The sequence below is a fragment of the Nesoenas mayeri genome, assembly GCF_963082525.1.
Source record: "Nesoenas mayeri genome assembly, chromosome: 4".
Taxonomy (NCBI): domain Eukaryota; kingdom Metazoa; phylum Chordata; class Aves; order Columbiformes; family Columbidae; genus Nesoenas; species Nesoenas mayeri.
This window is the reverse complement of record NC_137540.1, coordinates 44,364,712-44,436,800: the sequence shown is the minus strand read 5'-3', so window position 1 is coordinate 44,436,800 and position 72,089 is coordinate 44,364,712. Positions and strand designations below refer to the sequence as shown.

General features: G+C 40.2%; 3 protein-coding genes across 4 annotated transcripts; all 3 read right to left on the bottom strand.

Moving 5' to 3' along the window:
- Positions 1-2,790: 2,790 nt before the first annotated feature.
- Positions 2,791-18,319, bottom strand: CYP4V2 (cytochrome P450 family 4 subfamily V member 2; the record flags this gene model as incomplete). The annotated part of the gene is made up of 11 exons (XM_080343849.1): positions 2,791-2,966; positions 4,612-4,791; positions 4,963-5,097; positions 5,452-5,554; positions 7,935-8,126; positions 9,940-10,066; positions 10,949-11,018; positions 11,434-11,624; positions 14,211-14,296; positions 15,162-15,274; positions 18,109-18,319. The coding sequence occupies 11 exons, from the start codon at positions 18,317-18,319 to the stop codon at positions 2,791-2,793; spliced, it is 1,584 nt and encodes a 527-aa protein (XP_080199975.1).
- An 8,104-nt stretch (positions 18,320-26,423) lies between these two features.
- Positions 26,424-56,064, bottom strand: FAM149A (family with sequence similarity 149 member A; the record flags this gene model as incomplete). The annotated part of the gene is made up of 14 exons (XM_080344039.1): positions 26,424-26,497; positions 27,366-27,444; positions 27,832-27,972; positions 28,587-28,707; positions 29,019-29,246; positions 29,412-29,515; positions 30,685-30,839; positions 32,307-32,497; positions 34,299-34,475; positions 34,641-34,763; positions 37,048-37,190; positions 38,652-38,775; positions 39,777-39,887; positions 55,775-56,064. 14 exons carry the CDS (start codon positions 56,062-56,064, stop codon positions 26,424-26,426), a joined length of 2,061 nt encoding a protein of 686 aa, XP_080200165.1.
- A 4,149-nt stretch (positions 56,065-60,213) lies between these two features.
- TLR3 (toll like receptor 3) lies at positions 60,214-68,459 on the bottom strand (the record flags this gene model as incomplete). 2 transcript variants are annotated; one of them, XM_080343744.1, is made up of 5 exons in its annotated part: positions 68,409-68,459; positions 66,010-66,458; positions 64,417-64,608; positions 61,081-62,906; positions 60,214-60,442 (listed from the first exon to the last, which is right to left on the bottom strand). In XM_080343744.1, the coding sequence occupies exons 2-5, from the start codon at positions 66,448-66,450 to the stop codon at positions 60,214-60,216; spliced, it is 2,688 nt and encodes an 895-aa protein (XP_080199870.1). In that variant the 5' UTR covers positions 66,451-66,458; positions 68,409-68,459. The 2 variants fall into 2 exon arrangements, with proteins under 2 accessions (XP_080199870.1, XP_080199869.1); XM_080343743.1 differs by having other exon boundaries at positions 68,359-68,421.
- Positions 68,460-72,089: the final 3,630 nt, after the last annotated feature.

The following is a 72,089-nucleotide window of genomic DNA, read 5'->3' as shown; positions in this document are numbered from 1 at the left end:
ACAGTATTTTACTGTCCCATTACTTTATCACGAAACCATTCTTAAGTCCTACAGAGTTAAAAACAAAAAATAAACAAAACAAACAGACAAAAAACCCTAAAGGGTTGTTGCGGACCACAACTGACTGACTACACACACCACTTGACTCAGGTTAATAAAAGCACACACTCGACACAACACAAGGTATCTAACACCTACTCTACAGGCAGAAAGTTCCTGTTCTTTCAGTATTGATTTCCTAAATATTTCTTTCCTTAGTGGCCTCAGATTGCTTCAGAACCAATTTTCACAGCAAAAGACAAGGTGACCGCCTTTTCAGAACAGCTCTGAACACAAAGACTACGGGATTACATCAGAGCTTACTTGGCAAAGATACTGTGTGCATCATTAAACGGGGATTTTCCACTTTGGTAACCTTGTGTCAGTATTTGAGGTCATACGCTTTTAATAATGAGTTTCTTATTACAGTTTTATCCAGTTGTTGCCTCAACTTTTTTTCTCATTCCCATCAGAGATGACAAAGAAACCACAATTTGAGATCATATTAAATGATAAGACTATGGTACAAAAACAAAGCACAAGCAAAAATATTAGTCATTGTAGACAGATGTCACAAAAATTATCTCCTTATGGAGAGAATTTTTATAGTTTGGTCAGTTTTTAAAACCATTCCCACAACACAGATCCCACAGAAGAAAAATCATTATTATTAGTTTTCATTTGTTTTGAAAGTCCTCAATTTAAGGACATAGCTTAACAAAACACATGAGGTATGTCTCCAGGTTTCAACTACATATCGAATATCCTGAGAAAACATTCTGGGTGCAAAACTTGTATACCTGCAAAGTTCACATTACCAAGTACTCAAAAGTGTTAAACAATTCCTTAACTTAGAGTCTCTTTGGAAGACGTTCCACTTGTTTTATGTCTACTAATGTAGGAAGGTAGGCTCAAAAGTTCTCATTATAAAGAAAATAATTTTTATAATCACCCCTGTAAACTTAAATTATTGTTATTATCTAGCAATGAAACCTGTCTTTGAAAATGAAGGCTGAAGAATGTAGCCATATTATTGTTACATTACTTTTGTTTTCTTAACAGAAAAAAAAAATGTAGGTATTACAATTAACTGTCAAGGTCTATGATTTCATTTATGTAAACTAAGCAGGTAAATCCTATTTTTTTTTTTAAATAAGATCCTCAGAAAATGGTAAAAGCTAGATTTATCAGAATGCAAAGGATTTTGCAAGTTCAAGGAAGCCTCTAATTTACTTGGAAAACACAGAAATTCTTTTCTCTCTTTTCTGATGTTCTATGAAGCATAGCAGGATCTCGGGTATTAAGCCACTAAGTTGTTAATAGAGCAAAAGGAAAACAACAACATAAAATAATCTGTAAAGGTCAACAAAACCAATAAAGACAGATCACTCCTTTCTTACTGTGCAACACATTAATCATTACAGGTGGACCAGTCCGTATTAGCTGTACCAGCTCTGATTTTCAGCTTCTCATCCAGTTCCCCGCTGTAAGTACCCACAGCCCCAGAACAGCTTAAAGGTGATACACACCTAAAAGCCCCACCACCCACCATGGTGGCAAGAGCAACTGCTGCTCCAGCAGGTAAAGACAGGGGTGTGGTTATTGGTGTGCGCCCTTCTTTGTACAGTGCCAGGGGTCACCCTGGGGTAACACACACCAGGCAAAAGATGTGCCAAAGCACAGGACAGACCAGTTAGAGGACCTCAGCTTGGTCTAGCACCAGCTTTTCTTCTATGCTTCCAAAAGCCATGGAGCATTTGTTCTCCAGCTTTGTGGCTTGTTAAAGATTTTGACCTGTTCTGAAGATACAGTCAGAAACATTCACAGAAACTTTCACAATTCCATCACTTTAATTCCTCTTTAACATCAATTAGCAAGAAATTACTTACATTGCCTTCAGGACCCTGTAAGGAAAGAGCAGACTAGCTCATTGTTTCAGCTTTGACTAACACAGTAAAATCTGGTCAACTGATCATCCCAGAGGAATTGATGGTAAATAAGTATCCATCAGTAATCTACCTGCACCTAGGCATGTAATTTTTACAGATACAATTTCATTCCATATTGAAGCACAGTAGAAATTTATTCTCAAAACTTGTAATAATGAAATCCATTATGAAATCCTGTGTGTAATTTGCACACATTCTAGTTCATGGTAAGATTATATAGATTAATGCTTATGGTACACTTTGCTAATAATTCAGAGCACTCACTACTTAAGAACTAGTGTACATTCTTACAAAGGAAGTGAAATTATAGATTTTTGCTTTGTCTTCATAGATGTGGTCATCAGCAAAACAGAAAAAAATTAAAAAAATCAAACTGTGCCAAGTGGAAGAACTGATCACTTGTACCTTTCAGAACCAAAGAAACCTAAAAACCATACAAAGATGTGAGACAGTAATTTACCTCCCAAATGCTATGGTATATAACCAGATCACTCCATCACAGGCACTATTGTTGTTCCTCCCATAATTTTTTTTTGTTTGCACTGTTGCAATAGAAAAGTTTAATCCATGGCACTAAAATTTGATGTTTGAAAACTTGCACTTCAGAGATTAACATGAAGTTCATATGCACTAAAAAAGTAGAGCAATTTAGGATTGTTACAGCATCTTCTTTGATGAAACAATCAGTAATTACTTTAGTTGCAACAAATCACTGTGCTGTCATCAAAATATATGATTTAAAAACACATCACAGCCTAAATAGCTTGGAAGTTTTCTGAAAAATTAAATCTTGAATTTCTTTTCATACTGATCTAGTGTTTGGCCTTCGCTTCAGCTTAATCCAGATGCCATTATTTGGACGAAGTATCAGCTCTCCAGTTATACCAAGGTCTTCTGGTTTTTGACATGAGTCCACCCAAAAGCGCCGCAGGATAAGGGCTAGAAGAGCTTTCTCCTCCATTTGTGCAAAGCGCTGACCTAGGAGTTACAGGGCAGAAAAAAAAATGATACTGTCAGGCTGCATCATCAGTTGCTGCATTTGCATGCTCACAGTGATAGCCCTATCACACACAAGACAGCAAGGTCTGTCCATCTGCTTTGAGAACAGAACAGCCTTTAGGCCAAACTCAAGGTCAGAGGGACACCACTGGAACCAGCACTACTCTCAGCAGGACAACTCTGGCCTTCCTGGGACAATCCACAGCATGTCCTCCTTCCCATAGCACACAGAACTCAAACAGCAAAGAGGAAACAGTCAACACTTCACACGGAACCAATACAAAACACAGCCTTGTCATGTCTCTTGGGTGGACTAGGCAGGACGGAATGGTTGACAGACCAGAGCAGGAGAAGGTGCAGCACAGGGACTGTGAGGAGGTGAATCCCACTCTTCCCTATATGCAGAGAGAAGGCAAAGGAGATACAACTGCAAGAGAATAACAGGTAGACCTTCCTTCAATGAACACTAAGCATCACACATACTGATTATTTGCTACCACAGAGTGCAAAGTTCAATTTACATCTCAGAGGAAGGTGGAGGAAAGAGAAGAAGAACAGAGATTTATGAGGGAAACCAAACCAACTGTTACAATCCACACATTTCACTCAAACTAAACTGAAAATGGGAACAGAACACAAAATCCAGCGTTCAAAACTTCTTCTGTTCTCCCCTCTATATAATATGCACAGATGGATGTTTGCACACATGTGCACAGTGATGCATTCCTGCAATGATATTAATGAGCCAACTCTCCTGCACATATTCCTGTACACTCAGGAACTAGCTAGACATATAAGATTAAATCAGATTCTAATTTGGAACATGGAAAGACCCACTCCACTGTTTTTATGGGAAGTGCACCTATTCCCCATGAAACAAATTAAAACCAAACTAAAAAACAACCCCACGCCCCCAAAAGAAAACAAACAAAATGAAAAACTCAGAAGTTGTATTTTCTGTTCTTGTAAATGGCATAATTGCTGAATTTTCAACATCTGCACCTAAGATCAATGCAGGGAACAGTCTTTTTATGTGTTCTACAATATAAACAACAATGCCTCTACTTTGAGCAAAGATAAATGCCGAATGTCTCAGCAGCACCTGAAGAGTTAACAAGTTCTGGGACTACAGTGAAAACAGCAGAGCAAAAATTATGTCAGAAAGAGGGAAAGAATACATCAGTTGCAGACTGTATGTTTGGGACACCCAGCTGAGATCATGAGACAGACAGATGAGATGTTTCCAGAGTAAAACAAGTACAGGACATTTGCCTTTTCTCGCTCTGTCTTGTTGACAGTGAGGATCAGAAATTTGGAAGCAATCTTGTCCTAACACGGGAGCCCATTAACATGCTCCCAGGCTGCACAGGCAGTGAGAAGGAAACAGCAGCATGACAGACATTGGACCTTGGAAAGAAAGAAAACCTTTGGGAAGAAATAAAATATGGCAGCTGAAGCATCAGGCTTGCAAGGGAGACAGTGTCCAGAATTTGGGAACTTGGAGGACACGACACAACCGGCAGGCACATCAAGACTTAAATTTCTGTTATCCTCGCTGCTTCCACAATTACCACACCAGGAGCAACACTGTCACACTACAAGGGCTTCCTCTTCAGCTACATACCAATGCAGTTCCTGGGACCGGCAGAGAAGGGCACGTAAGCATACGGATGCCTTCCCTTGCAGTTGTCAGGGAAGAATCGCTCAGGCTTGAATTCCTCTGGGTCTGGGAAGATCTCAGGATTTCTATGCAGGGCATAAGTTACGACAACAACATTTGTGCCTTTTGGTACCTGATATCCTCCTAAAAAGAAAAGGGAAAGGGAGAAGACGGGTCAAAATAACAACAAATAAGTGACTTCCTATACACAACAGCACAGTGAAAAATAGAACAAGACTGTCCTTTACTTGGGAAATACCCCCACTGAGGAGATGTTAGCAGGATAGGAAGTGGCAAACACAGGACACTGCTTACTAATACAGCAATCCTCTCTCAAGGTCCGGGCAAACAGTGGAACCGAAGGGAAGATCCGAAGGGCTTCTTTCACAACACACTCAAGGTATCGAAGATTCTTCAAATCATCCATTGTAACAGGACGTTCAGTGTTGCCTCCTGTCCGAAACCAAACAGGGGGATTAGCAAGACCAAACCTCCCCATTTTTGGTTAAACAAACTCATCCCAGCTCCCTCCAGAAACTCTCATCATGCATTAAGACCACACAGGAGAAGGTGCTACATACACATTGAACAGGTATGCCTTGGGCCGAAGAAATAAGGTTGTCTATACTCTCCTACAGACCTTCCAGTACCTGTGCCAATCACCTCTAGCTCTTGAAAGCTCCAAAAGGGCCATAAGGCATGTTCCTACCTCCTCTTCTACATGTAGGCTTATAATGTACCACATCCCTACTCACAAATGCAGCCATCACCACAACCCCAATGATGGAGGGAATGGAAACGTACCAAATATCTCATCCAGTTCTCTGTGAACCTTCTTCTGGGCTTCAGGATTGTGTCCAAGTAAGTATAGGGCCCAGTTCATAGCAGCTGCTGTTGTATCATGGCCCTAGAGGTCCAGATTTACAAAGACATTAACTTCAACCCTACTCCTGTGCACAAGTAGGCTTTGTAAATACAGGGTGTTCCAAAAAGATGGACCTGATTTCAAAACAGTAGTGATTTCAAATTGGGTCCATCTTTTTGAAGCACTCAGTACTTAGGTGTGCAAATGGTATGGAAAGTGAGACTTATTAGTCCCATGACCAAAAGAAAAACAAAAATCAACAGTGAAGAACTCTACCCAACACACTGATTACCAGGATATAAGATGATCCATGATTCTGTCAGATGCCTGAAAAGTGACAAAAATGGAAATTGCTGAAATAACCCACATAATCATCCCTCCTCTCTGCCTCACAGAAGCTGCATGAAGTATCAGTATCTATATAATGTAACAGTTGAATATTGAATCTTTGGTTACTGTCAACAGCTTAACATCTGGGATGCCAAACAACTACCACAGGAGATACACAATGGACACAATCTGTAACCTTTACAAAACTAACCAAAAAAGGTCTGATGAGGCGTAGTACAGTGGCAAGAAGGAGAGAGGGAAAGGGAGAGGGAGAAGGAAGAAAGGAGAAAAAGAGGAAGAAGGGAAAAGGGAGAGGGAGAAGGAAGAAAGGTGGGAAAAGAAAACAGAAAATCTGACCAATAAAGGATTTTGGTACCAAAAAGGTGCACTTGTTGTGAAGTTTGGGATGCTGCACCTCTTCCAAATCCAGCTATGGAGCAGTACAGGCATGGTGTGATGGGAAGAGTTTCTCTAGGATACAACAGCAGTAACATGACTCTGAATTAAGCTCTTCTGAGATAGAATTCAGGTCCACATAATAGAATTGTGTGGAAAACTTGTGAAAGTCTTGTTTAGCTCCTTCATTGGAGAGAAAACCAGACATAAGACGACAGTACACCAATGCACAGTTGACAACAGAAACAGGAGGTTACAGCCAGTGTGGCAAGAGACAAACCACAAGGAGAGTTGGCAAAATGAAAGGCAGAACGCTGAAAAGGTTTAGAATCATAGAATCGTAGATCATTTCAGTTGGAAGAGACCCTCAGGATCATCGAGTCCAACCATAAACTCACCTAACTCTAGCACTAAACCATGTCCCTAAGAACCTCATCTAAACGCCTTTTAAACACATTCACCACTTCCCTGGGAAGACTGTTCCAATGCCTGGTAACCCTTGCCGTGAGGAATTTTTTCCTAATATCCAATCTAAACCTCCCCCGGTGCAACTTGAGGCCATTTCCTCTTGTCCTGTCACTTGCTACTTGAGAGAAGAGACCAATACCCTCCGTGCTACAACCTCCTTTCAAGTAGTCGTAAAGGTGTCCCCTCAGCCTCCTTTTCTCAAGGTTAAACAACCCCAGATCCCTAAGCCGCTCTTCATAAGACTTGTGCTCCAGGCCCCTCACCAGCTTTGCCATCCTCCTCTGCACTTTCTCCAGTACCTCAGTGTCTTTCTTATGATGAGGGGCCCAAAACTGAACACAGTATTCAAGGTGCAGACTCATCAGTGCCAAGTACAGTGGTACAATCACTTCCCTAGTCCTGCTGGCCACACTGTTTGATACAAACCAGGATGCTGTTGGCCTTTTCGGCCACCTGAGCACACTGTTGGCTCATATTCAGACGGCTGTCAATCAACACCATCCAGATCCCTCTCTGTCAGGCAGCTTTCCAGCCACTCTTCCCCGAGCCTGGGGTTGTTATGACCCAAGTGCAGGACCTGGCATTTGGCCTTGTTGAATCTCATACAACTGGCCTCAGCCCAATGATCCAGCCAGTCCAGATCCCTCTGTATGGCTTCCTACCCTCCAGCAGGTCAACACTCCCACCCAACTTGGTGTCATCTGCAAACTTACTAAGGGTGCACTCAATTCCCTCATCCAGATCATTGATAAACAGATTAAACAGAACTGGCCCAAATACTGAGCCCTGGGGAACACCACTCGTGACTGGCTGCCAACTGGATTTGGCTCTGTTCACCACACAACTTTGGGTCCGTCCCTCCAGCCAGTAGAGGGTTTAGAGCCCCCTTTAGCATTAATGAGATTTGCAACAGGAGCTGAGCACCCATGGCCCACATAAACCATAAAGCTCTTATTACTCACCTGCTTTCATGAGTAGAGCCTGTTCACATAGACAGGGCCTGCCACATGTGCTGCCCAACATTTTGACAGGGCACACAATTCTAGATCAAATGATTCTATCCTTCAGTAGTTTCTATCCTACAGATATTTCTTCTTAGGCTTCCAGAGCTAAAACAACTTCATACTAAAAGCAGACTCATGAACTAAGACAAGGAAGAGTCACCTGTAAATGATGAATCTCAGGTTCTGGGAAAACAAACAACACACCTAACGGGTTCCTTGGGTACCTCAAACATGAAAGTATCCACTTCTTCACGAATGTCCCTGTAGCTCAATTTGTTCCCTTCATCATCTGTTGCACTCAGCAGCATATCAAGGAAAGCTTTTCTCTTTTTGGATCCACTTTCTTCACAGTTGGTATCATTATCACATCTCATTTTCTTGGTGTTTTCAAGTTCTGCAGCTTTTTCTGCAATTACCTGAAATCAGAAGCATTACATTAGATGTGATGCACACAGCACACGTGCATGGTCTACATTAAACAGGTTTGTCCCATCTTATTGAAACAACATCCATCTGTAGCAGTCTACAAGCACTAGTTAGCATAGCTGTCAGCATTAGCTCATGAACTTTAATGATTTTTTTGTGTTAGTAGGTGAAATATGAACAACCCCTCTTGTCCCAAGCAATAAAATGAACCATGAATAGCCTTTGTGTGATCAAGAATATAGATAGCCAAACTATGCAAACTATTTGTTGATCCAGAAGTGTAAACACATCCAGATTATCTGGAACAAGCCAATTGTGCATGCCAACAACAGCAACAGCAAATCAAAAAACATCACCACAATTTGAAGAAACTGATCACCAAGAAGATATTCTCTACTCTATCCAATAACTAAGGAAACAATCACATCTCAAACCTCTGCGGAACCCAGGGGACTGAAGAGAAACTAGGGCACCCCACAGCCCTATATCAGGACTACATATAGCACAGCTGGAACCACTACACGAAAGCTTCACAGATTTTCTTCAGTATAAGAACAATGGTTGAACTTCCCTTTTTTAGGTCAAATCACAGCCCCAGTGACAGACAGAAATTTCTTGTGGTCACCACCATTGTTGTAACAGCAAAACAGAACCCCACAATACAGTAGTTTTGCTCTCAATAACAACAGAATAGTTAAAAGGGCTATAAAGTATAAAATTCTGTTCAGAGGAAGCATTGAATGGGGGAAAAAATACAGTTATATACACACATATAGTTCCCCTCACTGAACATATAAAGACAGCTATTGAACCACTTTTTGTCTCAGTGTTTTCTGTCACTAGATGATATTGTTATTTACTGTTCCTTTGTCATCTTCTAAGATTTGGCTTCTTATATTCAGTGCATCAGCCCAGCATGGGAAGAGAGCATTACCTTAGGTCCCTTTATGAGCCTTTCTCATACTTCACTGCTGAAATTCCCAATAAAAGGAAGCAAACCATGAACTACCTAAACAATACAGAGTCAGTTTGGCTCATTATATGTAGTGAAAGCTCAGAGGTTATTTCCTTTGTTGTGGGCATTGATACAATGACATCACAGTGTACACACATCTGTTTCAGTAATAGCAGCCTCTCTGGCAGCATCCTAAGAGTAGATTTGAAAGGGCAACCACTGGCAAGAATAGTGTTGGAACTATCTGGTGAGAGAAATGGGTGTTAATTGCACAGATTAACATGGTGAGACAACACTGCGTTTTATGCCAAGTCAGTGATATATGCTTAATGGTTTTTATGTCAAAGTGTCTTACTGCTGATGTGAGGACCTGCATGTGTTTGCTCATCTCCTCAGTTATGCTCTGAATAGGGGAAAACAAATAAAGTCTGCCATTTCTGAGGGCTGGTCCAAGTCGCATTGCTAGGCAGAGCCTTGTGCTTACTGCTACAAACTTGGTAGTGAGCTGTTGCAGGCGATTCAGATATGTAGCAACTCGGGCAGAACAAGAGTTCAATGATTTTCTGTTGTTTGTTTCGGTTGTCAAGGTCCTCTAAGTTCTGTTACTGCCTTGGAGTAGTATAGTCTCTTGCTGGAATACAACAGAGATCCTGACAGAAGAAGTCAGCTGTTGTCTTCTTTTCAGGGAATTTCTTGGCATGCCAACAGAGAGATAGTTCTCCTCTTAATATATGCATATCAAGGGGGCTGAACCTCACCCCCATTTGGAAGCTCTCTACTGAGTGCAAGACTTTGCACCAATAACTAACATGTGCCATTAAAAAAGAAATTTAAAAAATAATCTATACCATATCAGTAAAATTGTGAAGGATCTTGAGGTTCCTCTCATGTTCTCTCCCTTCTTTGAACAGCATGTATACAAGATCAGGCCAAAGCCAAGGGCTTTTCTGCCGTTCTTGGATTAGATCGCTCATCCTAGGGGCATAACAATTACATCATGTAACACTTCTTGACAAAAAAAAAAATTACAAATCACTCTCAAAGAACCAAATAAAAAGTTCTACCTCCCTCATATTGTATGGGTTTAAACCCATTCATCTGAAGGGAAGGCTGCTTATTTCCCAGTTTTAAACTCCCTCAAAATTTCTGTCACGTGTCCCAGCGTCACCATGATTTATATCTTTAAGCACTGATCTCTGAGAAGAGACCATATTCTCATTTAGATGGAATACTCCTGAAAGAGACATTATTACACTTAGGTCAACTTAGGGCCCACTTGCAGTACGGTTTGGGAAAGGCCAAGGAACCGATGACAATGAGACCCTTTATCTCCACTCCTTTTTTGTAACACACCTGTCTCAAAAAGCTCCATCAAAGGCTACGGCTGAGATCCCACAAGCTACATCTGATCTAGGCTGACACACCAGTGTGGTAGGAATATAGACCATGCTTTTCCTAATCCACTGGACAGTCACATATGATTTGAATGGTGTAAATACTGCTGTAAACTGCAGAGCAGCAGTGCCTCAGCTTTAACATGCTGTCTAAAGCAGCAACCTCCCAATTCTGCCAGTCATGCTGATATGAAATGTTGGGGTCCCTTTTTTTTTAACCTCCCATACCAATGAGTTAACTGAATGGCAACCAACACTTCTTCAAAGACTCAGGCTCCCATTGCATATACTTGAACCAGAAAATGCATCAAAATCTGCAGGAGTTTTTCCTGTCTTCTTGAATTTCTGCCTCCACCCGTGACCTCCCAGCCCTCCCTCCTGGCTCACAGCAGATGAACTCCTAACATCAATCACCATCAATTCCAGCCCAGCTACAAAGCAGTCAAGGAAAATGTCCATTTACCTGTAGATAGCGCGAACATACTCAGAATCCTTATTCTCCTGAGCACCCACATTCTTGCCCATTGCTGTTTCTAGTAGGAGGAAATCATCAGTTGTTCATGAGTGCAAAGTGAAATGCAGAGTCCATGTACACAATAAGTTTCTACTGTTGCAACTTCCAACTGTCACCATATCATCCCATCAACAGGTGAAACTTACATATCTCCTTCCAGGTGATGAGCTTGCTTTACATTTCCATGCCCAGGAACCCCACTCTTCAACACAACCTCATTTCAGACTGCTACCTCTGCCCTGTCTTCTGACAACCTCACCTCCTCAGACACACATAAGACACGCTAGAAGAATGGCTTTGGGAGGAAGGAAATGCATTCACACAACATACAGGGACATTCCTCTTCAACCGTCTCCTCATACAATGTGGCACAACTGTACTCATGAGCCTCAGTATCATTCACAGCCCAACCACAATAACTGAAGAGGACTCACCACAGATTATATCAAGGGCACAGAGAGTGATATCCAGAAAGACATTAAATGGCTCCTTGTCAACATGCTTTTCAAGTTTCTCCAATAAAATACATCCTTGTTCATTCATAACCTCTAGAAAGTCAGTTAAGATTGAGAAGTGGAATGTGGGAGTTATCATCTTCCTCCGTGACCGCCACTTATCTCCAGTGCTGCAAAATTAACAGGGAGAAGGAAGGGTTAAAAACTCCAAGTCAAAAATAAAACTTTCACCATCACAGGAAGTACACAGTAAAAACTGCAGCCTGGAATACCTTCACAGATGGACATTCTGTAGATGACTCTTCAAGCTCTCCATAGCACCCCGCAGAAGGAGTAAAATGGAAATATTTATTGCTCCAGTTGTCTCTGAAGCACAAGCCATGATTTCTATAGCTGCTCTCAACAAAAGTAGATGCCAACAAACCTTCAGGCAATACAGCCTCATGGTTGCTCAGTGCATGGACTCAGAGGGACTGAGTAAAAGCCACCTATAGCACAAACCAGCTATTCAGCATCAAGGCCTCACCTCATCACATTATTTCTGTGAATCATCACTCATGCAGAGAACTAGGGTCCATGGACATTACGCAAATGACTGCCTCAAGATCTGGCTACGAAGTACTTCCTTGGAGATGGCCAACCACCTCCCACATGTCAGTGAAAGAGCATGGAGCCACAGTGGGCAAACTTTTTCTGAATCACATGCCCACAGGCACACATCTGGCAGCTCTGCTTACAGGGTAAACCATCACACCACTTCTCCTGTTAACCTGCTAGTGGGGCACTCCTCAAGCCAGCTTATCTTTATTATGCTCCATTATGTTTTTGCAAGCACAAGTAAAAATACCTCTAAAAGTCTACTGGAGACAAAACAACCAGTAAGGAAGAAGACTAACAGCAAGGATGCCTGATGCCCATGGACCTCAACTCTCTGCACTTTGCTGCTGATTACTGCCTTCTTAATGGCCTTGAAGGAAACTCAAAATAAAAGGCATTCCACACCTTTTCACATCAACTTGTGACACCATGGTCCCATCACGAGGCACATGGATTTCACCTCTGAGGTCTCCAAGTGGGCAAAGCTCCATTGCTAACAGGGGGACCTTGATCTTCTCAAAAAAACACAGAAGAGGCACAAAGGCACCAGAGCTACTCAACACTCACCTTGCTCTGACTCTTGAATACCTGCATCAACGAGACCAAACCTTCCTTGACCCTCTGTGTGGCAGCTGCACATCCCCCTGAGATCTGGAGCCTTCAATGTGGCAGCTGATGGCTCTTTTAGCACCTTTTGTGCCCCACTGTGCCTGTCCCCATGTACACACCTAGGGGGGTACCAAGGTGTTGACAGTCACACCCTCCCCTACCCTGGGGCAGGGTGACTTCACTGCTACCAGCTGGTGGGGCACGAGGGGTGGGACCCTCAGTCAATTGACCTGGTCCTTAATGGGACACTGAGTCAATTGACAGGGTCGTTAGCAGAGGAGGTGTCCAGTGCAGCTGCAAAGCTTCTGGACCATGTTGTAATGCCCACAGCCAGATCTCACCCAACTATAAAACAGGGTTCCTGCCAAAGGCCCCCTTTGGAGTGGTCTTCTCAGAGCAGTGGGTCTGTGAACTGGAGCCCTCTCCTTAGACTGGGACGCCATCTAAGGAGGCTTCCCAGGATTGAGAGCACCTCACCTCCTCATTTGTGTGAGTGGCAATTTACTGGATATATCCTTTAATGAGTCCTTGCCTAATCAGGCAAGCATGAGTCCTTGCCTAACCCAGGTGAGTGATTATTTCTTGTGGGTACCCTGGAGTCAGAGGGCTCTAGTTTTGCTTCTTGTGAGTGTGTTCATGCACGCCGTGGGTTCTCATTATTCTTATTTTGTTGTACCTCAATAATCTCTTCAACTGATATCCAAACCTGTATTTTATGTTGTTGGAGTGCTAGCTAATTGTATAAACCCTGTTTCTAGTCACTTTATTGGCTGCACTTTTCCAGCTAGAATAAAGACTGTTTTGGAACTTGTTGTCTGCCTAAAACTGACTTCGGAGTGCCTTCATGACACCCTCCCAAGACCAAAGGACACTAAACCCTGACATCATTGATCCTCCCTTTCTCCACTCCTGACATGCACTCTTACTCATGTCTTATGAGCCTCCACTTCATGAGGGAAACAAAGGACAGTCACCATCCCTGGAGGTGTTTAAAAGGTGTTAGATGAGGTTCTTAGAGACATGGTTTAGTGCTAGAGTTAGCTTATGATTGGAAACTATGATTTTAAGGATCTCTTCCAACGGAAAAAATTCTATGATTCTATGACAGGGTGCAGATACTCTCTCATCCTATTTCAAAGCATCACCAATGTCAGGCCCATCGTACTGGTTTGCAGTGACACTAGTCAAGATAAGCAATGCACGCAGTCACAGTTCTGCCACATTTCAACCACTTGACACACACCACAACATTTGAAACATCCAGAATGTAGCATTGCAAACTACAAGTCACCACTTGCCACAGGATACAACTTCCCAAAACTCACATTAATTTCAAGCCTCTGGGTAAAAAAAGTAACAATGGGCAAAATTGTCAATCTGACATTAGCTGCTAAAGAGCAACCAAGACCATCACAAGGAATGAAACTTCTACAGCTATCATCTACATCTCTGTCCAGAGATATACATAGCATTCCTGCCACCAAGCCCTCTTCCTATCACATACCCTGCAAATTTCAAGATGACAGCAATGCACCTGCATTTCACTGTACCTCGTCAGAAGTCCAGTGCCCAGCCATGGCTGCATGAATTTGTACAGATATGATTTTTCAATATGTTTTGAACTGTTCAGAATAGCCTGTCAGAAAAATGAAAGCAGAGGGAAAAAAAAAAATCACTTGTTAGATGGAAAGAGATTTCTTCACCTGAAATTACTTCACACAGCCTCAGTTCATCTACAAAAATACCCCAACCTTCAGTAAAATGCACAATATTTCGGTACAAGCTCATACACAAAGAAAGCATTGAGTTCACATCCTCAAGTCTTTCAGTAAAGATCCCAATTCTGAGAAACAATCAAATACTCAAAAAGGTACTACTCCCGCTCCTCTTATCTTCCTGAAAAAAACAATCTGTGTTACAATGTCACAGAGAGAGCTCAGAGAAAAGCTATAATTTCCAGCCTTAACCAAACTCACAAGAAGTACCCTCTCTTCAATCAACGCTCCAACAAACAACTCTGTCTTCCCAGTTCAGGGACAATCGTTATCAGTAGCAAAACTAACAACTACATTTCACAGTATCAAGACAGACCCACCAAGTTCTAATGGAGAAGTCAGTCAGACACAAGCATTGCAACCTGCATTTCATAAAGTTCTATCCCTATTTCAGTGGGCTCATCTTCCCTGCCATCTGCTTGTCCATTCTGATCTTGGGAGCAGAAGTTTTCACAGATGTGAAAACAAAGCTAAAGGAGATGCTTCTTTGTATAAAACATACTAAGTCAGTGCTTTCATTTGCTGGTCATCTTCAGTATTTTTTTTTTTCAAGACTAAGCTTTTTATATTCTTCCACTTTCAGCTTTTCTTCAGCACTGAGTCAAAGGACAGGCTCAAGTAAAATCAGTCCAAGTCCTTCTTTGCAAAAATTACACTGAACAAATAGAAACTAACAAGTCAGATACCGCTTTGCATGACAGTAAGACATGAGGCAAACACACTCACCTCTACACTGTCAGGGTGAAACAAAACCATGACAGGCAATGGTCCTACCCAAAGTTTCAGCATCGGCCAGCTCCTGAACTCTTCAATGTGAGTTTGTAGTTGTTTAAAAAAACCTGGAACAACAAAAAAAAACAGATTAGAATTTTTTTTAAAAGGGTGTTTTGCTAAATAAACAAGACTACTGTAATGAACTCTTTTTCACCAGATCCCCTCTAGTTATGTTTTCTTAGTTTTATCTTGCAACTATGAGTAAGCAGCATACTTTGCATATAGCTGTATTACAGAAGCATTTCTTTATGGCTGCACTCTTGAAGGAGATAAGGCAGTTTGATTTAATCAGTCTCAAAGCACTGCAGCATGGGTCCTCTGTATTGCAATGTTCTTTGTAACAGTTAGAGACAAACTAAACTTTATCAGGGCTATGCTTACATTTTGGCTTAACTGACACTAGCCAAAATGCTACATCAAGCTGCTTCTTTACTGTTCAAGTAAAGCATCAAGCCTTTTCCCATCTGAGACCTCACTGACAGGCACTACATTTGTGGTGCACACCCAAGTGAAGCCATGCATGGTAATGATTGAGCACTGCACAGGAACCAGTATCACTTGAAATATTTAGTTTCTGATAGCTAGACTCCTGAAGAAAATCTTTGGAGCCCTTACATCATTATCATTTGTCTTCAAACAAATTACTTCTTATTCCAACATGCTCAAACCCTCTCACTTTCTTGCAGCCCTAAATATCAGTGACGGTTTGCAATTCTATCAGTGGGTTTTGATAGCTAGCTGCTCCGGGATTAAACTCCACTCTTGTACTTTTAGAAGCCTTATTGCAGGGTGACTGATTATGGGGTCAGTGTGGATTTGGCAATTCAGATATCCCCATCTCTAAGGGCAAAAAGACTCATAGGATAATTTATGCTACAGACTACCTGAGAGATAGCACTATTGTCCGGCTGCCAGCTGGACTTCACACCAGCAATCCAGCCAGTTCTCCACCCATATTATCCACTTACATAGTCTACATCTTGTCAGTTTAGTGATAAAGTATGGGAGATGGTAGTATCAAAGACCTTGCTGAATCAAAACAAGCACTACCTCCTGCTCTTTCCCTGCTCGCAGATCCAGCTATCTCATCACAGAGGGCAATCAGATTCATTTTGCAATTCTAGAGGAGGTGGCTGTTATCAGAATGTTCAAGGATTAAACAGGCCTTTGCCCTTTCAGAAACCAGATTAAATAATAAGTTGCTCCCTCCGAGGCATCTGCAGAGTTTGAAATTCAGAGATCCCCAAATCAAAAGAAAAACAGGGAAAAAACATAGTTTCCTAATAAATACCCCAATAGAGTATTCCCTAGTCTTACGCAAAGTTCTAATGACACCACATCCAAAAGGCTTAAGAATGTCAGGTTACTTCCCTGTTTTCAAAATATTATTCTTTCTAACATGACAGCAATTAAAATATTGCAATTTTCCAGTACTTGTCTAGCGATATCAATAAAATCACCATCAGCTGAAGTCATTTTTCTTTCTGCTATAAAACCTTATGCTTTTTTTTTCTAAAAACTACTTTTTAAACTGTCACATTTTTAATGAAAAATATTATAAACCACTAACTTCACTCATTTTTACATAAATAAACAAGAACAATGATGGATGGTCATGTACTTAACTATGTGACTCCTGCTAACAAAGGAAATTAGGTACTCCATAGAACACAGGAGTCTTCATCAAATTGCTTTCTGGAGAGAGAAGGAATTTTCTTTTTTTGTTTTGTTTTTTAAGATTTCAAAAGAAGAAAAAAAATATGTCTCTTAGTCAGGCCATACACACATCCTGACTATAATCCTGTTACTGCTTCCCCAAAGTTAACTTCAGTGAAGCTGCTTGCCCTCAGTTCCACCAAAGAAAGACCTCCCATATTTGTATTTTGATATGGGGTTGGATCTAGAGGAAAGATGCAGACAGAGGCACCATGTTTCTGCATGTGTCAGCACTGGGCAATGTGCATGCCCATACTGTACATGTCCTTGGCTTCCTCACATACCATGACCCAGTTGCTCTCTCTTCTGACATCACACCTGGCAGAGCAGCCAGGATCACATGTGCACAGAGCAGACTGCCATGCACAGGCAGCACAAACGCACCCAAAAGAGTCTGCTGGTCCACTGATAGCACAGCCGAAGCCACTTTCACACCCTGCACTCCTCAAGAAATACACTCCTGTGCCAAACTGAGCAGCAAATAGAAAGGGAACATGTAGCACATTAACGGTCTCTCAAGTACCTGGCAAAAGAAAGTACCATTGACCAGTGTGAGAACAGAAAGGTTTGCTATTGAGGGAGGTACTGGAAATACTCAGCAAGTTCTTTTGCATCTGATGCATAAATCTAAGGCACAGCTAATTGTGAAAATGACCCAGCAACTCAGCCCGCTAAAGTCCCCTGCACATGCTCACTTTGGGGAAGATAATTGTTTACAGAAGTATTTTTCCTTCGCCAGCTAAAAGCTTTGTCTGGATCGCAGCTAACAGTCATGAGGACACAGTGCTCCATACTGCGAAACAGGACTTCCTGTGAGAGCACCTCCCTGTCCCAAAAACAACATTCCACAGTGTTCATGCTCCACCTCACCAACAACTGGAAACAGATCCGACTCCAGCATCGCATCTGGAAGCCACTGTCATATTGAAACTCCAGCTAATCTTCGACTGATAATAACCCCACATTTATACAGTTCCTCTCCTTTCCCCTCCACTGCCCACTTCTCACACACTTCCCCTGTTCAAGTTGCCCACAGACCCAGACAGACCTAAAGATGATCACCGCCAGCCAGCCAGCCACCACTCAATCACTCAAGCACCCCCTGACAAGCGTTGGCCGCTCCAGCAAAGCCCCAAGCAGTGTATGGACCTCATAGCTCGGCTACGGCATGAGCTGCCCTTACCTTCTCCCCCCCGTTCCAAAAGTAGAGCATTTCCCAGCAGAGGATAGCAGGGGCTGACACCGGGGACCGGCTTCAACACCCACCATTGCCTCCAGTAATCCATCAGGGCGGGCAGGGAGCACACGGCCACAATCGTTAACAACAGAGCCGTGACCCCAGCCCCCAGGTGCAGCAGCTGGGGTCCCCCTGCAGCTCCCTGCATGACCTCCATTTCCATCTCCTAGTCTCCTCCTCCGAGCTTGATCCCTACAGGGAACTGGCGCTGCCTGTACCGGCTGCTCTGGCTGTGCCGCCCCCGCTGCCGCACGCCGGCTGTGCCGGCACCGGGCACCTAAGAGGCGGAGCTGTCACATGGCCCCGAGGCGCAGCTTCCTGCCAGGAAAACAAACAGGCAAAAAAATACAGGCGCAGAGAAGCTGTCTTGAAGCACTTCATGACAGCAGAGCAGCCGCAGGGAACGGTGCCATTTCCTTTCCCTCACTTGGCTTCTCTGACTCAAGTGAAGAGCAAGGAAATTCTTATCAGGCTCGTGCAATACCTCAGAAGGAAAAACTACAAACCACTGTTGAGATAAAAAACACCTTTTTGCTGATTTGGAGAGGATGGGTTTTCTTAAGACTGCCTTTCACCATCTGTTTTCAGGTGCCCATGAAACACTGGTTTGCCATACAGAACTGCTCCAACGCTCTTCAACATGATGCATGAAGGTTTCAAGTGCTTCAGATGGGGAATACCTTTCTTAAGCTGGGTTAATGGTTCAGAGAGGTTACACAAACCAGAGCCCATACAGACCCACGATCAAGAGCAGCACTGCAAAGCACACTGATGCTTCTCTGCTCAAATGTCCTTTACTCATCTCAGTGTTGAACGCTCAATCACAGGCTAACAGGTGCCAGTGACACTACTGGCAGCACCAGCACCTGTGTCACAACTTGCAGAGTGCTTGGGTAGAAGTGGTGCCATACCCACCACAAACCCCACTGCCTTTCCTGCCTCAGAAGGACCCAGGGTTTCTTCTCACCTGCTCCTCAAAGCATCCAATGCTCAGAAACCTTGTGGGCTGGTGAAAAGACAGCACAGCTCACACCCAATCTGCAAAACTTCACCCCTTGAAGATAACACAAAAGCTTCATGTAGCCATGGTCATGTTTTTCCTCTCTGTTTTGTATCAAAATTGACTGCACCAGCATTTTTAGTAGACCAACAAACAGCATAAACAAAGCACCTATGATAAGAAACGCAAATAGAGAAAGCTCAGAATATCAGAAGCTAAGGTAGGGCTGATGACCCTTGGCAGCAGAAGGGAGTTAAGTTTTGGCACTTGGTTCCTGCAGTTTCCCAGCAAACACTGTATCATAAATGCTGACCATTGCATTTTCTGCATGGTAAGCACCTGGAAATGAACTTTGCTACTCTTGCTGTTATTTGTAATAATTTGTGACAGAAAGCAGCAGATATGTACTCTGTCTTGTAAACACATAAGGCAAGCTACATTGTCATCAGTCCCATCTTCGTTCAGGTGACATCCCTGTAAGGATGTAAGCATGCAGTATTAAAAAGTTCACCTTTTGTCTTTGTAACATGAATATCAGCATAGTAATTACAGTCTCTTTATAAAAAACCTTGCAGTTTGTTGCCTTTATGGAGCTGATAATTAGATGAAGCAGCTAATTGTGATTCAGAGTAAAAATCTGCATTTCTAACTGCTTATAACTCCTTCTGCAGGAAACAAAACAAAAAACAAAAAAAAACCCACAAAAAAACAGAAAAAACCCAACACACACAAAACAGCAAAACAGGAAGGACAGGGTGAAATGCTACAAGGAAAGCAGTATGGAACACAGCAGAACTAGCATTACAAAATCCTGCCAGCAGCTGGCAATGCTGCTCCTAATGGAAGGCAGCAGCTATACTGCAAGATATACAAGATATACCCAGGAAAGTAGAAATGAGAGATCTGGCATCTCTGAGGCATAGTTATGCAATCATTACAAACTTTTACTATAAGTTTCAAAAGAGGATGTCCTGTAGGAGAGGCACACATCTATTAATAGAATCTGGAAACTCATAAAATCATTATTACCAGAAAGAAAAACAAAAACCCAAAGCAAAGCTAAAGTGGATCCAGTCCAATAGAAGGATAAAAGAGAAGAGCACAACACCTTCTGAAAAACTGTGGTGTGCTCTTTACATCAGTCATTTACTCCAGCCATACTTGACCTTTTTGGCATCTCTTAGAAAGCACACAGCATCCACAGTAAGCAAGACTAACCAGTTGCTAACATAGCAATCACTACAATTCATTTGCAGTTAGGAAAGGCTTTTCTTAGGAAGATTTTCCCTCTTTCTCAACACAGACAATTACAACATGATTAAACTTAGTGCAGAAAATTACTTGCACTGAAAAAAAAAAAAAGTCAAATTGTAGCCACACTATCACCTGCACAAATAAAAGATACAACAGCATGTCTCTATTTGAAAAGACAGTATCAGTTCTGAACAGCTCAGAAGATCTCACCCATCCACAAACCCCAGGCTTTAAAGCCCAGAGCTTGACAAAAACTTCAGCTTCAAATCCTTCTGTGGATTATTTTTCCTCACACAGATAAAGGAGATTAATAACATTTGAGACAGAGACCACAGCTAGGTTTTTCAGAGACAGACTGATTGCTGTGATGCTCACCTTGGTCAACCATACTTTGCAATGGTTCTTGAAGCCTGGTGTTCACCATACACCAACAACTGCTCTGTTCTGTAGCCATCATTTGGGACTGCTTCACAACATGAAATTTTGTATGAATTAAATGTCTCCAACAGAATATACAAGTTTGCCTCCTCTCTGAGAAACCCAGATCTTCCATGCCAGGTAGATGCATACCAGAGTAATAACATGCTTTGCAACAAAGCAGGTTGAAGCTTGGGCCACCACCATTCCCCAGAGCACAGCCTGTTCTTGTAAAGCAATTGTAATAATGTACCAGTGATGTTGTCATAACTAATAAACATCAATACTAAGTAGCTACCTACGCATCATACCTATGTTTATTCATCTCTGTGTTAAAAACATACTCTTAAGTTAGATGGCCACAGCTCACCCCAAGATCATGGGTGGAGATTCTGCCTACTCCTCTGTGGTTTGACTAGATCCTACAGGGCCTCCTCCTTGCTAAACTCTAGTAAGTTTAAAGAAAGCATTTAGCAGTGTGCTATCCATTACATGAAACAAATCAGAGGTCACGGAGCACAATTAAAAAGGTCAGTTCAAGATGTGGAATAACTTGTGAAGGTGGGTCACAAAAATAGGTAAGACTGCAAATTTGCCCACCCACACTCTTGCAACACGGAATATCTGGTGTCTAACATTTGCTCTATGAAATTTACTGTCACAGTGAATCCATTTGATGCACATGTGTATACACAGTGATAGATGAACCGTCTATTAGAAGCTGTGGTGGGTTACCCTTGGTCAGTAGCCAGACACCCACCCATTCACTCATTCACTCACCTTTCTCAATAGGACGGGGAGGGAAAACAGGATGAAAAAGTTCATCGGTCAAGATAAAGACTGGGAGATTGCTTAGTAGCTAACATCATGGTCAAAACAGACTCAACTGGGGAAAATTTAATATATTGTCAATTAAAAATAGAGTTGGGAAGTGAGAAATAAAGACAAAAAAGTTCCTCTTCACCACTTCCTCTTCCTCTTCTTCACACTTTTCTCCTGCTCCAGCATGGGTCCCCTCTATGGGCTGCGGCTTTTGAGGGTAAACCTGCTCCAGCATGGTTTCTCCATGGGCTGCTGGGGAACCTCCACTCTGGTGCCTGGAGCACCAACTCCTCCTCCTCCACTGACCTTGGTGTCTGTACTGATGTTGCACTCTTTTTCTCACCTCCTCTGTCTGTCCAGCATTCTTGTACCCTTTCTTAAATACATTTTCACAGAAATGCCACCACCTTGGATTCTGGGCTCACCTGCGTCCTGCAGCGGGCCCACTAAGTAGCCAGCAGGCATCAATTGTGTTCTCTTCTCTGCCCTTTTCTCACAAAGGCCACCCCAGCGGCACCCCTGCTGCCAACACCCCGACACCTACACCCAGCTAAAAAGCCTACCATGAAATCATTGCAAGACTGAAGAGGAAAAAAACAGGGGTGAAGTTCCCTCTACATTGCTCCCTAGTGAGACCAGAGATGTCAGCTACTAATTGATAGATACATCAAACTGTCAGCAATGTTAAATATCTGGACAGCATCACAAGTGCCTTCCCTTACAATTTTCAGAGAATAATTGGTCAGGCTGAACTTGTCTGGGTTGGGGAAGATCTTGAGGTCTCTATGCAGGGCATAAGTTATGGCAAGAATATTTCTGCCTTTTGGTACTTCATATCCTCCTGAGGAGATAAGGCAATGGGAGGAGAAGGGTTAAAACAACAGCAAATGAGTGACTTTCCATAAACTGCTTCACAGTGAAAAAGATAAAAACCCTGCCCTTTGCTTGGGAAACCTGAGTACTCTCTCCTGAAGACCCTCCAGCACCCATCCCAACCACCTCTAGGTATTTGAAGCTCCAGAACAGCCACAAGACCCATTCTTACGTCCACTTCTTCAACCTTGATAAAGGATGAACGGAAAACACACCAAATACCATGTCTCTGTGAACCTCCCTCTGGGCTTCAGAATTATGTGCAAGTAAGTACAGGGCCCAATTCATAGCAGCTGCTGTTGTATCATGGCCATAAAGGTCCAGATTTACAAAGACATTCACTTCCATACCAATCCTGTGCACAAGTAGCCTTCTTAAATACTTGGGTGTGCAAGTAGTACAGAAAGTGAGACTTATTAATCCCATTACCATGAGAAAAACAAAGATCAAGAGTGTCAAACTCCACCCAACATGCTGGTTATCAGGATGTATGATGATCCATGATTCTGTCAGATGTCCAAAAACTGACCAAAAGAGAAAAGTGTTAAAACACATTTGGTAGCCAGCAAATATCCCTCCTCTTCTCTCTCCTCTGCCACTTGAGAGTGTTCCATTGCTGCTCTAGTAAATAACAGATTTTTCCCTTCCTTTTAAGCTGCAGAAGCAGATGCTTGTTTTTCTGCTCTTCCCTCCATTCAGAAATCCAGTGACTGAGCCCCATTGCTTTGCAGAGGTCGGCCATCTTCTCTCTTTCACAAAGTGCCAGATGATGAACCATTATTCACTGTGTGGTTTCCACTTCTGCCATTATAGAACCAAACTGGCAGGTATTTATATTTTCATTTAGTCCACAACATAAGATCTAGGTTGACATGAAATGCTACAGGATGGCAAGGGACACATTTTGCCATCTTGCATTCTTGTCAATGTCTATATAGCACAGGAGGGAGCGCTCACAAGAGCAGAAGTATATTTTGGACACATGTTGTGTATTGATAAGGATCATGGCTGAAAACATTGTGGTGAAACTAGTGCACCCAGCCACAGGAGATGACACATTCAGTATAGGGTGGACCGTGATTTACATATCAACGACAAGATAACGAGCCACAGCCCAGGCCAGCTGGCTGATACCGGAGGTGGCGGATGAGCTGGAAGGCACATAGCCCCATCTTCTGATATGCCCAGCCTGGCACACAAAGGGGAAAGGCTGAGATCCTTCAACATGGTCCGAGACTTGTTGAGACTTTTCGATCTTTCGCAATCACCCCTTCCCCCCAGACTTCTGCATGGCACAAAGGGGAAAAGCTGAGACCCTTCAACATGGCCTGGAACTCGTTGAGACTTGTCAATCTTTTGCAATCACTCCTTACCCCCAGACTTTCCTCCACTCTGAGAGCTATAAAAAAGCTCACCAAAAACAGCACTAATAGGGAACCCACCACCCTCAGGACCCTCAGCCCACCCGCCTTGCCGCAGGAACTAGACCAGACATCAGAGGACACTGTGCTCCTGAACTACAAACCCCAGCATCCTTGCCGCGGGACATGGAGGCCATACATCGTCATACAAGTCCTGTCATCCACGCCGCGGAGTCATAAGAGTGGCTGGATCCCTCACCTTTTTCTTTCTTCCTTTCTCTCTGCTCTTTTCTTCTCTCCTTTTTTTCTATATCCCTATTTCTTTGTCTCTTCTTCTGTGATATATTACTCTCTTTCTCTCTCTCTCTTATACCTTAGTTTTCCTACCCCTTCTACCACTCTTTTTCTCTCTTTTCCTTTTGAACATATAAGAGTAACATAATCTTAAGCTCTGCTGTTGGATTCTTGCTAAAATTTTGTCTTATAGCTACTAATGCTTGCCAATACATTGCTTGTAGAAGGACTCTTGCTGTTAATGTATTGATAAATTCTGTGATATCATAAAACACTTTTGCCAAGCCACTATTCACTGTAACTAGTATTCCAACACGTACTTTTAGTAAAACTCATAACTGAATTGCACCCCTGGAGTGTCATTCTTGTCTGTCATTCACTTCACATAACCGCGCAGAATTAACCCAGAGTTAACTCACACCTGGTCTCATCTGTTGAGTCAGGGTGCACATCACATTCAGAGTTAACTCATCCCTCATCCCATCTGTTGGGACAGGACAACATACTGCTGAAGAAGACTTCAACGTGAATTTTGAACATTGTAACATCTTTGACCTGAGATTTCTGAAGAAACTGCATAAAATCCACCTGCAACTCCAAAGCAGTGTTCTACTTTCTCAAATACTGCATCATAATATCATTGGTTAGTAAACTTAGCATAGTCAAAGAAGAAAAATACTAAGCCAGGAAAGTAATTTAAAAATGCTTTAATTTACTCAAAATAATGCAGTTCTTGATGACCATTTACAAAAAAAAAAAAAACAAAACAAAACAAAAAAACAACCACAGAAATCTGATTAACAGTGCAGATATAAAATATACATTACAAATGCTTTGCCTTGGATTACCAATCCTTGAACATCCATAAAAAGAAGTGAGAACTGGTATTAGTTCCCAAGTAGAAGAAACTGATTCTATTCTTAACTGCACAATTTGGGCAAATACGTTTTTCTCCTCCTCCACAGTATCACAGTATCACAGTATGTTCTGGATTGGAAGGGACCTCAAAAGATCATCTAGTCCAATCCCCCTGCTGGAGCAGGAACGCCTAAGTGAGGTTGCACAGGAACATGTCCAGGTGGGTCTTGAATGTCTCCAGAGAAGGAGACTCCACAACCCCCCTGGGCAGCCTGTTCCAGTGCTCCCTTCCCCCTTCAACAGCTCTTCAACCACATATACCTAAAATGCTGGCTCTCTGATGGAAGAAGGAATCCCTGCCTGTGCATGCACACAGTGCTTATAGCCAGGGACCTGATGGGAGCTGTGATCCCTGGGCAGAACACAATCCCAGTCTCCTCTTTGATCTTCCTATTTGGCTCTACACAAAGAGGTACAAAATAATGCTTTCATCCATTAAGTACATATTTTCATGTTGAAACTTTGAAGGCTCGGGTATTTCAAGCTATGATTAATTTGTAAAATAATAGGCAATCTCAAGAAGTGGGAACAGTCTTATCAACTTGTCAGCATACGGGTTCAACTGCTCAGCATCTATAGACATGTTTGGCCTGACAGGAAAAACATTGCTTCCTGTAAACAAAGTTTATCCCAGCAGTTCCCATAGTTACTGAAGATTACGAAGACTTAAGTAGAGGCAATGAATGAATTCTATCTCAGAGAATTAAAGGAAGAATAAAAAGTAGGGACAGACAATATTTATAAGAAAGCAACTGCAATAAGCAGACTGAAAAATGAAAAAAAAAAAATGTTAGAACAACAGTTAAAGAGAAGCTACTACGAACTCCTGTTTAAAAGTATAAATTTTATATACAACTGATGTTTGGATAGACTAGAAAAATCTTTAACACTGAAGAAACACAAAAAAGTGGGAACAGGACTTCATGGTCTAAACATTTGCTTCTATAGGTAGAATAAAGTTCCCTAAGGAAAGGCAGAAAAAAGGAGGAAAGGCCAAGAGGAAAGTGCAGCAGCAGCAGCATCTGGACTCTGCAAACAGAGCAGATATCTCAACCATGTATTTAATTTTTCTCTAATTTTTATTCTAGCCTCTGGTCAGACAACTTTAAAAGAAAGCAATGCAGGCATCCTGAAGATTGCAAGGGTCGGCAGAAACCAGCATACTGCACGTGTTCTTTGTTACACAAGATACTAGCAGTCAAATTAGAATCATAGAATCATTCAGGTTGGAAAAGACCCTTAAGATCACAGAGTCCAACCGTAAATTTAGTGCTTCAGTCTTCCATTCAGTGCAGGGGGTTTCTGCTTCTTCCTAAGCTGGGTTAAGAAGCAATCTGAAATCTTTTCCTTGAAGTTGGAACATTTCTCTGGAAGGATCTGTAGTAATGCTGTGAGCCTAGAAAAGATAAAACCTTGTTCGTTAGTTGTGGTAGAATCTGGAAGACACTCCAAGATTATGTATTAATTGCTTCCATCAGGCTGCTCAGGCCAATGTTGGCTAACCTGCCCTTATTCTTACATCACCTTTTATATTTTAATGCCAAATATGTAATTATTTAAACTCAAGAAACTTCCAAACAAATGAAGGTTACGTACAAGCACTGAAATACTTCAAGAAATAGCAAGTCAGCTTTACCGTAACCATGGAACTAGATAAGCCATGTGGAGCTTATAAATGAAAGACATAGTTGAAAATCAATATTGATTTTTTTTATTTATTCAATAAAGCTCTAGACTTATGTTAAAATGCACATTTTCCATATTATTTTTCCCCACATAAAAATTTTACTGATTTGGTGAATTTATATGGGAACTAAAAATAAAATTTACATCATGAAACAGTTTACAAACATGTATTTGTGTTGCTACTCTAGCAGCTGCAGAACATCTAGTCTGTACACCACATACTCTTGCCATAATTGTAAACACGCTAAAGTATAAAAAAACCCCACAAACAAAAAACCAACCACCAAACCACAACCCACCACATACACACAAAAACACCACAACACATAATGAGGGAGAATCCTTTTCCTTCCATGGCATAGCAATGAAAGAAGCTTTGTAAGGTTCCTCAAAGTTAGGGCTATCTCAGACCAAGTGAGAAGAAACTTAAAAACCAAACTCAGAAGATCCTGCCAAGCACAGCTGTTCTTCTTCTATGTTGAGCACAGCTCTCACTGAGCACTTTACTTCTCAGTCGTACTGTGGGTTAATAGGTTTTGTTGGCCTTTTGCCTTCCAAGTGATTCTTGTTTTGCCTACCTGTTAAAAATGTTTGACCTGTTCCTCGGTGGTTAGCAAAATCCATGTGAGTCAATGATGTCCTCTGAGGTGTGTCTGTCTGTAGGAAGGAAAGATATACTATAAGCCCGTATGGTAAGCTTATCTACTGAAATGGTTTGATTACAGATTCTACAATCTAGTCCAGCAGAATGAGTTCTACCGAGCTGCAAAAATCCAAATAGTACTAAAACCACACACTTCTAGTGCATAGACACCCTCAAAGGAACTGCTTGATACATTAGACTTGAAAAAAATCCCTTCCTCATACACTAGTCCTCCTTTTCAAGGTCCATCACTCTCCCAAAGCCTTATAATATCTTCCTCTCTACAGGTAGCAGGAATCCCTGTACATCAGAAATCAGGAGAGAGCTAGTAAATGAGATTTTCTGTAGACCAACAGTGGGCATGAATGGAAACTTCTTCACTTTTCCATGTCTCTACTTACACTGTAACATACCCTGAATGTATGAGTTGTGTTGGGCCTTGAAAACTGATCAATAATAACAGTTCTTTCTCTGAGGGGCCGTTGCTCTGTACTGCCAGCCACTGCACTTGAGACTCTACTATGAACATATCGTCCTCGATGCTGAGAGAATTAAAAGAAGCATTAGGAGAATGCAGCAAATGAATTGGTTTAAAAAACAAAAAACAAAACAAAGAACAATTAAAAAAAAATCACAACACCACACACACACAAAAAACAAACAAATCACACACCAAACCTTTTCTGTTGCCATACAAAAAAACACACAGAAGGAGAAAAGAAAGAAATATGTTTTCACCAACCAAAAGCACCAATTTAAGGTAATTTAAGAGTACTCATGTTTTTCAGACAGATTTCAGAATGCATTAATTAGTGAATAAAACATTGAAAAGAGCTATTTAAACCCGGAAGCATGTAAGTGCAAGGTTACTATCTGGTTAGTTGTTTTTCAAAACAGATGTTTTCTGTTGTCAGAGAAAAGTCTGACATGAAAGTCATCATAATCTGTTTGTGACATGAGTTTTTACACAGGATTCTCTTGCATTCTAATGGTAGCCCAATGTAACACACATTAGCATGTTAGGACCACGTATTAAATACAAACCAATACAAACCAATACAAACTGTAAAATGGCTCATTTCAACCACTGACACAGAGCAATTTATTTCCAAACAGCTTGAAGTTCTTCACTAGTACAAAAATGAACACAACTTACAGAGTTCTGTTGCTGTCGAGGTGCTGAAAGATATTGTTCAACAGCCTTTGAGTTTATTGGTGGTAACTTGTTCTGGGTTCTAGATGCACGAGCAGAAGATAAACGATCCGAGCTGGCACCCCTACAGAATTTTAAGAGTTCCTCTTTTAGGAAAAATTAAAGACTTCTTCACTGAAATAAAATGAAATTATTGAGCAGTACATTTCTTTATAAAGCTCAGCTACAAAAAGTAACAGCATCTAATGTAACAATAGAAAAATAAACCAAATGCCTCTCCTCAAAAAACATAGTTCTGCTTGCTTTCTTTTTCTCTCCAAATTCTAGTATAAATAATAAATCTTGGGTTAGTCCTCAGGTATTTTGCAAAATCCTTCACTGGTGAAATTTCAGTAAAGTTCTGAGGAAAGCAAAGAATAAAATGAAGAAACTCACAATTTAGTCTCCCTAAGGATTTCACCATTGTACATATCAGGAGCTTTTGAGGACAGTTGGTCAGAAGTGAGAGAAGGTAACCTACAATGGCTTGGTAGCTTCCTAGAAGAAGCCATCAGTACCCGAGATGATGAGAGAACACTGTTATCAGCAATTCTCCCCAACCTAGTGTGCAGTGAATATGGAGCACTGGAGGCAATGCTATGCTGTTTATCTTCTTGCTCCTTCCTAGGGAAAAAAAGGAAGGAGAATGAGATAGGGAATAAGGATTAAAAAAAAAAAAAAAAAAAAAAAAAAAGTAAAAAGGATGCCTTTTTATAATTGCGAGACATCTTTTATATAATATGAATTATGCTGCACTTGCATTTCGAAAATATCAATGTTGACACCTACTGCATTTTTTCTGCTGTGGCAATATGCCTCTGTTGGAGTGGCTTTGCTTGAATTGTCATCACACCATTCAAATCACTACAGAAGTTGCTGGAGAAACGGTGAACCTAGTAAAAACAACAAATACACATTAACCTTTATTCTTTTTGAAGGAAGACCTCAAAAAGCCCATAGTTAGGAGATATTTTACCTGCTTCTTAGAAAAGTTTCTGTTCAGATAGTTTAGTAGAATTCCCAGTAGAAGATGGGATATGTTGTTTTGTTTATTTTAAACAGATTCTAACAAACAGACCTTGAGTAATTTAGTTACTCAATTTGTGCTATAAGTTTCAGTTGAAGATGGAGTTTGATTCTCCCAAGTTTCCATTTTCCCGCAGCACAGTCCAGCCCAAGGACACAGAGTCTGGGTGCTACTTATTTAAGCATTTTACTTCATCTGGCCACTGGGACCACTACAAAGCCAAGTGTGCCAGCAGGGAGCACCAAGACTGCTGTGCTCTCTTTCCTGTTTCTTATCTACCTAGCAAGCATGGGAAAAGAACAGACAAAGCAGAACAAAGTTGTTTGAACTGAATAGAGAGACAGGGTAGGAAAAACAAAACAAAAACACCAAAACACACAAAACACAGAAGTAGTGGCTGGCAAAGGAAAAAAAAAACAAACATGCAAAACAGGAGCTGGGGACAGACAGAGAAGGCATCAAGTGGGACAAAAAAAGGCATTTTATCAATACAAACACAAGCTTCCACAAAGACAGGTAAGGTCTCATGCCAGTGCATGGGTGGACGTACAGCTGAGTCCCCTTTTGCAAGAGGCAAAGGAGATGAAAATGAATGAGAGTCTGAAACTCACAGTGTTGTGAGTAAAGCACTTTAAATTGCAACTTCATATCCCTACAGTCCAGGGAAGAGCCTCATTTGTTTTCTTAATTTTACCAAGAGAAAATGAGTGGACCACAATAAAAGCAGCATTATTTTCTAAGGATGAAATACAGTTTAACAAGTGGGGTTTTTTGTAAACCAACTTCAGCAGTATCTTAGTGGTAAATGGCACCTTTAAGAACCATGAAAAAACAAGTGATAGTAAACAAGAAATGGACATTTAATGAACCTTCATTTTAAATGTGATTACTTTAAGTATATCTAATTGTTTGTTTGTTTGTTTGTTTGTTTTAAAAAAAGGAAGAAAAACAAAAAAAACCCCTTTTCTAGCTTCAACCAGAACTGTCCGAAGTTAACAGAAAAACGAACACCATTTGACAGAAAGTTATTTTTACCTGCGAGGAAACAGATTGAGACCCAAAAGATACACTTCGTGCTTCAGAACCTCTGGAAAGAGGGACAATCCCAGCATCTGCCTTAATACGAATGACTGGCAAATGTGGCAGCTTTGCTGTAACAACTTTCAGTTTCTCAACCTGTTTGTCACCCTCTGCACAATAGGGAAAAAAAAAGTTCAGGAAATAACTTGCTTTTTGTACATTTACCAGCTGTCTTTTGTTGAGATTCAAAAAATATTGCACAGCATAGTAAATAAAGACTTTCATATAGTTTTAAGGTTACATGGTATTTAAAAATCTACCATAAATTATGTTTTCCTGAAAGCATTTCCCATGTGTTTCTGCTTTCTCTGACACTGATGAACAAGGCAGTCCATACAAGTTAAGTTGGAGGGGGTTTAAACAAATCCTGCTAAGACACTCTGAATGTTACCTGAAATTTCCCAGAGTTTCTTTTGAAGCAGGAGAAAGAAAAAACACAAAAACCCAAACAACAACAACAAAACAACAAACAAAAAAACCCCACCCCATGCACAGATGAAGAGAAAAAAGAGTCTGTTGGCTCTATCCTTGGCTGACAGCAGCTACACACTGTTCCATTTTGGGTATATACTACAATCTTATGTCTATCAGAAACGCAAATTCTTTTGCATTCCTAGTCAAAATACTTTGGTTAACTATCTATTTGTCATAAGCTGATGACCTTCACAAAGATAAAAGAGCATGCCTATCACAAAACTGCTAAGCTATCCTCCCAAATGTTGAGCTAAACAACCCACCTGTGCTGTGAAAAAGCCCTTTTATATTTCATTAACACCTGAAATGTTAAGTTCTGATGCTGCAAGTATTTTGAGAAATTTTGCCATTTCTTACTTTGTTGTAGACTTATATTTGAGGTTGGCTGTACCTTAAATTTTGGTAGTTTCTAAAACTGGACCCCAAGTATTCTTCTGTTACTCTCCTTTCAAAATACATTAAAAGAAGAACTGAAATTTCCCTCTGCCTCCAAAGAAAATACATGCACACTAAATAGAATTTCCCTTCTAGTTAATTTTCCCAGCTTTTGCTTTTGCTCACTGTAATCTGTCAGAATACCAAAACATAAAATAAAACTGCATACATCACCATTTCTTCATCCTATATTAAACTCATGAACTCCTGCACTGTCAGCAAGGCTCTTTATCTCACTTTAACAATTTGACTGCCTAAAGGTTGTTTTAATTAACAAAGCTCAGACAATGAGAACTAGGAGACTCTGATGCCTAGGTTGCAGATTCAGATCACGTCACTGATCCCCTGCTAACAGCATCAATTTTTTGCATCCCAAGCCAGTGAATAATATTTTTTTAAATGCTCTCCTGCTATTAAGTTCTTCCTTTCTTCCTTTTTTTTTTTTTCTTCCTGAAAAATAATAGCAATGTTTCTAGTTTAGGTGCAGGGGGTTGTGTGTGCACATGGCAAGGCATTACATATCTGCATATCTACTAACATGGCTATCTTTAAAATAACCAGATTTCCCGAGGTATAAAGAAAAAAAAAATAGGCAAAAAAACAAACACACACCCACAAACCTTTCCTGAGTTAGATTCGATAAATACCATATAAAAAATACCAAATACCTGTGATATTAGTTTCCCAATTTTTTTTAATCAGTTCCTCTAATATTCCAATTACATTGCTCCAGATACGATCAAATACTTCAGAGGCCACAGCATCTTTGATACAGGCATTGGGAGAAACAGGGGGAATGCCACGCTTACTCCTCTTCTCAGCGAGATGCCTTTTCTTTTGTTCCCAATTCTCATCATCGCTACTAAAGGAAGCAAACTCAAATGAATTCCCATGGCTTTTGACTTTTTTTTTCCCCCTTTCCAGCACATCAAATAAATAGAAACATACATATGGAAGAAAAGTCAGACGTAGATCCCAAAAAAATTCAAATTCAAACACATGGAGTACCTATGGGAACAGAACCTATCGAATACATATAATGATATTTTTTTTTCTTCTGCTTACTGGTAAAAAGTTAAATGTCCAGTCAGAGCATTCTAACAGAAGGATCTGCAGCACTAGAAGGGAAAACTTCATACGAGACACTTAGTCATTTGAGACTAAATCCTATGCTTTGCTTTTTACCATAACATAAATATTTTCTGTTGCATTTGGCAGGATGGCTATCACACAGAACATTTATTTTAAATCATGTCCTGTGTACCTGCATATATCTGCAAAACTTCACGACTGATCAATGACAACTTTAAAGGATTTCTGCAGCCTGACAAGAATAGCGGTCTTATGCTCACCTCCTTCTCTTCCACTGCTGTGCGGACAATTTCTTCTTCCCTGTCCCCCCACCCTCCCTTCCTAACTAGGGAAGCACAGTGTGGCAACATTTCCTAATTTGGACTTCTAAAACACTCGTTAAGAAAGATTTAACCGCCCACTCTTTTCTTTTTTTTTATTGCCATGATATTTCCTTCTAAGGAAACACAATTTTCTTGAGATTTCAAGCATGATCCCAAATTCTCACTGGTTTCTACTATCTCCCCTTTCTCTTCTTTCACTTCTTCCTCAAAGTGAACTGCAAACTTCTTAACTATATCTGAGACTTGGCTGAATGGTATAACTCACAAAACGACCCATGTTTTTTCGTATCAGGGTTTGTAGCTCCTAATGTTTCACTTATCAAGAGTAAGATATTTCAGAATCAAATCCTGAGAAGGAAATAAGAAACAACATATCAAGGAGGCACAAAGTCAAGTCCTCCAAAATGAAGTTTGCTTACTTAGCAAAATAAAGTGATAATTCACTCCTAAAAGGATTCTTAATCCTGAAATCCTTTCTCAAATAGTAGGCACTCAGGCCCCCTCTTTCAAAAACAGGACTGAAAGGGTCAACTTGGGTCTCAGTCAGGTTTCTCAGTTTTTCAGAACAACCATGACTTTTTCCTGAAAGGGCATCAAGCTTTAGCACAAAAAGTCATGCTTTGTGCCCTACAAAACTTTCCCCCTCGTAGAGGTCTTTTAGCAAACACCACATTATGGTCTTTATTCTACTTAGTAGCCCAGTTGCTGAAACATTCAACAGGGCCATGGGAAACCTAGGTTGCATTTTCTGAAAGACCACTGCATTACTGATGTTACTCATGAGAGTGCAGGTTGTATCCTGCACCTCTCATCACAAAGCTGCTATACACCACAGAAAAAGCATTTGAGATTTAATAGGACAGCCAGTGAGAGCACATACAGTGTAATGATCCTAAAGAACCTTGTTGCCAAGGCACTCACCTGAGAAAAAGGGATTCCTTCATCCCACTCCCTATCTCAAAATTAAATATTTATTCTATTGAATGTCCATGCACAAAAACACCTCAAAACAACTAGTGGTTAAGACACATTCCTCTGACATGGGAGATGTGAGTTTTGAACCACTAGAAAGACAACATACCCAATCTTCCACATGCCCAGTGAGCGCTCTGACCACTGTGCTACTGAATACAGGGACAGAAGAAACTCTATTTTACAGAAGAGAAACACAGTCTGTGAACACTGACTGGGCTCACTGATATTTTTTCATTATTTTCTTCAAAAATACACATATCTGTTATTTACAGCTCCTTGTTGTCAAAGGCAAGATATTCTTCTATTTTTCCATCCACATCATAGATTTCTTCTTCCAGGAATGAATACATGGATAAGCCAGGGGCAGAAATCGTAGGGGAACTTGAATCTAGTGATTTATGTATTGGAGATGCTGTTGGGATCAGCTTAGAGCCTGAAATGCAGAGCCTGAAAAAAACATAAACACAATGAGAACTAAATATTCAAAGAAAGAAGAAAGTGCATATTTAATTATACTGAAATGATTCAGTAATACAAAAGTAATATTTGCACATATTTCTGAAGAGGAAGACCAAAAAGAAAGCTTTAAAAAAAAAAAAAAAAACAACGTACTCTTTTATATTACTAGTACATTCATGGAGGCCAGGTAAGCACTTAGTATCCACAGAATCACTTCTGCTCTGAAAATGCTGAAAGCCTTCATCCTTTGGCAACAGGAGCTGCTTCCCTAAAACCCTGAATAAAAAGGAGAGAGTGAGTGAGATGTTAGATGGAAATCCACTCTGTATGCAAATATCAAGAATATAAATACCTACAAGCAGTAGGTGATGCAAAAGTACACCTTACATTTGCTTTGAAAATGCAATTTATGGAGGGGCCAGGGCCTTGCGTAATGCATTAACATTGCCTGGTATGTAAGTCATTAAAGCCAATTTACGTAAGATGAGATTCTAGCTTATAATTTTTAGGAGCAAACAGTCAAACTCGTTAGATTATTCTAAAGGCAGGTAAACACACTTCCTTTCTTATCAAAACTCAGTAAGAATGTTTAAAAATGGATGCAGAAGACAAATAACATCTGCTATGACTTCACTTATCCAGCCCCAGTATCTATCAATGTGAACAGAAGTCCTAAGCCAAAATGTTTAAAAGGATAGTTGAGATGAGAATTAAAGTTCAGAAAAATGCACAAAATCCAACATGCATAATGCTCAGAGGCAGAGAGAAGAGGTAAAATTAACTTTATTTAAATGCACACAAAATTACTCAATAAATAATTCCAGAACACAGTACAGGTAAATAATAATCACTAACTGAACTGTGTTTCACAGGAATTCACAAGGAATCTTGAATTTGCCCATCACGGCTGTAATGCAAGCAGCAACATTCACATTCACCTCAACACATTTTCTTCAGACTACCTTTCACAAAACAGCACTTCATGCCACATGAAACTCTAAGCAACAGCCTTTTTTACTTTTATTCTGTAAGCCGAGAATAAAAGTCCTCTCTTTAAATAGATCTGATGTTTCTCTTATGGATGACAGTCCTCAAGTATATTTATTCCCACATGCCGATCTAAGTATTCATATATTGACATAGCTGGTTTACAAATTAAAAGGACAGTGAGCTCTTTGAAGCACAACTCTCAGAAATAAATCTGTTATCCCAGAAGCTATTCTTTTGAGTAACTAGTCAATACAAACTGAGTTTCAAGGTTTAAGCTTAATAATGAAAATAGCTTTTTTTTTTTTCTTCTTTCTAAACCACAGGATGTAGCACATCCCTTTGTGTCAAATGACACCAAGCACTCAGATTTCTTCAGTTCACTTTCAACCTCCTGGGCTTGGTTGGTATTGCCAGCACTAGATTTGAATTAAAAAAAAATCATAAGTACAGGGAATCACTTACTTAAAAAAAAAAAAACCACCTAGTGAAAGTACTCTGAAAATACAGTGAAATGATTTAATATTTTGAATGAATTACACAGCACAAAAACCTGCCTCCATTTTATGTATGTTCTATTAACTGTTGTAGGATTTTAAAAGGGCAAAGTATGGCTTAATGTTAATGAAAATCGTCTCATTTATTTAACAATTCTCTCTTGTTCCAGAGAAAGCACGACAAGCTTTGTTAGTTGATTTTATCTTATATTTACTAGTAACAAGCCTGTGCAAATTATCTAAAAGCACTGACACTGACAGTGTTACCAAACAACTGACTAGAAAATAAGACACATGTGGATCTATGTTCAGAATAGCTTATTAGAGTCCCTGCATCTCACTAAGAATGACATGTCATCATTCACAAAGGCAGGACAGCACAGCGCAGTGCAATGCTGACTACTGTCCCCTTCCTTATCAGAAGCAGTTATCAGGCTGCCTAGACGTTTCACACATCTATGCAAAACAATTCTGATTCATCATGCATGCATCCTCCTATCTGTTCAACTAGTTATTGCCATATTAGTATCACATCCTTTTACACTGATGTAAACACACAGCCTATGAAGACTGTGCAATGTATGTGAAGCATGTGGTTGCCTTCCTTTTTTATTGATTTTCCTAAAAAGAAACAACAGAGTTAACACCAAATTTCTTGGAATCTCACAGTATGGCTTCACTTGCCAAAAAAAAACAAAAACAAAAACAAAAACAAAAACAAAAAAAAAAAAAAAAAAAAACAACAAAAAACCCCAAAAAACTATTTCTTTAAAAGCTGTATTCTTTATTTAGAAAAAGTCATTATGAAAATGGTGCAGTATAATATTGTCAATACATTCTGCCAAAATATCTTTGTCTCCACTCATCGTATTAAGCAAAATAAAAAGCATTAGCTGCTAGTACACCACCACCCAGACTTACTGCACAACTGCAGCATAACTCACTCCCGGGGATCCAGATTTGAATGCAAGTGTTACTGATACCACATATCAAGAGCACTTCACACAAGGGTACCTCAAAAAATCAAATTAGAGTGATAACTGGTTAAAACTAGTACCAGCAAGACATTTCCTTACCTTAGATGAGGAAATTGTTCAACCCAGTCTGCACATTCTGCCTGCAGGCTCTGAGTTTGAGGGGTCACTTTTCCTTCAAACAGCATTTCATCAATCTCCCAAAATAACTGGCGCACTCTCTGTGTGTTGGCTTCATCAAATTCCTATATATTATAAAAATAATACTCGTTAGCAAATATGCATATATATTTATAATAAAACCCATAATATTTAAAGAACACGACAACTTGGATAGATTAGGCTGACGATCTCTGAATGTATCTTCAAGCAACCTTCTTTGGAGATGCAAATTTTATGCTGCAGTGCAAAATCAAAACCCCAGGTAACTGGCCTCAGCAGGGCAATTTAGCAAAAAGGAACTAGCTGCCTAGGACCAGTCCCGAGAAAACACCAGTTATAAGGTGTCTGGACTCCTGGCTCCTCCCCTGCTCCAACATGGAGTGAAGCACACACGCTGCACCTCTGGGACTCACAGCACAAAAGGCCCCTGCTTTTTTTGAGCAGCATTTTTCATTCTTGAGTAAAATGGCTAAGAAGGTAAAGAGGCATCTTCCTTCAGCATGACAAGCTGGTGGTTAGGAAACAGCTGTCAGTGTGAGAAATGGCCTTCCATACCTCTCCACTGAAGGTACAACCCAGACCAACCAGAAACAGGCAAGTGCAGGAATGTATGACGGTAGCAGGGAAGAGCCTGACTTCATCCAGTGGTGTGGAAACAAGCACACGGCTGAGGGTTCCTCGGCTGGGGCACCGTTCATAGTGACATTTGGCCACTTACATTAGATACCGAAACACAGAAAAAATTAACAGTACTCAAGGCTCAGATCATATCTGTTCACTTCCAGCCAAGTGCCCCAACCACTTCAGGCTGTGAAAGGAATCTCACCAAAAAGGAATAGTAAAATAACCAGGTTTTTCTAAGATCCAGGGTCAGTCTTTCTCCTGGAGAGCTGGAAATAACAGATAGGGTCAGTACCCTGAAGATTAGGATATTATGCAAAAAGTATGGCAGAACTACCATCATGGGTGGCTTTTTTTAAATGAAAGTGGCAGCGACCACAATGCTTTTGGATTTATTCAATGCAGCCAGCCTGCAGCAGGTGTGCCTCCAAGGTCAGCCTTTATAACAGGTTTAACCTCCCTCTGCATCATCTACAAACCAGAACTGAGCTAAGGTAAGAGCTAAATATTTACTCAGACTGGGACATTTACATGCATGCTCATGAATGTACTTTATGGTTCAAAACACTGAGAATAGTTCAATTTAGACACTGCCTGCATCATGCAGTATTTGAAAACACATATTTTATCACTCTCTTGGACTCAGAAACTTAAGCCTACCCTCTTTGGTAAACAGGTTTGTTTTCCCCAGATTTATTCTTTTCATATTTTTATTTCATTTTTTTTGTTACACATCAGTTGCACCAACTTGCAAACAGAACTATTTTTTAAATATTCAATGAATATACCTAATCATTAGGCTATAATGAATGAAAGTGGTTAACTTCCCCTACAGAACATACGCTGCATGTGCATTTTCTGTAAAAATTAATCTATTTTACAATATTTAGATAAAATGTACTATAAAAGTTTCTGTGACATACATCATCCCTCCAGGAGTCAACTGAACTTCTTTCAGTAGACAAACCAGTAGTATAGCTGTTTATTCCAGACCAAGAATTATTCAACTCCGTGGGTGTTGTATGACCACTAGATGAAAGTGTTTCACTGTGAAGAGAAATTAAAATTAAGAACAGAATGGTATTCTGTATAAGCATTTTTAAAATAATGCAACTGATCACATAAATGGACAGTGATACATATTCCTGTCAGATGCAAGATTTTCAGAACATGCTATTACAGTCTATGTGAAGAGCTGCAAGTGTATGTTTTTAAGTAGAGTGCAATGAATGTATGCTACTTTTTGTACTATTTATTGCCTTAAAGGCAATTGTTTTTATGGCATTACACTTTTATGTGTATGTATGTGTGTCATTGCAACTGTAAGGGCACTCTAGAACATGCATATATATTCAAATACATATCCACACATTTATACCCACAGATGTACCAAGCATTTTCACCTCTAATAATTTTGTTTTCTCCAGTTCAGCTAATGGACACATCGAAACTATACACTAAAGATAACATAAGCCTTCTTTAAGTCTATTAGAAGCTATCACAAGAAAATTACGCAAAACTGAGCACATTTCCACAAATGTTTTAAATAGCATTGCGTTACATATCTGTACACAAAGTCTTTTATGCTGTTAGACTTGGTGCACTTTAAACCTTCCAGCTTTCAGAAAGCTCTATCTGGTCCCTGCCAGCTACCACTCATGCTGGGATCCAGTGAAAGCAGGGGCAGTCAGGTGGGCAGGCCAGGCAAATCCTAACCAGCACCAACTGGAATGAAACTTCTTGAAAATTAACATAGCTGCAACATTAGTGAGCATTATTTGCATTTAACCACAAAGTCTGACTTCCCTTTCAGACTCAATCACTGCCCTTCACTATACTTTAAAAATACAGAAATCCATAACACAAACCAGGAGTAAAGTTCAAACCCTCTAAACATTGGGTTAGTTTCATTTATATCCTGCATTATATCCTGAAATAGTTGTCATCCATGAAAATTACCAGAAGCATGAAAATAAATACCAATCTTGAAATACCTACTTAAGCCAAGAGTTCATTAATGCAGTATTATTTCAGAAATAAATGCATACCAAGTATAATTGTTGATGGCTTCCTGCACATTTCTCTCAAAAAGTACTGGAAGAGACTCTCCACTTTTTCCTGAGAGACATTGATTTGTAGAACCTCTGGACAGTCCCTTCCTAAAAACACAGAAACACATCATTTCATAATATTAAATAAGGTTAACTCACACCTCCACTGGAGAAGAAAAAAAAAATAGCAACTCTGTTGAATTTTCCAATCCTATCCACTAACACAAACATTTGCTTGAAACAAACTACTAGTTTTAAAACAGTTTTTATTTGCAGAAGTATTTTTCAGAGAAACGTGCATTTAATTTGAGACTTATTTTACTCCAGAGGCATTCTCATTCAATTTTGCGCTTTGAAATTTGCATGAAATCCACAAATGCAGCAGCACTTCACTATTGCAGGACCAGAGCATGGGCACAAACCACTAATTGTCCACACAGTAGTTATGTGTTTCTGTTCATTCATTAACACAGAGCCCATTTTCTCAGACATGTCTCCACATAAAAAGAAGTTGCAGACATGGTGCCAAGCAAACAGTGGCCTCTACTAAAACCATGAACTCTCAACTTGGTTGCTTTAAGTGAACAGAGATATTAGTACATCAGGAATCATGGGCATATTCTCAATACATTTAGAGGCCACGAAGCATTTGTTCCTTCAGCACCAAAGACTCCTTAACACTGTATTAAAAATCAGGCCACAAACTTTCCAGCATATGAGATGCTAGAACTTTTTTTTTCAGTTCTCTGAATACCTGAACACATGCTCAAACTTTAAAGCCATGTCTTACAAACAACACAGATGAATATTAAAACAGAGTAAAGCAGAATAATGCCTGCACTTTTACTGCTAGCCTTAAAATAATACCTTTTAATGATAGAAGAATTATTGTTGGTTTGGGTTTTTTTTTAACTGAAACTGTTTATAACCATATATTTTCATAATCTCACTAAATTCTGTCATTAATATGTTAAACCCACCCCTTCAGAATATATTCAAATGTGTCAAAGTGTTCCTCAGAAACACCTTTAGAGCAACAGGTTATTTAATCTGTGGAAGTTCCTGTTTTCATCTCATAAAATCCTCAGGTCATAACCATGAATAACATCAAAGTACATTTGTGAATTATTAACTGTAAGGAAACAGCTGAAGAGTTCAAGCATTTCCTGGATTTCTTTAGCCAAGAACTGTAGATTGGCCCTGCAACAGTTAGGATTCAGATATGTCTTGCCCTTACACAGATTACAAAAATGCACATGTCAAAGCTTAACTCCCCACTCAAACAGACCACATCACATGTGCTACTTCTATGCCTTGGCTAAAAAGTCAGCAAACCCACAAGTTTAAACTTCTCATCAAGAAAGACCTTGAATGGCAAATTCTTGGAGTCTGGGACAACAGCACTAGAAAGCACCTCTGTGTGTTTGCCCTAAACTTCCTCCCTCTTCCCCAGGCACCTGCTTTTGGCCACTGTCAGAACCAAGAGGTCCTATGAAATAAGACACAGTCCTTCATTTTGTCATGACACCAAGACCTATCTTCCAAGCAACAGCAGTGAGCTCACAGTCCATTTTCTACATGGAAAATCGGCTCCTCCTGTTCACGTACATGCCTCTCTGCCATTCCATTTGCCCTGTTATTGTCCAGGCAATCTTATAACGTCGTTAGTATTTTTTTTTTCATAGCTGTCCCTTGTCTTTGGTATTGTTACACAGCTTAATATCACCACTTCTCACTTCACTGCTCACCCCTTTACCTGGTCAACTTGCTTGAACTGCTCAAGACAGAACCCTATGAATCACCACTGGAGTAAGAAAACATTTACTGCTACCTTTTGTTTCCCATTGCAGTGATTTCCCTGTGCAAGAAACCTTTGCTTTTAGATTCCAGCTGTTCCATTTACTTGACAGACTTCTGGCAATGTGAGCTGACTACACCGATTGGATCCCCTGTATCTATAAGGCTTTCCAACTTCTTAAAAAAGTCCAGATAGGGTGGGGGGTTTTTTTTGTGGCTTTGAGGGAAATCTGAACCTACAAACATGAAAAAACCTGAAATACCACCAATAGAATTTCACAGACTGTCTGTGCAACAGAGCATATCCATCATACTTAATGGTGTGAGATGCAGCAAAAAAAGAGTTCCTGCCACATCATTCCACTGCATGCCATGGTCTGACTCTTCCTTGCTCTTCGGACCTCCTGCCATTAGAAGATGAGCCAGGAAACGATTGCCATAAAACAAAACGGAAGGAAAATCACCTCCCAGCACATCCACAGCACATCTCCCCAGCGCTGGCAAGCAAACGCCAGGGACTGCAGCAGCCAGCTCCCGGCTGCTCTCCAGCTCTAACCGAAGTCTCTGCAATCGCAGGCATTAAAATGATGACGGTACAAAATAATAACGCCCTCTGCCTACTCCCGCCAGCGCTTCAGCCGCTCGGGAGGGTTTAGCAGGCCGGCCCCCGCCACTCCCGGGGTGCACGCTGCAGCCCCCCACAACCAGGTAAGAACCGGGGTGCAGCCCGCCGGCCCTGCCGCCCGCACTCACCCCACGACGAGGAGCCCCCGGCCGCCGCAGCAGCCGCCTGCCGGGCCGGCGCCCCGCGCATAGGAGGGCGGCGCGAAGGGGCGGGGGCGGCGCGGCCGGAGCCCCCGGGCGGCCCCTGGCCCGGGTCCGGGTCGCTGCAGGGTGGCGAGGAGGCGGCGGCCCCGCAGCGCTGGCTCCGCAGCGCCCGCCCCGCAGCGCCGCGCCTCGATCCCCCCGCCCCGCGGGTGGGCAGCGCCGGGGTGGCTCCGCAATGGGTCTCCCCGCCACGCCCCAGGGCAAGCGCTGGCCTCCCGGCCCAAACGGGTGCCCGCGAAATAAAGCGGCCCTACGTCCGCAGCCTGAATGGGAGGGCTGCGCATCTCTCCGGCCTCTCGCCTCCGAACATGCAGCCCAAAAAAGGCTCAATTTAGGGCCCTTCTGCTCAGAGGGGTTCTCCCTTGCCTTTAGAGATGGCAAAAAAGTTCTGTTGTGCTCTACAACTGAGTAAGACTTTTCCATGTTAATTGAGTTTGCCTCTGAACTATCCCTGTGCAAATCATTGATCTCGTGGAGCACAGGTGACAGGGCAGAGTCTAGGCTGTCAACTGCAGATTTATACTAGACCATCCATGTCTAGCTCCACTATATAAACTCTGGTGTCTACGTGTTTTTGTGAAAGGGTCTCTCAAAGAGAGAAGTACATTTTCCATAAGCAAAAAGAAAATAAGTATTCTTACTGGGAAAGAGGAAGAAGGGCAACATTAAAATGCTGAAAATCAAGACTGAAAAAGTATGGCATATGAAACCTCTCATTACAGGAAAACAAACAGCAGCATCTGTATGATATTTCAAGTTTCACAACCAAACAAAATACAAAGAACTCTTGCCAAACACAGCTTTAAATATATATATATATATATATATATTTTTCTGATCCAGTAAAACATTAAGAAAGATTTTACTTTCATGTTATAACAACTCTCCTTGTCCTTAGTGTGAAAAATGCAGTTGTGATTCGTGCTAAGATGTTTAATGTTTACAGGTATAACCAAATGAGGCACGGACTCTGAACTTGGAAAAGGGAAATGTGGTTAAGTTCTATGTAAAAAGTTATGAAACTTGTTTAGAAAGTTATATTGATAGAGGGAACTAACACTTTAAGGGTTAAGCAACTATATAATAAGGGCCTACTAACAAGCTAACATTTTAAACCACATTATTAATATCTAGTTTAGAGCTGTATGTAACTAATTGTGCTAAAAAAAGCAGGACTTCATTAAATGCCGAGATAAGAAGTTCTACAGCACCAGCTGCAACCTTGAGGAGACAAGATAGCCAAGATTTACAGCAAAAAGGGGGCGCCAGTCTGGTTTCAGTCGGTTTGGTAGCTTGGGTTCCAGCCAGTTCCTCCTAATGAGCCAAAGGTGAAAAGTCCACTGTGACGAAGCTGAAGGAGCCTTCATCCAAAGACCCCTAAAGACCCTTCCTCAAATTCACCAAGTGACACTGCGCAGGCGCAACAGGGGAGGGTCAAGGAGGGGAATATGTAAATGGTTATCTGAGACTCATTTTAATAAAAAGCGGGAAAGGTCATGAATATGTATAGGCGTTTCTGGGGTCATTATGAATATGTAATACCATACTGTATTTAAGCGCACTTCTTATTGTTAAAAGTGTGCGTGTTGGGCGGAGTGAATCCCCCGCGCACCCAGCGCTGTTTTGCTTATGCTCTAATGAACACGTTTTTACAGAACACAAGGAAATGGATTAAATGTTGTTTATCCATAGAAAAAGCGTAAGTTATTTATTTCATTAGCAATCATTCTTCTGTAAGAGTAGGTTTGTCCAAAACCTCCAACACACACATTAAAAAACGTAGTTCTTTGTCAAGCTACATGTATCCAACAAGCAGATGAAGATCTATAACAGCCGAGTTATGTTCGGGTTTAGAAAACGCAGTTTTAACTTTAAATCACTGCACATATATATGTTTGTGGAATGCAGCTTTTATGAACAGAATACTGTAAGTACCCAAGAACTACAACTGCTCTTCCAAGAATATTTAAAACATGAAACAAAATATTTCTTGAACCCTGTCAAATATTTTCTACATTTTATTTCAACTAGATATAATGAAACTGTGTTTTGAGTGAAGGGAACTAAACACTGCAGCACTATGCAGGCTCTAAAGAGATTTCACTATCATCTAGCTTTTGGTCACTTCTGTCCTAAAGAACTACCCACACATGTACATAAGTACTCTTTAAGAGTATTTTACTTTTTTTTTTTCTATCTTCTAATCTGCTAGAACAAATTAGAAAAAAGGCAACACACTGCGTGACAAAGGGCCAAGACCACATGTCCCTGCATGAAGTCGAAGCAGGCAAGCTTTGCACCAGAGATTTACACCATCAGTCCAGGGACAACATGTATTTGCATACTTCTCTTGTTCGCATATACAAGCAGCAGAGGATGGCAAGCAAAAATGCAGACACAAAGTTATCAATCACTTTTTTAAAAAAATCTTTGTGTTGAGAGTAACAGTTATGGATGCCACATAACTGATTATCCTACAAAATCACTACCACAAGGAAGACTGACACCCACAGTAACTGCCCATGCCCCAGCTGATTGCTGTGGTCACCTCAGCTTCGACCCACTTCAACATGTCTTACAACTCAACACTTAAAAATGTTAAAAGAAAAAATTAAAAACAAACAAACAAAAACAAAATACAAAAACCAAACCAACCAAACAAACAAACAAAAAAACACACAAAAAAACCCCAAAAAAAACATTTCCACAGCAGCAGAACTCCAGAAGCACAAAATTTTGAATGCACCACTGACTGCTACTTCATCTCAACAAAAGATATCAGAGGGGAACATGTTAGCACAAACATGGCAGTGGGATGGCTTTCTCTAGCTGAAAAAATAAAAAGCACATCCAGAGTGCAGACAACCAAAGGCAAAAATAAGAAAGAAACCCTGTGATCTTCTCCCTAAATCCCCAGAGCTTGTAGGCCAGCTATTTCCAATAACAGTTTATTAATAAATAGACATATAACATGACAATGAAGTGTGTTTAAACTGGTTTTACTGTGTGTAATGTTTCCTTTAAAAACAACATTCACAGCACAGAGACAATGCCCAAAATAATCCTATACTAGGCTGAATTAACCACAAACTGTTGGCTGTGTTTGTTTATTTCAGACTGCTCTAAGTCATTACGTTTGCTGACACAAGACAAAATATTAGTCTCAAACAAAACTGTGTCAAAACAAAGGAAAATATAAGGCTGCTCATGAGTTTGAATGATGGGAAAAATGATCTGGACTAAAATAGAACAAAATAAGAACAAAAAATACGAAGAGAAGGCCTGAGTAAATGAAGCAGCTTGTGTCTTCAGTCACATTTTAAGATCTTTGTTCTGTGTTTGTTTGTTTGTTTTGTAAAGTGGCGGGGGGGGGGGGGGCGGGCAGAAGAGCCTCATTGGCAGTAAAACAGTTTTAAATTTGGTACATCTAACATTTCTATATTCATGGCAAGAAGTGCAAGAAACATTTTATTTTTCTCCCCTCTTTTCTGAAGTAACACACAAAATTTGTCTAGTTGCTTAGAACAAAAAAGGATAAATATAATAAGGCAGCTAAGCACATAAGTTTCACAGTTCCATTTAAGGGTCAAACTGTGCTACAGAATTGTTTATACCATCAACCTCAGAATGTTGAACAGAAGTAAGAGAGCCCTTCATTCTACATTAAGAAGAGGAGAATGTCAGGTAAGAGGAGGAGACTAAACAAGAAGAAAAAGTGAATCTATATGGTCAAAAAGCTTAAAGTGTGGTGGTTTTTTTGTTTTTGTTTTTTTTATAACATATTAGAGCTTCAGGTTTCCTTCCCAATTACAAGTCAGAAAAAGCATATTCCAGCACACATGAAGGGCTTGATATGAAGGCATAACAGCAATTTAAGAAAGAAATTCCAGGCTTAGGAGAACACAAAGGCAATAAAAATTGTGAATATGGAAGGAGAAATGTTTTGAGATTAATTAGAAAAAAAAAAAAGGATGAGGATACGGTGAAAGAGGAGACCTGACATAAGATGCACAAGCTATTGCCTTGCGTGTGATTTTAAACACAAAGATCTTGAAGGTGGTTCGTGAGGTCAGAGTTCTGAAGAGATATAGCATGTGTGATGTCATCACTAGCAGATTAGTTTCACAGCTAATTTGAAATGTATTTAAAGAGGGTGAAAATCAGAAATGCTAATAGAAAGCTGTCCTCCAAAGTGAGGAAGCTGAAATGGAAATGAACAGCAGACTTTGAAAACCCTCATGTTTCCTCCCCAGAAAAAACTCCAGAAGCCCTGCAGTGTGGCATCCTTCAAGTGTTGTGTGCAACTCACCTTTAAAAAGAAGAGGCTGTAAAACATCTCATCACATTTTACAGATTTTGGCCTTGGAACACAAATTTTAGCCTTGGGAGTTCGTTCCACCACCCCTGTGTACTCACACGCACATACGAAGTCTTCTATTTTGCTTAGTCCTAGCTGTAGTTGTTGCCTAAGTAATGCAGGAACATAAGAAATGTCCTACTGGATCACAATGATAGTCCATTTACTCCAATATTTTCTGTGATAGCAGCAACAGGACATACTGTTTAGCAGAAGCACATAAATCTGGCCATCATCTATAGTGTATTTCCTCCTTCTCCAGCAGTATGTACTATAGTGGGTTAATAGATGTGAAGCAAGTAAATCCCCACCCCAATATTTTGCATCCATTCAGGACTTCTTGTCCAGCATTTTCTTGAAAACCGTTCTATACCTGCTGATACTATTTGCCTCTATAACCTCCTGTTGCAACAAATTCCAGAAGTTACTGCCCACTCTGCTGAAGTAGAAGAAAAAAAAAAAAAAAAAAGTGTTTATTATCTTTTCCTTTCAATTGTTCACACTAATCTACTCATTATCCATGCATGCCTTCTAATTCTACTATTGCAGCATCTCATGGGTAACAGGTTCCCATCCTGGCTGTCCATTACACTACAGCCAGAGTTCTTTAAGCATCACATCTGTAGCAATCACAACCTGAGACTTCTCCTCTCAAAACTGGCAAATTAGTCTTCACAGTCTCTCTTCTGAAGGCAGGTAGCTGTTCTCCGCTAAACATCCCAGCTGCCTTTCTTGAGATGTGAAACCAGAACCGCAGTCAGCACACAAGATGTATTACGCTGTGGTGAAATGGTGCTTTCCACTCTGTGCCTGATGAGCAACAAGATTTTATTGCTTTTTCTGGTTACCACCACACCCAGCCGCAGTCATTCACAGAGCTGTCAAAGACACTGCCAAGATCTCATTTCTGACTCGTAACTGCCAGTTTTGAGGTCAGCATTGTGTAAGGTAGGTTGTGATTATTATTCCCCTAAATATATTATTTTCTTTTGTTCACTCTCAAGCTCATCTCCCGCCTTTTCCTACATTCACTCGGCATAAAGACCGAGACCAAGAGTTAGATTTTGTGTAATGTTTTTGCTTCTTGGAAGGCTTGTTTGTCCTTGCAACTGCAACAAAGAGTCACTGGTCCCCCCTCACACCCAACCACTAAATTGTACAAAAAACATTAATAGGAAAAAGCATAATAGCAACTGCATTACTCTAAATCAAGCCCTTTCTTCCTCCTTTCCCACCAATGCAATGATAATTTGATGGATAATTAATTGAGAAAGAGTTTATTATTACTACTACTACCACCCTAATTTGGAACTGGAGTGTGTTATAAAAGGAGATGCCAAAAGGCATTCAACCAGAGGAGTTTAGAAAAGTCACTGAACATATAAAAATATTAACTTTACTATCATGAGACCCCTCTAATAGATGGATCAAAGACCATTTTGTAGCCACAGCTTCTGATAAAAATATTTATTATACATTGCTCCATTGTCAACAATGTATAATATCTTCATCTCTGATAAAGCTGCTGCCTCATTGTCCAAGAGTTAATTTTCTCAGCTCTCCCATTTTCTTTACGTATTATTTTCTATTTTGGAAACACGATTTGTAACAAAGGTAAATATACTAAATACATCATACTCTCATAACATGACATGCTTTATCTTACAACCTAACAGTATTCATTTCATTCATATTCTCACTTTCTGCTGGTTGTTCCATCCCACACTTATGTTTGTAAAACCATGAGATAACTATGATTTGTATGACAGATTTATAGAAAACTTTGATACGAGACTAACAAAAAAAAAAATCAATATTCAAGCTCTCATTAGCACAAGTATATATATCTGTGGGAAGAAACCAATTTTGAAATGACTTCATCCTTTTTTACACTGGTTTGGGACAATTACCGTGGGACCCTATTTCTTATTATTCTTTGAAGTGATACAATGCACAAAAGTTGTTACTCCACAAATCCAGCCCACTTAATATTCTTCTGTAAAGGGTTACTGCGAACACAGCACCCACCTTGCAGGAGCTGTTTGATGGAAGTGAACAGACCACTCCTGGTCACTATCTTGTTCACAGAACAGAACATAAAAACCTTATCACAAACGACACCAACTTATTGTCACTGCTCAAAAGGGCCCTTCCACCCCAGCTGCTTTCTGCATCAGTGATGAACAATATCCAGGCATGCAATGCAGCATCGTAGTTGAACATTTATACCCCAGAAAGTACAAAGCTCATAGGAAATGCACATGCCCTCTTCCAGCCATGTGAGTTGGTGACCTCTCCAACTTGGTTGGGGTGGACTATGGTACACTCCTCCGGTATTGTTTGACAAGACTGCTGTTTATGGACTTTGTGTTGTTTGTTTGTTTTCCAAACAGACTCAGAGGACCTTTAAGAGATAAGAGCACTTTCACCCTTTTGTAACAACTACAATGACCACAGACAGCCAAGTGTGACAGACAGTACTGCACATAGTTGGCAGACCCTAGAGGAGGTGCATCTGAAGGCTCTGCTGTACCGGAAGTGCTCAGGGCTGAGCACACTTACACCTGGTTAATACCACAGCACCAAATTCTTCCTTCAGCAGCCTGGTCATTTTATGAGACTGATCCAGTGACTTTTACAACTGTTGAAAGCACTCAGTTTGGCTCAGCCTTTAATCACTTATTGCGACAATACAAAGGAAATCAAGGAAGATGACAACAATGCATGTTCCTGCTTACAATCCCTATTCTTCAGCTTTCTTGATGTTAAGACAATTGTGATATATCTTGAAAAGTCCAGCAGGTACACAGTAAATGAAGCATAATCATAACTTTCCACAGAAAATTATTTTAAGACAGGTATAAAAAGGTTTTCAAGCCAAAAAAATGATAGCACATGTGCTTGTTGATGAGTGTCACTTCAGACACAATAGATTATTTTCATTTTGCTATCTTATCTATTAGTGAGCATTGTCGAAAGTGTTTCAGTGCTTTCAGTCAGCTTGCTCATTCTTCAACCAAGTATTGATTTTATCTGAAGCTTGAAAATGTGAAGCTTTATCAGTTTTTCTACTGTTAGCATTCAGTCATACCATCTGATTCGGCCCTTCATTTTTCAGAAGTGGCCCTTGCTGTGTTTGAATCTATATATGGGTTACTGATGCTTTGATGATTAGACTAACCTAGGAGTATTCATACAGTTGAAATGTCAGTGAGTTTTCAGGGCACAGTCTTCATGATCTGATCAAATCAATATAATTTGCCATAATGTAAGGTTCTTCATATGTAGGTAAAAATATTTTCCTAAATAATCTTAAAAGCTACACTAGGTTCTAAAATAAGACAGCTTTGTAATACACTGTCTTCAGCTCCAGAGAGGAGGTAATCTTGAAAGACTTTGACAAAACTGATCAATATACTTCCTCATTATCTCATAGTAACGCTGCAATTACTATGGTCTAGGTAGGCAGATTGTGGCGGATGCACTCGACGCCCCCCAGCCAAACCAGCAGCAGTTTGGTCCAGGCTTCAGGGGAGGTAAAGGCCTGAGCTGCAGCCAGGCCAAGAACTCCTTCCAGGAGACCCACAGGGAAGCAGAATGGCACACTGAACACTGGTGGCTTGTGGGCACGGGGAGTCTCGTGCATACTTTTCCTACTGTATGCAATTTGACTACAAGTCAACCACTTCATTCTATAAATACAACAGCCTGGATGAGCCCACTTTGAGGTCTTCCTGCTAAATAAGTGAGCTGTATGGCAATGTATATTCAGAGTATAGCAGATGAGCCCAATTCAAGTTCAATATTAATCATTTAGCTTAAGTAGATGAACACCAAATAAAATGGATTATTTAGAGATAGAAGGTTGTATGATTGTTAATACACTTTTTCATTCATATTACTTGGTAGACTAGATTTGCTAAAATGTTAAGCTCTTATTTACCAAAAGCAACTGCAAACTACACTAAATGCCTGCAAGATAAAGCCTAGCTTTCATTTTGCTGGGAAAAATGGAACTGACTGGGAAAACCACAATCCAAGTCTAATGCAGAGACATTATCAACATCTGCAAAGTGGGGCCTATTTTGCACTTTGCTGGGAAGAAAGGATTTATCCAGACAAAACGACACCTTCAAGGATATGGACCAAAAACAATGTCTACAACTGAACAAAACAAAGGCCCACATGGAATCAGAGAAAAAGAGTGCAAAAGGGGAGGAAAGGACCTGGTGGTGAAATATTGCTGATGGACAGAATCACAGTGTGAATGGTCTGTAAAGATATAAAAGTTTGTAGTTTTCTATGCTTGGGCAGACCTCTGCACAGGTACCCAGCTGGAGCCAGCCCTCCTGCTCCTCTGCTCCATTATATTTTTATTTTTCTAAGAACTTTGTCTCCTGAAAGTCTGCTCTGCATACGGTTGTCGGACCTCACCTGAAAGTTTGCTACTGGGGTTCTAAAATACAGACTCCAAAGCAAACAGTTACCAGGGAGAGAAGGATTCTGACAGTTTGCACTGCAACAAGTACAGGCCTTGCCTGAAAGTTTGTCTCTGAAGCCCCAAGACACAGACTCTGGAGTGAACAGTTATCAGGGAGGGAAGACACCTGAAGGTTTGCTTCATGAACAGGTATCAGGTTCCTGGAGAAAAGGTAAGCAGGATTTGGCTTATTTCCCCCATGCAGTAAATAATAGAGTGAACCCACCACCGAACTCTTTTAAGTCGTGCTTCTCTCTAAGAAACCTAAACATTGTTCTGCAGCAAGCAGAACCATAAATTACTCCCTCGTGACACAGATGGCCTCCAAGAAGGCTATGATTTGTTCTTATATCTCATTTTTGGGGAAAAAATTGCATAATGGCTAAATTTAAAATAAATAAATAAATAAATAGATAAATAAATAAATAGTGGCCACCAGAATGTTAATAAGAGGACCCACGGCAACTCAGAACCACAAACACTCTTTGTTTCCAGGTAGCAACAGGTTCTCTCAGAACTGGCATCCCAAAGCACAGAGGTTCCTCAGTGCTTCTCCACATCACCCTCTGCAGCTTGTTAGTCCTCTGTGGCAGCCTTCAGCACACAGCGTTCACTACCTGCACTCAAAACCACCTCTTTTGCCCAAGACCTGCTTCTCCTTGGGGTTAAAGTCTTCGCTTGTTATTGCATCTGAAGAAAAACAAGAAATAAGAGAACATAATCTTTGTTTTAAATCACTGACAATACATAGAGCAGCACACATGTAGTACCCTTATGTGTCTTCAGGGCTACTCCTAAAGACGTGGAATAAGGGAAAAAACAGGGCATAATTTTTAATACAATAATAATACATTTACATACAACACAACATCTTATGTGGATATCTGTATTACATACACGTAAGTGGAATGCCTACTATTAGGCACTTTCATACTGACTCCTGAAATAGATTTCAGGCTTTTGCAACCATGATCTATCTTGAGTTCTGCTCCTGTCTTTACAAAACAAAATAACAATAAACCACTTTAATTTTAAAGATAGTCTTATTTGTATATAGCAATTTTATTCTTTTACAATTTTTTTAACACATTTCAAAATTATAAAGCCTTTAAGATCGGATGAGCTTGTTGAGTACTTTAAAAAAAAAAATCTATTTCAAATCTTGGTTTGATGTGAAAACATAAATACAAGGATAACTCTTGGTTCAAGGAAATATAAACAATTTTGCAGAGCAAGATATGCATATTAAGTACCTCTTCTATTTAGAGAAGTAAATCTGACTTTTTAACATAAATTATGAATCAACCTTAAGAAAAATACTATCATCTTAATTAACTGCAATAATAAAGAATGCTAATTAGTGTTTTAGAGAAGGTGTTTTATTTCTTTGGATCTGATAGGAGGCTTTTACTGCTGCAGGATCAAGTGTCTGTGAACAGACAGGGAGGGAGTAGCAGCCTAACAAACACTTGGAAGTGGTCCACAAGACTTTCCCTGTATATTCTTGTTACTGTTGTACATTTGGAAATTCAGTTAGTACCTTTTCGTAATAGACTTCTTTCATCACTATAACATCAAAGAGATCAGAAATTTTTTTTTTCCATTCTGTTCATTAATCTCTGAGGAAAATTGGACATATAGAAATCACTCATAATGAAAGAGAACTTATTTTGAAGACTATTAGTAGTTCATCACACCTAGTCAGGAGAGGGAAGAACAAGGATGTAAAACTGTCACTCATTCAGAGAGTGTTGTGAAAGACTTTAGAGGAAGATTTTAGAGGAATTCACAATCACAGTTAAGCATAACAAGATCAGCCCAGGGCTCTTCCTCTTCTCTTTTCATGGCTAATGCTAGTGATCCTGCTCAGTGGATCAGAAATAAAATGCCTGGTTGTAAACATAATGCTTCAGTTTCCTGTAAACAACACAGACTAATAAGGGTACACAAGAATAACTTCTTAGCATCTGAAAGCAACAAAAGCACTTTGAGGAAAATTGGGATTCTTTGGTGTTAGCTTTTATTTTTTTGACATTTATTCTCTAGCTGATTAAGTACTTGCTGGAAACTTCATAAGACTTCACCAAAAACCTTACATTCCATATAAAATGCTAGTAATTATTTTTAGTTCCATCTATCTAAAGGAATATTGACCTCCATAGTACCATGTAAAATTAAAATTTAGCTCTAAGTACTTTTACACTTATTTGCAATGAAAAAAATAGACTATGACAAACCACCACATTACTACATTTACTCTTTTAGATCAATATAATGCAAATGAGCAGCTAAGTAACTGTAATGCTCTAACTAGGCTAGTATGTATTACAGCATGAAAGAGATCTATTGCTTTTAGTGGTTAAAACAGGAGACAGGGAACCCGAGTTTCCATCCTCTTCTGCAGCTCATCAAGTTACTTATACCCACATTTTCAAAGTTAATAATTTTGAATGCCAAAGCTTGAGCTACTGAGAAATGAAAGCTAGCAGGAGACAGTGAGATTTTTACATGGCAGATCACAGAATCACAGAATTGACTGGGTTGGAAAAGACCTCAGAGATCATCGAGTCCAACCCTTCTCATTCCAAGTTCACAAACACATTTTCCAGGTGTTTGAACTATGCAGAAAATGGGGAGCAGTGCAATTAATTTCTGCAAAATATTACCCACTTCTAAATAACATAAATTAAGCCTGCCCAATTTACCTTTAGGTCACCTAAGGGCTATTATCTCCTCTAGTTACTGCAACATGTTAGGTCAGCAAAACTAATGTTCCTTAAAAAATGGATTCTATGTATCTGGTTGTCATCAGCATATTGTAGTAAGTGTAGCATAAGGCATCTTCTTATCCTTCCAAAGAATTTCATTATCTCATATAGCAGGATAAATTTTTTCAAACAGTAATAGAAGTGGATTTTTTTTTCTCCATTTAAAGAAAAAGAGATTTATTCATTACCACTACTTAAATTTTATTAGAAGGATATGAAGTCACTATGTAAATAAACAGTAAATGTAAAATCCTACAAAGTACTGCTATAGTTTAGTCCTATATGGTATTAGGACAAGTTGTTGGTAGTTGTGGAGCTCAGAAAATTCAGTGTACCTGCCGAAGACAGGAAGATATTAGTTCCAGATTTTCACTGGTTTGCACTCTCAGTGTATTTTGATTGCTATCAACTTGTCAACATCTAAGAAAAAAACAGCAAGACATAAAATGGATCTTTTCATTTATTAACCAATTACTTCATTTGGGTAAGCAAAAGCATCCTATCAATAATATAATATTACGTTCTGTAACTCAGAAATTCAAATCTGAACTCTACGCAAGGAATACTGAAGTTTTTAATATTTAATTACAATGCTGCTTCTAAAAGCTTGGGTGAAACCATCTCATTAAAAAATGCTAATGTGAAGGTATAGACTTTCCTTGTCAAACTGATGTATCTTATTCCTCCTTCTACATCTTTCTGGTTTGTTTTGTTTTGTTTTTAAGACAGACAATAGCTTATCAGAATAAGCTTGACTGCTATGAATAAAATATTTGAAATGCCACTATGCATACATGTGGATAATTAGGGGATATTGGTTAGAAGTGTTTCTATCGCAAGCTGAGAGAGCTAAAAACTTAACTTTCCAAAATACATTAATTCCCACTGACATTTGACAAAATATTCATGTTTCCCTGACTGTCAGCAATATCAAAGACTTGCATAGTTTAGTGCTACAGAGGCAGCAACTATAGACGTTCACATAATATATACAGCAGCCTTTTTTTTGGTAAGAGCACAAAATACTCCACCAATACAATACAACTGTTACTGACTTCAGTAAGCCCTTCTGCTACACACCTTTGCTTCAGCAGAGTTATCAGCAACTGAATCCTACAGCACACAGGTTTATCTTCAGCAAAACCTACACATTCCAAAGTTGACCTTGAAGATTAGACACAGAAGCATCCAAATAAAGTCTCATATGTGCTATTGACACTTCAGATTTTTTCAAGGCAATGACTGAAATGTGTGCTTCGATGCACAGCTGCAACTTGGGGACAGACTTCGATATGAGTCATACACCTGCATGCGTACCTTTATAATCCCTACTCAAGCTCAGCACCTGCTGTGCTCCCTCAGGACTTGGCTGCTTTCCTTGCTCAGCCTCTCTGACACGCCTGGGCCCTGTTCCCCGCAGGGACTGGGCAGTTTTCTTCCGCCAACACGGGGCCGGGCTCTTTCTTACCTTCGTTCCCCCGACATACAGCTGCCCGCTGTACAAGGGGCACTCTGAGCACAGTCCAGCCCTTTGCGTCTTACAGGCGCCTAACACAGCCCTGGTACAAACCGTCACCTTTGGTCTTGAAGGTGCTCTGTCCTACCTCCGGCATACCCCTGGGGGAAGGGCACTCCAGCGGAGAGAGATGTTCAGTACCTCTCAGGGCACGTGCAGGTGGAAAAGGCTGGGTAGAGGGAACCCCACAGGAGAGAGGGGCGCACACCCTCCCCGTTCCCCGCCGCGTTTCCGGGGACGCGCACTCACGCGTGGCGCGGTGGGCGGCTGGCCGCCTCCTCGCCGTCAGTCTCCGCCGCCACCTCCTCCCCGATGTCCGGCAGGGTGATGAGCAGGGCCTTGGCACCCGCCCGCCCCCCGGACTCCCTGTCCGCCGCGGCAGCCGCCAGTCGCAGGGGGCGGCCGCCCGCTCGCTCCCCCAGCGGTACCGCCCTGCCCGGGACGCAGCCCCCGCCGGACGGGGGGCGCTGGCCGGGGGCTGGCGGGGCACGGCGGAGCTTGGCGAGGAGGGCGCCCAGGTCCAGGGCTGCTACCTTCATGGCGGCGGGCCGGGAGCCCCTTCCCGTCCCCGCAAGGCCGGGCGGGGGCGGCCGGCGGCTCTCCCGGCCGGGGCTCCCGCAGCCTCCTGCCCGGCCCAGCGGGCGTTGCTAGGCTAAACAAACCCGACCGAGAGCGGTGCACCCCGCCCGCAAAAAGCCTGCGAGACGCCATCAGCCTAAGCACCTGTCATAGGGAAGCGTAGAGCAGTAACGAGTTGCAATCTGTGGGCTAAGGAAATAAAGTGTGGCGTTTTCCCTTTTGTTAAAATGCCACTAGTATTAAGGGGCAGAAACCAATCCCACCTGCCAGGGCCGCAGGGCTCTGCTTAACACCTTTTTTTGTGTGGTGCACGCCAAAAGGGTTTCTAGAAACTCGGAGCAAGATGGACCCAATGCAGTACACCTTGCTACACCAGGTCAGGCAACTGCAGAAGGGAGCTGTGAGGAGCAACTGTCTATGTACAAAGATACTACCAACAATCCCAGGCAGCTTGAAGAGCATTAGCAGGTGTCAGGATCTAAGACCTTTGTCCTTTGTCTATCTGCTACAAATATCAGGCAGCTAGAGGCACATGAGTTGCAGCTGGGGCAAATACTGCACTAGCTTTGCAACACGGGGTTCTCTGTCTGTGTGGATAGAAGAGTGATCATGCTAGCAGCAGTTTGGGGACACTGTCATGGCTGGTGTTGTGGAAAGGACAAGCAGGTGACATGGCCCATGGTAGCATCCAAAAGAACAGCACAGGCTGAAGGATAGCACAGTTCCTTTATACATAAAAGCCCAATATTATATATCAAGCAACTACTTCCTCTATCAACTTAAAGCTGGCAGCTGCTGCTAGACAACAAGCAAGGGTACAAAGTGCGGAATTTTATCCCTGCCTTGTCTGCCTAGCACAGCAAGGAGTGCAAGGAACTGGCAGAGTGAAACACACAAGAGACCAAGTAGAGGACTGAGATTTGAAATTGGGATATTCTTGGCCTTTTTTCTTACAAATGAAAACAAATATATTCTGACTGAAGTTATGGAATAGGTCCACATAAACATAACAGCAGCACGATCTGTGCTTATTCCTCATGATGTCAAAAAGCCTTGACTGAGCCACAGTGAAAGTAGCATAATTGAGCATGTTGATTTACAGTATGTTTACCTCAGCTGCAGCCCTGAAGCAACTCTGCATGAAGAGCTGGTATAGAACCTATTATGAACATCACTGTCTGTAACTTGTTCATAACTCCCTGTCATTCAAGTACTGCAGAAACAGGTTCCACCCCAAATCTACAGATATAAGTCCTTTAGATATTCTGCTTTCAATACAGATGATTCCTCTTTAGTCCTAGGTAATATCTTTGACACTACAAGTCTGGAAATATTTTTCATTTATTTAGTATCAGACTCCTCAGCAAATCAGCATAATATAGTCTCATGCTGCACACTGCAACTACCCAGCTCAGATATGGACTGTTAATCCTGAGAGCACTTACAGATCTTTGCCACACTAAGCCCATTTACTCACCATCAAATGTACATGAGCAGAGCAGAAATAGGTAACTTTCAGATAGACAGAGAAAATCTATATGAAATTTTTATGTCAAGTATAAGATTACTATTGGCCCTGTGCTTACTGCTTTTGTGCTTTTTTTAACATTCCTCTAATTCTCATTGTAAGCCTTTATAATGTCTTTTTCTGTTGCAAATTATTTTAAACAATGTAGATACTAAAATAAATGTTTAGAACACATCCTATTTTTATAATTTAAAATGATTTTCATACATTTGCAATTACTTTTAGTTTGTATTCCTAGCTATTAAAAACAACAACAACAACAAACTCAGCATCCATAAAACATTTTCTCAGTGTTTTGACACTGATTTTGGGGGCATTTGTAGTAACAAGAAAAATCTTTATAGAAATCTTTATAGAATTTAGACACACTGTCATTTGTCAGGTTTTAGGAACCAGAAAAGACCACTTGATCATCTGGTCTGACCTCTTGTATCACATTTCACTTTGGCATTTCTCCATGAATTCTCTGGATCTTTATGTCATTTTTTATATCCATGTGAACTACTAACGTTTTCCAAACAATTTATGTTGATGTGGAATGAGAAATTCTGCTACTATATGTCATTACAGATTTAGGAAACATAGGAACACTTTCATATGTTAGTCTTTAAATAAGAGAAAGAACAATTGACATGGTGCATACCTGGCACCCCATCCTCACAGACTTGCCTCCTCAAATTTCATGGCCTAAGCACAAAGAATTTGTCACTTCACCTGAAAAGGTCAGAAAGATGAGATGAAAGCATCACAATGAGGATAATCCTATTACTGTAATTAGGGAATCATCATCTACCACTTCAACTGTAAACAAAGCCTTTTTTGTTTTCACTCAGGACTTCCTGAGCAACTGCAGACAGTCTACACCCCAGTCTACACACTGTCATTTACAGTTTTATCGTCATGGGACATACAAACCTATTAAAACACAAGGTTTTTAATCTATGCATACAACAAATAATGAAAAAAGCTGCTTAATATGTTACGTATATTGATTCTTGGAGTAATGGTGGTATTGAAATCGATGAGGGAAATGCGAGGGGAAAAAAAAGGCAATTAAAAATATTCTTAAGATTTGAAAGGTCACACACCTACTGAAAATTGACAATGTTTTATATGGTACTCAGAGTAGCAATTAAATATTAACAAAAACATATAAATTACTATCTAGTCGCTAATTTACAATAAATTGTGTTCAAACACTCCTTAAAATTGCAAACAGCCTCAAACATTATGAACATCCTTTCACAACACTCTTTGCTGGTTCTCAGCTCTCTCTGTATCAAGCAACTAGCCCATATATTTGAACCTCAATGCTCTGGCAATTGCCAACTAGCCCATGTTTCTATAAAGTGTGTTATGGAAAAAAACAAACTAGATTAATATAGAAGAAATTAAACTATGGAATTCTGTCTAATTTCTTTACAACATTCTTTTTTGCTATCAAAGGCAAAACTATGTACAGCTATAAAGAAAAAAGGAAACATAAAATTTGAAATTCATCTACTTTTGAAGTTTTTCTCCCACCCTAACTATAGTCACAGTAAAATTTCTGGTATGCTTTAAAACCATTTATTTGGGTGGGCTTATTTTTTGTTGTTGTTTGACTAGTAATAAAGATTCGAGTATTGAAATTACAGTAGCATCAGCTTCCCCACAAAGTTGTCTTCTGGTTAAGCTACAGAAAAATCTATGCCTTTACTCGTTCTATACAGGTGCACCAGCTATGCGTTGGCCATACTCCACATTGATTTCAAGTTCTATTTAATGTCCCACATATAGTTTTATGAGCATTTGAATAAGCAAGGTGACAGCTGTCAGTATAAATGTCCTCTGCCAGCTCTCTGAATTTTGATAGGGAGGAGTAAAAATGTTTGTTTAGTTATACCACATTAATTAAATCACTTGACTCAGTCTGAAAATCTGGTTCTGCAGTACTAGCACCACCCAGAAGGCATAAGGAATGCTTTGCCATGTGTTCTGAACAGGCTGCTCACAGGGTCACGTTTCTTTCTGCAGCTTTCACTTAAAACACAGGTTTTAAAACTCACTTTGAAACTCTGCGATGTTTCTTGGTTTCAACTACATAAATAATTTTCCGTGTTATTATACTTACTCTGCATCACACGGAAAGCTTTCCAATTTTAGTTTCACTGAGTCTCCCCTTGTCTTATGAAAGCAAGCAGTAGTGTCCACTCTACCCTCTAAACAGAATTTGCTATTTTATCATTATTGAATTCTCTTTTACATATCCCTTTAAAGCAGAGTCGATGTCTTTTTTACACTGCACCAGATGGACATTTTTGGTAGGACACCAGTCATTCTTTCTGCTTTTCAGAATTTCTATCACATTTTTTAAGCGCAGACTGAAATGACTATCAGTCATGATCCATTCTAACATGTCACTTCATGCAGGTGAATCAAAATATTAGCAAGAACATGAATATAGACTAAATTATACTGACTTATGTATCTTTCCAGCATGACAAACTTTTTTCAGGTTTTCCTGAAGACCTTATAGTTTTCCAATGACAGAAAATATGCAATAAAATGACCCCATAATTCAAATCTGTACTTTCATAATTCACTGTTTTTTACTATTAGATTTAAGTGCCATCACTAATTGCTGATGAAATGCACTGACTCGTTCTTTCTGGGCTGGCCAGTTCAAGATGCAGCGAGATCTGAACATTCCTCTTCTCAGGTGAAGTGCGTGATACAACTTGTAATCTTGGATCTCGTGAAGAAAGATCAATATAATGGAGTCCCGACTTTGTTCAATAGCTTGCTGAAGAGCATGATACACCTTAAAGCTGAAGCAAAAATAAGAGAAAAATATGTGTTTTCCTTCATATGGATGGAAAAAATGACAAACAGTTCTTTTAATAGCTCACATAACAGCACATTGCAAACTCAAGTATTTGACTCCAACAGGGGTCTTAATGTCCATTTAATTATATAAAATTGTCATTGCTTATGTTAAATTACTTACCCTCTAACTAAAGAAAAATATCATCCTCTAAAAATATAACCTAAGTCAACTGTCTTGATATAGCTTTGTTTAGCAAAGTTCCTTTCTTTCTAAGATCACTACATAAGAAAGACATTTAAAGACAAATAAAAATAATCTTTGGATGATAGTGATCTCACCCATTATTGCTCTTTTTCAAACATGTAATTTTAAGGCAAGCAATCTGCACAGGTGACAGCTTGACTTTTTGTATAAAAATATATTGACTGAGAGATTCTAATGCCCACTAGTGTATATGTGGAACAATTAACTTTACTAACTTAGGAATTATTCTGAAGTTATGATCTATTAAGTAAATATATTAAAATAGAATTTGCATGGCATTTTTGTTAAATTAGACACCAAAAATATATTACCTTCTTAAAAAAAATCAGTTAAGAAATTTTCTCCATTACATATAAAATTTTATATTCTACTCACTTTTTGCACCAGGGATCCTGTAAGAGGTGCTCAGTCACAACGAAAATAATCTTCCTGCTCCTTTGTATACTGTTAACAGTGGCTTCAAATTCAGATATGCCCGCTTCAAAGTCCCGCTCTTCTAAACAAAACCTAATTTGAAAGTGATAATTTTTTTCCAGAGAGATGAAATTCTTAGACACCCAATCCTTGTCCTGTCTTGCATGAATAACATAGGCATCAAAATCAAATTCTTCCTGTTGTCTGTCAAGTTCTTTAAAACCAAGTACTCGATTTACTGAAATATTCCAGTAGAAAGAGATTCTCCACCCTTCAAAATGGATGATAAGAACCATAAAAATTATTAGCATCACAGTAGTGGTAGTGACCACAAACAGAAGTTTAAATGGAGCACTGTCTTTGCAGGCTGAGCTATCAAAATGTAACACCAGATTACCGTGATATTTAGGGGGGGTGTTGCAAATGTACTGGGACCTTAATCCAGGTATATAAGTGTGAGTCACATTAAGCCAATCAGCAAACCAAGCAATGCTTTCACAGGTGCAATCAAATGGATTGGAATCCATCTCCAGTATTCTCAGGCTCTTAAAAGCTGGGCCAAACACTTTTTCTTCAACTGAGGTTATCAGATTTTTCTGAAGGTTCAAGAAATTCAGAGAGTTTTGGTCATCAAACAGAGTTGCTGGAAGCAAATTCAAATTATTGGCTCCTAAATCCAAGTCTTTTAATTGAAACAAACCCTTGAAAACCTGAACTGGAATTTCATCAAGCCCATTAGATTTTAAATTAAGAATACGCAAGTTGGGAAGATCTTTCAAAAAAAGAACAGGCCCACCTGGATTTGCATCTTTCCAAAGTCGGGCTAAATTATTGTGCTGCAAATCCAGAATGTCAAGTTTGTGAAGTCCATCAAACAAGTCTTCTTTTATGTTTGCTAAGTTGTTATTGCTGATGTCTAGGACAGTCAGATTTTGCAGAGGATGAAAAGGTGAAGGAGAAAGTGCCAGGTTACTGCAACCTACCTTTCTCAGCATCAGTTTTCTAAGGCTTGGGACAAAAATGAATGATTCACTTCGCAAAGTCAAATTTTTATTATAGGAAAGATAAATATCTTGTATATTATTGAGACCTTTAAATTCATGACCTCTGAGCTCTTGACTAATTTCATTGAGACCAAGATCGAGAATTTTCAGGTGTCCCAAGGAGGAAAACGCCCCACTTTCTATTGTAGAAATTCTTGTTTTTGTGAGATTAAGAACTTGCAAACTGGAATTAGCAAGTGATGAAAATGTTTTATTAGTTATTCTTTGTAAGTTTATGTTGCAGTTACAGAGACTCAGGTATTTCAGGTTTTTCAGACCTGTGAACATATTAGCAGTAATTCCTGGAAAATTGTTATTATCCATTATAAGGTACTCCAGTTGGTATAACCAGTGAAAGGAAAAATCTTCAATTTTCCCAATAAGCGAATTTATCAGATTCAGATGTTTGAGGCTGGATAATCCATAAAATAAACGTGATGATATATGAATGTTATTATGCTTCAGGCTTAAGTACTGTAAACTTGAAAGCCACTGAAATGAATCATCTTCTATCACAGACAGAGAATTTTGGGAAAGGTTTAAAACCGTAAGGTTTGTTCCTTGCAGTCCCTGGAAAGTTGATTTGCCAATGTATGAAAGATTCACGTGGCTCAGTGAGAGATTCTGAATCGCCGTGTTTGATAATTCTGTACAAAGTTTCTTTGTGCGATTTTCACCAAGTTCAACATTGTCCAGTACAAGGCCAAAGAGATTTCCAATTGCATGTAAACATCCTGTGTGAAACTGAAAGGAAAAGAAAAAACAGTTTTGATCCAAACAAGGGGATTATGTAAGAAAGTAGCCCCATAAAGCCAAAATTTGGGCAGGTTTTTAAATGAGATTTTTCAAGCAGAGTATAACTCTTAGATTCAAGTTTTTCCACAGCCAAATTCAGACAAACACTTCTTGGAGTTCATACTTCTTGTGATAAAAAGTTCTAAAATTTGTAACATTGTTATCCTAATTCCGAGTAGTACTTGTCTAGAAGAAGATAGAAAGTTGCTTAGTGAGATGCAACTTAATTACAATTTTGCATCCAACTGCTAAAATGCTTTCACTAGGAGCATCTAAGAAATTGGGATCATGCCTTTCTTCAGCTTTCTTTTATTGACATCTGCTGGGGGTACCAATATACTAGTGCAAAACTAGATACACTGTAAAAAAATTATCTAGGCCTTCAGGCAGCCAAGAAGAAACCCAGTTTCTCTGGGTGAACAGAATCTAGACTCATGAAATGTGATACCACACACTTGCTTCCACAACATAAACGCGTAAGGCTGCTTTTCAGACAGCAGTGCTGTAAAATCAGAGCAGCTTAAACTAGCATAAAGTAGCACTGCACGAGAAAGGAGCAGTCCCATCTACTTACGCTCACTATGTACCCTTGCACCAATATGACCATACATGCAGTCACATGGTGAATCAGATAGGGAACCAGCCTGACTACAAGTTTCTCCACTGATCCAATGCGTCGCCTCACTAAAGCTTGTATGCGAAAGTGAGAGGTATGGAGTGGACAAGGGAATGAGGAGGGTGGAGTTGCCTCTCAGCAGTGCTACAAGCTTATGCCACTCTTGTAATTTCAATATACCTGTTCTTTACAAATCAATCAACTAGGAAAAAAAGCTGAGCAAATTCAATGCAAATTTAGTATTCATATGCTGTGGGCCAGACAGTTTAGAACTGCAATACTTACCATCACTCTTCAAAAAATCATACCGTAACACCAAGAGTGTGTCAGAGAGAACAGTAAGGCAGGTGGCAGAGAAAACACCCATTTGTCTTTTTAAAAGGGTGAGTATACTTTTCTGCAATCATTATTTCTCTGGGGTACCCCACAGGCACAAATGAACATTCTCTTTGATTAACTGGGAAGTGAGACCTAGGTTATATAGCTAACCTTGCATAACATTGCACTTTTCCCCCAATTAGAAACTATGTCAACCACTCTCTCTTCAGAACAAACAAACAAACAATCCTGCATAGAAAACACCTGGTAAGGATTCACAGAGCTACTTGATCTAGCTATTGCTTGAGACATCTCATAAACACAGAACCAGCTCTTGCCTGATTTCAATGGGAGAAAAATTATGATGGGTATCACTACTGGACATCAGCAGTAACACTGTACACATTAGAATAGTTTTATCTTTGACCTCAATGGATCAAAAATGCAATGTAAATGCCATACAATCATAAAGGATAAATCAAGATAGTTCCATTTTATACTTACACCTGTTGAAATGCTTCCTACCTCTTTCAGCGGATTTGATGACAAATGAAGACTGTTCAATGAGGTGTTGCTAAGAAAACTGAAGTCTTCCTTTTTTAACTCAGTGATTTGATTGCTATCCAACATGAGCTCACGAAGGTTCTTCAACTGTTGCTGCAATCCTAAATTTGCTGACTTCAAAAGATTATGAGATAGGTCCAGAATATTCAAGTTCTGGGAAGAAGATACCAACGGACAAGTATAATTTTTTTTTTTTTTATTTTGTATAACACCATTTTGAAATATTGCATTGGAGTCTAATTGATTTGAAATTAGTTGCAATACTACAGTTAAATTTGTAACAGAGAAATGGCAGCTTTCAAGCTCCTGCAGGAAGAAGCTGTCTGTATTTTCTACACCTGTAACTTTTGTGTTCATAGTCTTAAACTGCTAAATTATCTGCTGCAAACCAAAGAATTACTTTATCTAAAATTCCTTAATTCACTGAAAGCCCTCCTGTTCCAGATAAAGTGATAAAAGCAAAAGCCTACAGCTGGCTGCAGTTAGAACCACCACAGTATTAAACCTCGTGTCTACACTGTGGTCCACCCCCACCAATGGGAGTGAGGAAGCAGTGGCAGCCTACAAAGATCAGCGCTGTACTCCTTGTCATATGCCAGTTGATGCCCAGGTTCTCATATGACTCCTGCACCTGCAGGGGAGGAGATGCTGCCCGGAAGTGACTCCACAGAATGTGCCTGGAGGTGCCTCAAGCCCAGCCTCCATCAGTGCATGGCAGAGGCAAAGCAAGGGTGGCCAGAACATCAAGTCTGTTCCCAGCACCAAAGCTGGCTGTACTCATTTGTGCTTAGTTGAGAGTCAGCAGTCCTCCAGTGCAGGCACAGACATTGTAGGTAACTGAACTGGAATACTGAGTTTAGCAGAAAAGTTCAGACTTGTTCTAAACAACATGCACACTCATTAGAACATTATACAATGATTAGTAGCTGCACACTGTCTCTATTTTCTTTTGTCCTTTTGCATGATTCCCTGCTTGGTGCAAAGACAATGGAACAGCCTTTCCCTGCCTTCTTTGCTGGTTCCCCAACCACATAGATGCTACAGAGAAGAATATTTAACTACATGTAAACTATCAGGAGAAATAAATGTAGAGTAAAAAAATATTTTAATTCTTTCTCAAAGCCGAAAGTCCTGTGAGACACTACATTCACCCTAAGCACTGGCCTCCATGGTCCGAGTAATTACACCTTGACCTTAAGAATTTAGGCTAGCAACTATTTTTAAACCCCAGGCAATTCAGATTCCACAGCATCCATTTTGCCCTATATGTCATATGCTGCTGTTCTCTCAGCACAAATCCTGTACTGAGAGGTGTCTTAATCGGATGCAATAGGGAAAAGGGGACAGAGAGCATTGACTCCTAAGGATGGCTGAGACTCCATTGTGCTCTAACACAAGAAGCCACTAGGCCTTTTATTTAGAAAAACAATGAAGGAACATTACATGCTGAGTATTTTCAGAGGCAAATAGGCAGCTGTTCTGTACACAAACTGGAAAAAAAAAAATCCTCATTTATAATTTATTTACATGAAAAGATGCATTTCTCATGCTTACCTCCAGGGCTTTGAAAGGATCATTTTTTATATCTATTCTGTTGTATCCTAGATTGAGCTCAGTCAGATTGGTGCAGGAAGCAAAGACTCTGTCAGGGAGTTTATGCAATTCATTATGTTCTAACCTCAGAATCTGCAACAAGGGCACATTTTGGCACAAGTCTGGTTGCAGTTTAGAGATGCTGTTGTAGCCTGCGTTCAAGTAAACCAGCTGGCTGTACTTGGTCAGATTTGCAGGACCTAGCTGTCTTAGCTGATTATGAGAAATATCCAAACCCGTTATATTGTCTGGGAGATCAGAAGGAATTTGAGTCAGCTTTAGGTGACTGCAGTCAGCCATTTCATTTTGGATCTGACACTGTTTTCCAGCCGAGGCACATAGCAAGCAGATAGACACCAGTCTGACAGAGAAGCTGCTCCACCAAAGAGTAGCACTGCCCATAATTTTATCTGAAAAGGCAAAATAAACACAATACAAATTACAATCATTTTGACACAACTTACATCTTAAACTGAAGACTAAGCAAGCCAGACTCAAAAGACATGTAGTTTATACTTAGCAAACACTCAGTATTTTTAACCCATAAAGTAGTATTCATTTCTGCAGAAAAGGCATGTCTAAATCTTTCTAAACTAAGATTTTTCTTGAAAAACAATAGTATTGTATTACATAAAAATAATTATGTTCAAAAAGCTACCAACACTTTATCTATTATCAGTGAACATTTCCAACCATTTTCCCTTTCTGATTAATTTTGCATTGCTTTAACATGCATAGACTACAATAAATATAACAAATTATACACAGGCCTGTCAATGTTAATCACTGAGCTCTGAGCCTTAGCTACACTGACAAATGTTTATACACAGGCCCCTCAGTGTTAATCACTATGCTCTGAGCTTAACTGCAGTTAAAATATTTATAGTTATATGCAATAAGAATGCTTCATATGCCACTTTATTTTACAGTTCTTGCCAGTTTTTGTTTTACAAACCAGCCACACAAAATTCTGTCTTGCCGTCTCATAGCGAAAGACGGAATACAAGGCTAGAGAAAGGAGTATGAGAAAGTAAGAGCAGACAAAACAAATCAGTACCAATATAATCAGGGAAAGAAATGGAGAACAGCCAAGGTGTAGAGAAAACACGGCCCATAGATTCAATACATTCATCCAAATAAGGAAAACTTGCACATTTAAGAGTTTATATACCCCAGCTATCTGTTTCGAGCATTTCCATTAGGATATCTGCCTCTGGTTGCTCTATCTTCAATGGCTCTGCCTGTGTAGGTATTACATTTCTGATTATTCTCAAACTTTTTTTGTATTCTATTCAGGTTTGATTTATTATCCATAAGATTTAAATTCACCTACTGCTTTTGTAATACAGTTTTAGTGGATAAGGAATAAAATTAATTCCACACAAATTCTGACTGAAATAAAGCTGTAAGAGCTTTAGAACAGTGAGAGTTCATTAGCCAGCTGAGTCACGGAGCTTGTCTAATTAAATAGCATTTCTGCTAATCAAGAGAAGAGTCCAGTGTATCTTCCATATAATTCTCCACTGAATTAACCTTTAGCAGAGGGAGAACAAATACTTTGAGACTGCTTGCCGGAATATTTTTTCCATGCTTAGTAGAAAACGGTAAACCAAGGTTCCTCTGCTTCATTTTTTTCTTTGTTTAAAAAAATATAAAGCTTATACTTTCACTCCTGAAGCTTTGATTGTCTAGAGACAGTCTCTACATACACATATCTGTATGGCCTTCTGCCCACAAATTTGGAACCTACCTGCCAACCTCAGTTTACCAGTTATTTAAGTCTCAGCATGATGGCCTTCCAGGTAGAGAAGACTATTGGTGCTGCACTACAGAACAGGCTATAGAATAGAATTTAACCTTACTAGACTTAACAAGAATCTAGAAGAGCTTCTCAAAAGACTAATTCCCAGCAATAGGGACTGTCTTAGTTCTGCAGCTCACATTTTCCTTTGCTTGGAACCTGTGTTTAATTAACATGGTCTAGCTTTGAGCATATTAGATTATTGGTCAATAGCAAACAATGCTTTTAATGTTACGAGCAAGAACTTTAAAAAAATGGAGAATTTAGCAGGGAGCCTCCAGCATATCCCGGGAGGGACATTCCCACTATTTCCATTTCACCTGTATTGCCTTTTTTTTTTTTTTAAAACACACAAAAATACCCCCTGCCAGCTGAGGACAGACATCCGGGCACAAGCACCAAAGCACACTCCTTAAGCAAACAGCAGTAGCACCGTCTTGGCTAGCTTGGAAGTTAAGAGAAATCCAAGGAAATCCCCTAAACGCCTGAGCAGGACTTTGGCTTCGTACCTCTGGTATCTGGATTTATTACAGAAAAGCGAAGAACGGCATCCACTCACCGCTGCGGGCTTGATCTCCTTCGGTTTGGGGGCATCCGGGGACTGCACAAGTTTCTCAGCACACGAAAACCTTGAGGAAACGCACTGCCCAGAGCCGGAAGAAGTGAAACCGAAAGTGGGACGGGCTGGCCGGGGCAAGCGCGGAGGCAGCTCCCGCAGCGCCGGGGCGGTGGCTGGTTCCCCGCCGCAGGACTCGGCTGCGGGACAGCAACCCCGAGCCGCGGTAGCGGCTGCTTTCCCTTCCCCATGGGCCGTCTCGCCGCACTGAATTGCTCTGAAGCTCCTTGAGGACATATCCCAAAAGCAGATATAGTCACTGGTTGCTGACATAGGAATGTTACTCTTTTAACATATAAACAAAGCACCAATAGGTTCATACTGAGCCACGTCCAGTTTCTCCTCTTGTAAGGGAGTTTCGTTTATGTGAGAGAGTAATTTATTTTTTTTTTAAGATATATTATTTTCTACAGTATTAAAAATAATAAATTGTTTTCAAAAGTTCAAGTAGCAGCTTTTAGATGTGTGTCTTTTTAATATTGTGTGTGAATTCACATTCCTGCTCTCCTAGGGACCTGACCGTCAGTTCCCTGGCAGGAACTGCCTCAGTATCAGCTTCTGGATGTGACAAAAAGTGCTGCTGCTTCGACTGCGTTGGCATTGGCAAATCATCTGCAGGGCTCACCCAGCCACACTTAAAGCACACCAACACCACTGAATTCACCTTACATTTCTAGGTAGTCATGCTGTCCCTCTTGGCCAGAGAGTGACTAGCTGCATATTCAATCAGAAAAGAGCAAACTTAGGCTCTAATTCTTCATTCAAAGTGTTTGAAATTATAGCGTGCAGCAATGTCTTAACCACCTGCCCATCAGGAGGTCTGTGGAGGGAGACTGTGCTGGTTTCTACCCTATATCCCCTTAAATCTGGAACTACTGACAGATTTGCTGTGAAGCCCAGGGAGGCAGGCTGGCTACCGAAGAGGTCAAGGACCTTACTTCCTACTCCTGCTCTGTGCACTCTTTCAGCAACTGCCTACTATAAAGTAATATTTATTCTTGGAGTTAGGACACTGAAATTGAGACCAGAACCAAGTTCCTTTAGAACTGAAAGTCTCTAAAGAATGTTTCATTCCTATTTCACAATTAAACCTTTCATATTACTACAGAAAGAACAAATTTCTATTCAAATGCTGCCCTGTGTGCTTCCTCTGAAGAGGATTTTCCCTTTGTGCTTTGTAACTCTGCCGCTTTGGAACAGAAGAGATCATATGAATGGTACAGAAGGATAATAAGTAACAACCTCTGCAAATCATATCTCCCTCTACACCATACTTATACTACAGATAAAATGTGATCTTTGATCTCACCTGACAATTTATTCCCTCTCAATCCTCTCTTCCCTGCACACATAGAGGACTATTAGGAAGCTAGAATTGTTTCAGGCACAATGGAGGAAAAACATCTGTTGAAGCTGCTAATTTTATCAGTAATGCTTTTCAGTAATATCAGTAATCTAGCCCTAGAAAAATGTCCGTGGCTCAGGGAGACAATGGGACTAGGGTGCTCAAAAGCTCTGCTTTTGTGTGGAACACTTGCACTGAGGGTTAGAACATTTATTTTATTGCAGGAAATTTCAAAGAAAGAAAGCTCTTGTAGATACTTTGCAGTGTGATTTACAAGAACCAGCAGATATTACCATGCAAGGTAGACTCTAGAGGCATGTGCAACCTGTGCAGGATCAGCAAGTATGGGATTTCTATGGCAGAGGACAAAGTGAACACATCTGTCTTTATTTCAGTAGTGTGAAATCACGTCAGGCTTTCAAGTTGCCACAACTCCACTGTAGTTTACTTTGAACTATGCTTATGTTTTCAAGTGCTGGAAAGAACATGGCAAGCTCACAATGGAGGGGACAGTCAAGCACTTTATGTGTCCAGAGAATAACTTAGGAAAGAACAGCACAAAACTAGGCGATGCTCCCACATGGTGGTCAAAGAAAGCAGCTTGAGTGCGTTGGATCTGAATGGAGACAAAAGACAGCCAAGATTCTGGAGTATTGTGTATTAACATAGCGTATGACTAATTGGACATTAGTGGTTTTTTAAAATGCAAGTCAGACTGCAAGCATCAGGGGGAAGACCCAAAACAACAGAACACGTACAGACACTTCCTACGGCTATCAGACACTCAAATGGTAAAAGCACCATAATTTTGTGGTTGGATACAGACATCCCATACACCAATGAATGTGTTCAGGCAAACAGAATTTAAAGATGTCTGGAAGTGCACCTAGCTACCATGGGAAAGAAAGCCAGAAAGAACTAAGCCAGTTAAGACTAGAGGTGAATCTTGACAAGGGACATCCTGTAACATCAAGGCAAGTAGAAGGGAGGACAGTGTGACAGACAGAGTAAGTTTGTATCTACCTCCCAAGACAGGAGAATAGATGCTTCTTCTGTGTTGTGATTACATGAATTCAGCTAAGTTTAATTGTACTGCTGCAGAATCTAATTCTTCAGGTGCCTTTTGAGTACAATAGTTCCTTTAAGACTGCTCACTCATCACTGCTAATTTACAGGTTGTAAAAATTTAATTACAACATTAGCTTATTGTGGACATAAAAAAGGAGAAGGGTATCTGAGGACTGACATGCAGATCAGAGGTAAGGTGGAGTGTGTTCGTTACCATTCTCCCAAACCTCTGGGTGCCCATCAAAGACAGAAGAATTTGCTTCCATTCATTCTTTTTTTTATTTCTAGCTGAAAACATAGCCTGGGCAGGTAGTCGAGAAGTCCAGCCAGTGTTTGAGATTTAAGCTATTTAATAGCCAGCCATGAGCAGTGGGCTCTGTCTAAACTGTTTGTCACCTGGAAATAACATATAAAATGCTACTGGACATTCATAGAAAAAGTCTACAGCATTTGCTCACCAGCTCTGACACTGTGGTGTACACTTTCTTGGTGTGTTGTACTCACCAGAAAGATCAACTGCACCTGCACATAAGTCACATTACATGAAAAATTCTGGCACAGTAAGAGCATTCACAAAAGCTAATTTCTGTACAATTAGGTTGCTTTACTTAGACTAGTGAGGTGGCAATTTAGAGAACTAAGAATTCAACTCTAAGATGGATTCCTGTTCAAATCCTACTCTCTATAATAGGACAGCTACAAAGGCAGCCTTTGCAATTCCTTTCTCTGCATCTTCCACTGTTCCAGCAAGAACAAGGATGCAGTGCTACCAGTATGTCTGCTATGTTAATGCCTTTACTTTCCATCCAGGGAATTGTAATCCCAAAGACAGAACCTTGGAGACAGTAATGAGAAGTGAGTCACTTTTAAGTTAACCTTTCAGTCAAAGTTAGAGAAGGTAAAAGTGCTTCACTTAATTATTTCAACAGTGTTTCATGTTTTCATCACTGGATTTATGTATATATATTCTGCTATTAAATGTTCTAGCCTTTTACGTACTCAAGTAGTAAAGAGGCTGGAATTTAGGACTTGGGTATTCTTGTGTTGTAGAAATATCTTTTTGGCAATGTCTAAGACCTCTCTCCAAAAAGAGACAGCCTTCTTAAAGTCTTGTTCTTATCCAGCTTTCTCAATTAAGCATGCATATTAAACATTTTTTATTTGCAGGAGTTTCTATTTTGCAGCATCTCCCCACACTATTTCATTGTCTG